Source organism: Pleurodeles waltl, chromosome 8 (genome assembly GCF_031143425.1).
Source record: "Pleurodeles waltl isolate 20211129_DDA chromosome 8, aPleWal1.hap1.20221129, whole genome shotgun sequence".
In the NCBI taxonomy this organism is placed as follows: domain Eukaryota; kingdom Metazoa; phylum Chordata; class Amphibia; order Caudata; family Salamandridae; genus Pleurodeles; species Pleurodeles waltl.
In genome coordinates, this window is record NC_090447.1 from 933,422,755 (window position 1) to 933,494,843 (window position 72,089).

A 72,089-nucleotide genomic window follows, 5' to 3' on the forward strand; every position below is an offset into this window, starting at 1 on the left:
TCCAAACACTCCCCAGATGTCCCCCTCCATCCACGCTCCCCTCTTCGGTTCCCCCAACCCCCATTCCTGCACACTGGCAGACACGCACCATGCAGACACACACTCACTCACACAGGCATACATTATTCATGCATGCATCCATTCATTCTCGCACACGTCCATACACACACTCACACTGACACACAAACATGCATTCACATTTCCATTCATACACGCATTGTCACACATGCATACACACACACATATATAAATACACACACATTCACATTCACGCACACATTCACACATTCATGCACACAATCCCCCACACACAACACCTCCCACCCATCTCCCCTGTTGGAAACCCAACTTACCTGCATCCAGAGGGTCTTCCAGCAGGGGATGGGTCGGGGCGCTGCAACCGCCAGCAGCGCCAGCCAGCAGAACACCACCAGGCGGTATTATTTGTCATAATATGTCTGGCAGCTATCTACTGGCGTGGCGCTGCTGGTGGTAGCAGCGCCACCTTAACACCATCCACCAGTATGGCCACAGCTGGATTTCCGCCCTTCTTGTGGCAGTGGTCATAATTTAGCGGACGGATGTTAGCCGCTGCAATGGTCTTTTGGCGGCCGTCGCCGCTACGGTAGGCGGCATTTGCCGCCAATCTTATAATGAGGGCCTATGTGATGGAAAAGTCAGTGTGCCAAAACAATTCTGGCTTTCCGTTTGGCCCTTCCCCGGCATGCAGCATTAACTTCTGGGTTAGCTGCTGGAGCCCTGGGAGCTCCCATATTTTCACGCAGTGTTCTTGGCTTTTCTGGAGACAGCTGGGTCGAGAAGAGTCTTCAGGCAGACCCCACATGTTCCACTTGCTCTGCTGCTTAGGCGATCCTCCCCTGATATCCATGCTGCAGCGGAGGTAAGAATGTCAGTCGAGGGGGGCAGATCGAAGTATTATGTTGAGTCCTGCAACAGCAGGTATTAAGACATTTGGTTATGCACTGGCTGGCCTTTGTTCTCTGATACTTGCTGTCAGCACTCACTACTTGACATGTTGGATTAAGCCTGGGGAACTGAACAGTCTCAACATCTTGCAGATATCGGCTGGTTGTTATTTTCTTTACGTGCGCACATGCCCTCTGCTTCCATGCCTAATTCCCCCACTTCTCTCCTTGGCATGCTGGGGAAAAGAGGAGTATGGCTACTTCAACGGGGCAAAATACTGGTAACTTTCTGTATTACTTTTTTGGTAAACGTTTGTGAAACACGGTTGGTTGCCATCTCCCAGCTAGGGCTCTGTGACTCAGGTTGCCACTCCATTATTACTGTCATGCCTTGGTTGTTCCGGTTGATTCCTCTTTTGCCCGCGGGATATGTCTTGGTCTATCATCTTAGCCCATGAAAGGGGGAGTAAACATACTATTGAGGGTCAGAGGGCAAGCACCAGAATGCCTAAACACTTCAAGCCTGGGGCCACAGCTGGAAACCTGGATGCCACTGCCCTTGTTCAGAGATTCAAGAAACATGCAGGGCAACTCACCTCCAGGCACAATCACAGCCCTCACAAACTTAAGTACACTAGGATGCCATCTGACTCCCCAAGTGCTGATGATCCCCTCTAGACATCAGGTTCATCAGGGGTGGAGGAGGTGTGTGGAGCCGCTGCTGGTGAGGGGTTGGGCCCCACATGAGGCCCCCTGCAGATATTCTGCAGATTTTCACAACAGCTTCTCCCACCGAGGTGACTGAGGCTTCAGGAATGGGGCCTCGATTTGGGGTATCTTCCATTGTGGATGCTCAGGGTCTGATTATAAACAATGTTAAAGCCAAGGAGTACCCTCTGTTTGCAAAAGCCAAATCTAGCTCTGGGACTTTGGAAATCTTGCAGTCGATTGTCCCAAAGGCACCGTCGCCCCAATCAGTTTCTACACACATTTCAAGGCTAGAATCATGTCACCCTCCCCAGGACAGATGATAATACCTTTCCAGGCACACTTTGTGGTGGAGAGTGAGCAGCTGGTGGCACCACAGACAGAACACTCTTCTGACTAATCTGGGACCATGCAAATGGATTCAAAAACTTTACTCAACATGGTTTTTTAGGCTATTTGAGATCTCAGGGCTTCACAGGTGTGTGAAGTAGCAGCTCTCTATGCAAGGCTTGAAAAAATAGGAGAGAAGATTGCACAGTTTCCTGAAAGACTGAATGAGTCAGAGGACAGAGTCTCCCACTTGGAAGACCATGTCTCATCAATGCAAAAGTAAGCCACCCAGTTCCAGAAATACAACTTGTCTCTGGAGACCAAGACTAAAGAACTCAAAAAGTATTCACAATGCAAAAATCTGTGCATAGTGGGCATCCTGTAGGGATGCGAAGGTCAGGATGTTCTTCAATGGGTGGACTCCTTCATCAGATCCCAGGTTTTGCCTGAGTATCCAGGTAACTTATCAATAACAAGGGCTCATATGGTTCCTGACAAATTTTCTCCTAGCTTGAAACATCTGTGCACCATTCTGGTAACTTTTGTGGACTATTGGATCAAGTCAAAGTTCTAGCTGAGGCCATCAAGCAAAAGCAGTTTTCAACGCTGGAGATTCCACAACGTTGCATCTTCTCCGAGATGAACGCTTCAGCCGCATTAGAAGGATTTTGTGAAAATGTCACATTTACCAAAGCCCAGGGCTTGAAGGCATCAATTGTGCAACAATCCAAATTGAAGGTCTTGGCAAGGGTGCATTTTCATCTCTTCACCAACATGTCAGAGGCTCGATATGGCTGTCTGGGTCAGATTGTTGCAGCTCGGTTATTACTTGGGTAGTCAAAAAATCTAGTCATTAGGGTGGCATGGGTGGAGGAGTCATGGGGACCACGGGGTGCAAAGTCAAGGCACTCAGTATAACTAGTTACACCAGAGGAGGCGTATGGTGGGGACATCTCATTCATCTAGGGATGAGTGTATTTGTTTTGTTTATTTTGTCTTTTTGGGCTATACTCACCTTTGGGGTGAGTTCAAGAGGGGTAGTTTCCACTCACAGGTAAAAAGAGCAGATGTGACTATTGATGTGAACTAGTTGGCGCAAGGGTTTGTATGAAGACATTAGAAACTCTTATAGGTGAGGGTTGCTCGGCCTCTTCTGTACTTCAGAATGTTATTTTTTTAAAAGGGATGTGAAATTAGATTATTATCTTGTAATGTGAATGGCATGTTAAAAGACATAAATGTGGGGGATTACTTAAATGGTTGGTGACCTTTCGTTCAGAAGTCATATTTTTACAGGAAACCCACCTTAAGACAAACTGCCCATAAATCCACATTCCCAAATAGTACTCACAATCATACTTTGCTTCAGCGGGTCTGGCTGTAAGGGGGGTGAAGATTTTGTTAGGAGGGTTGCACTTGTAGGTAACAAAGGTAATTTGGGACCCACAGGGTAGGTGGCTCTGGTTAAAGGCCACAGTCAATGGCACTCTGTTAAACTTGGTTAATTACTATGTCCTTTTGTTCAATGGCACAGCCTCATTGCGACAGATCTATAAACTGGGTGGGGATACAGTGTCAGTTCTCAGAGGACGACTGGCAAGTTATATCTGGGCCCACAAGGCTTTAAGGGTAGCACATTTTAAAAGTATGGCGTTTTTATCTTGCTGAATGGCATACTATACTCTGTTGGCCCTTCAAAGAGTGTTTCCCTTGGTTGAAGATTGGTGCTTTCACTGCAAGCAGCAGGATGCAGGTGCATGACTTTACATTTTATACTCTTGCCCGAGATTGGCTCAGTTCTGGTACCACCCTTCTTCTATCCTGAATCAGGCTCTTGGTACTGCTATTGAGTGGGAAAAGTCACTTGTTCTTTTTGGTTGTACCAGGCGGGCTCAGAGCCGCGCAATGCAAACCTGCTCAAATGTTCCTGTCAATTGCACTTTCTGTAGGTCATTCTCTGATCCTGCAATTCTGGCATGCTGAGAAGGTTCCAACATTTGATGGTTGGTGGAAACAAATGGACAGAACTAGAAGGTTTGAGGAGGATTATGCTAAAAGAGTGGGGGCTTGAAGAAATTTCAAGCCTAATAGCATTATCTGGACTCAACCGAAGGTCGGTCAAGGGCTTAGTAGCTAATGATTCGCTGTCTTTTTAAAACAGGGATCTGGGATTGGTTTCACGTATTATTAGAACTTCTGGGGTAGTAAAATATTTCCCATACCCAATCCAGAAATGAATGGGACATGTTACCAATATTGAACCGGCCAGGTACTTACCACTTGTTTACTTCAGCACAGTTCACTTTAGCACATCACCACTGTTAGACTTTTCATCCTTGGCGTGGTCTCCCTTAACTTTTTGCCTCTGTTTCCCAGGTTGTTGATGTGTGCTGGACTCTGATTTTGCTGTTTTTGTTACTCTGGGCACTTAACCACTGCTAACCAGTGCTAAAGTGCAAGTTCCCCTTTACAAAATGTGTATGTAATTGGTTTATCCATGATTGGCATATTTGATGTATTAGTAAGTGCCTAGTACAGTGCACTAGAGGTGCCCAGGGCCTGAAAATCAAATGCTGCTAGTGGTCCTGCAGCACTGGTTGTGCCACACACATAAGTAGCTCTGTATTCATGTCTCAAACCTGCCATTGCAGTGTCTGTGTGTGCAGTTTTAACTGTAAATTCGACTTGCAAGTGTACCTACTTGCCAGGCCGAAACCGTCCCTTTTCTTACATATCAGATACCCCTAAGGTAGGCCCTAGGTAGCCCCAAGGGCAGGGTGCAGTGTATCGTTAAGGTATGACAAATAGTAATGTGTTTAATATGTCCTGACAGTGAAATATTGCTAAATTAAATTTGTATTGTTGCAAGGCCTGTCCCACTCATAGGATAAGATGGGGGCTACATTTAAATCTGATTAAAGTGTAGATTCCCTTTGGGAGCGGATAGACATCTAGAGTTTGGGGTCTCTGAGCTCACAATTTAAAAATACATCTTTCAGTGATTTTAAGATTGTGTGTTTGAAAATGCCACTTTTAGAAAGTGAGCATTTTCTTGCTTGTACCATTTCTGTGACTCTGCCTGTTTGTGGATTCCCTGTGTGGGTCAGTTTGACAGTTGGGCTGGTTGCACCTCTCACTAGACACTGACACAAAGGGAGCTGGGGTGTAGTCTGCATTTCCTGATGAGCCATCTGTGCTAGGATGGAGGGGAGGAGTGGTTACTCACACCTGAAAGGGCTGTGCCTTCCCTCACAAAATGCAGTCTGCAACCCCCTGGTGAGTGTCTGGGGCCTGGCCTGGGCAAGGCAGGTTTTCACATTCAAGAGAGACTTTGCTTTGAAGTAGGCCTACTTCAAAGGAGAAAATGGGAATAAGAAGGGCACCCAAAACCACAGACTTTAGAACACTTCTAGAAACCAAGAGGAACTTCTGCCTAGAGAGGAGCTGAAGAGCTGAGGAAGAAGAGCTGCCCTGCCTGTGACTGTGCTTTGTGGAGCTATCCTGCAGTTGCTGCTTCTGCCAGAGCAAGAGGGCAAAGACTGGACTTTGTGGCCCTTCCATCTTGTGAAGATTTCCAAGTGCTTGATTTAGAGCTTGCCTCCTGTTGTTTGAAGTCTCAGGGACAGCAAAAACTTCTCTCTGCCCTGTGGTACCCATCCAGTTCCTGGGACTCTGAAAGGAGAAACTGGCAGCCTAAGAGGAAGAAATTCACGCACAGAATGCCATGCAGGGAATAGATTGACGCAACTCCGATCTGCGGCTTGGAAATCGAAGCGCCACCGGCTTCGCAGCTGAAAATCGACACTGGCCTGTAAGCAACCAAAGAATTGATGCTCAGAGCTGGAGAAACAACGTGAAGCATCGCTGACGGAGGGTGGTGAGATCGCAACCCGCGCTGTGTGGTTTGCGGATCATCGTGCAGCTGGATTTCCAACGCAAGTACTGCTGGGCGTGTAAAAACAAAGCAAGGCCTGTCTGGTCCCGAGAGTGCTGACCGGATCGACGCATCACTCTCCTGCAGAGAGAAGAAACGACGCGACCGACCCGATGAAAGGAGAAATGACGCAAGGTCTTGCTCGTGAGTGAAATCGACACATCGCAAGCCCTTTTTGATGCACACTCACCCGTGTGGGGTTATTTTGACACATCCAAGGTACATTTTCATGCTAACAGTGTTAGTGTGTGTTTAAAATTATATGAAGACTCTTTTTGCTTTTTAATTGATAACTTGACTTGTGTATCATGGATTTTTGTCATTTTTGTCTTGTTTTGTTTAGATTAATATTCTCTATTTTTAAACCTGTGTTGTGTCATTTTGTAGTGTTTTCATTAAGTTCCTGTGTATCTTGGTATAAATACATTACACCTAGCACTCTGAAGTTAAGCCTACTGCTCATGCCAAGCTACCAAGGGGGTAAGCAGGGGTCAGCTGAGGGTGATCCTCTTTTACCCTGACTAGAGTGAGGGTCCTTGCTTGGACAGGGGCTAACCGACTGTTAACTAAAGACCCCATTTCTAACAACCACTTTATTAGAATTTGGACACTTTAGGGTGGGATTTTATATTCTGCTATGCGTATTTGCATATTTTGTGCCAACCGAAATAGTAGCATGGAATCAGCATGAGAAACTGTAAATTAATTATGGGTTCTTTTATTTTGTCACATGTATTTGCACATTTTGAGCCCACCATAATGTCAGTGGGGGACAGGAAAAGTGTAAATGGTTCTATGTGCTGCTTCCCATGTTTAGGTGTCTGTTGTTTACTGGATTTCATGGATGCTGAGTCAAAGGAAGGTGGACTTGAAGCTTCTATGGTGATTTTGTTAATGTATTCTTTGAGATCCGAGCTCTATGGAATATCTGTGTTGGATTGAGATGGGAAATCATAATGGATGCATGTGTTGACATCACTGTCAGTTTTATTCATTTCTGCTCAATAAAAATATTTTTTTTAAAGTATGAATAAATACCTCCAACAGGAAATTACATTTTTATAACTTGTATTTTCTTTCTTGGAATGGTAAATGGTATCATACTAGAATTTCAAAGATAAACAAAGACTGTGTATACCACAATCGAGGACTCATTTGTGATAGATGTGAAAAAATATTTTATTTTTGATGTTGATCAGAAATAAATCAAGATCTACCACACAGGTGTACACTGCTGTGCAAAACTGATGAGAACAAAATGATGAGAAAAGCATCCCAAATCCTTCAGAGACCAATTCATCCACGGACAACACATCCAGTGTCTTACCAGGATACCATGGCCCATGTTTATACTTTTTGCCGCAAAACTGCGCAAACACACTTTGCGGCAAAAAATATAGTATAGCGCCCCTAGCGCCATTCCACAACACCACCCGGGTGTCATATTTATGGAATGACGCAAACCGGTGCTGAACTTGGGCTAGCGTCTTAGAAGAAGATGCAAGCCTGGTGGTGGTGGCGATAGGGAAGGCAGAGGTTGTGCGCCAGGAAATGGCCCTAGCCTGGTTTGAGACCAAAAAAATGCCTCTACCCAGACTAGCGCCATTTCCTGGCGCACAACAACCAAAAAGTCATGCCCACCACCCCAATGGCCAGCACATGGGGCAAGTGTCCCCTGGACATGGCTATTGCACCCAGTGCCATGCAGGGGGCCCCATGTTAAGGCCCCCAATGGCAATTAAAAAAAAAACTACTTTCCTATATGTACCCTACTTTTCTGGGATGGGGTCCCCCATCCTTCGGTGTCCCTCTGGTGGGGGTGTAGCTGGGGCTTGGGAAGGGCAGCTGTGGCCCCATTCCATGGTGTCCATATGTCCCCTAACACGTGGTCTGACCCAGGCATTAAATAATGGTGCAAAGCAAGCTTTGCACCATTATTTAGCCCCTCATCCCACCCGTGCATCATTTTAGCATGGGGTATTAATGAGGGACTATGGGGATAGCACCATTATTTAGATGGGAATGCCTACCTTGCATCTCATTAATGTGTTTAACGTCAAAATATAAATATGGTCATATATATTGAGTTAGTTTTGCTTTGAATTTGCACAAAAAAAAGGATGCAAATTCATACACACACTGCATACACACATTCATACATGAATACTTACAGACATACTGACACACATTCTTACACAATCACACTGACATGCAGACATGCACTCACATCACCCTTCCTACATGCATTCACTCACATACATAGAAACACCCAAACTACACAACATACACAGATGCATTCACACATGCACACATACACACAACACCCCCACCCTCCTACCCCCTTCTTCTGTTGGAGGCCAAATTACCTTGTCCAGTGAGGAGGTCGTCCGGCACAGCTAGGGAAAGAGGTTCTGGGTTTGTTGCACACAAACATGTGAGCACAAACGTGTGCACATGTATGCGGACTGAGGTTGTGAAATTACTGTCTAGAACAGCCTAATCTCTATGAACAGGTGGCTGGTTGCAGATGAGACCATTTAGAAATTAGTGCTGACCTGGTGTAGGCCTTATAACATGGCTCTGCTGCCAGCTTCCTCAAGGTGTGCTCTTACATAGGTAGCCACCAGTGGCTGCAGGGACAATGAAGCACCCCCCACAACACCAAAGAAAAAAGGCATGTGGGTGCACCAAGTGGGATGGAACACTCAATAAAAAAGGAAAGTTGCGCAGTGAGACCATGACATAAAAAAAAGCAACTGTGGAGCGACACTGCCGCTAAATAAACAGTTCATGACTTTGGGGAAGGAGTGCCTCAGAATGCCTCTGGGACACTCAGAAAATCAGTCTAATGCTCTTTGTTGTGACCCAGTGTGTTCAGGGGCACCAGAAACAGTTTAGTAGAATGCGCAGTGCAGGGGTCCCTGTGCAGTGCCCCATCGCGCAGGTCTGCGCGACGGGTGCAGTTGCACCTGCCGCACAGAGGCATTGAAGGCGGCTCCATGTGGAGCCGCCAGCAATGTCCTGGCCTAGCAGAATGTACATCATATGGCCGGGGTGTCACCGGGGGGCTGGCAGTCAGTTAAATGACTGCCAGCATGAATACGGTAGTTAACACCGCCGTGTTCATAATGAGGGCCTTAGACACTTTTTCGAGAAGAAATCCTCTGACAGAAACAAAATCGAAAGTTGAGGCGGACCACAATGGAGCCCTCATCAGATACAGTGCCCTCCCCCTGATGACCAGTTCTGCTTCTTCTTGGGCGGATACCACAGACCCTCCCCTCCCACTAGCTCTGGATGAGGCCCTAACCTCTTAAGTGAAGGACAGGTGAATATCATCCTCCTCCTGGAGGTTGGAGAAGACATTTTCCACCTCCCTTCATATCTTTTTCTCTGTCTCCATTTGCACTACTCAGGCTTCAAGGGACTGAATCATCACAGCCTTTATAAGGCTGTTAACAGCATGAAATCCCCTCTTTCTGCACAACACCCTAAGCTCGCTGCCTGTGGATAGACTAGCCAGATCAAGCACCATGGTATCCCTATTTTTGGATCACTAAAAACTTTGTCACCAGTTGATTAGAAACATTTAGGAAAATCAAAAATGAAGTAATTAAAAAAATAATTAGTCCAAATTCGAAAAAGCAAAAACAATTTTGCTCTAAATCAATTTAGAGGATTTTTACCTTGCTTCACTTCAAACTGTATTGTGATATTAAATACAAGGGGCCCGAGTCACAAAGGTAAATTTACACTTTTGGCCTAAGTTCAGACCAAAAGTGTCAGTTTATGAGTTTTAGGTGTTCACAAAGGTAAGTTACAAGTAGTATCTTTACATACGCATTCAAGGCAGATCATCCACACTAAGACCGGAACATCTGTACTCGGCCTGGATCATCCACACTCGGGCCGGATCATCTGCCATCGGGCAGATGAGGCAAAAATGCATGATAACACACCTGTGTAAGTGCCTACCATCCCCCACATAGCTCCAGCTGAAATTCCTCAGCCCACACCAATTCCCAGCCTTGCTGCAGACATAAAAGCAAAGCTGACACATTTCAATTCAATTCAATTTTATTTATTTGGAACTCGATTGAGGTCCACATAAGAATCAACATAACAACAATACTTTTTTGTCTCTAACACTCTTTGCACCTAAAACCTAGTTGGACACGTTTAAACTTTATACAATAAAAGGTTCTATAAAAGTGCTCAACAATACTTTTTCCAAACTTATAGTTACTCACTACTTTACTCTTATCAAAGTACAAAAGATAAAAAAGGTGCAAATGCTCGCATCAGTGCAATTAGAATCTCATTAAGTACAAAAATAATAGGCTATTTAAGCTCATTGCCGGCCATATTTGACCTAAAAGTGCCAAGTGCCAGGGTATAGATAAAACACTAGTATAAATAAAGCGGTTGAGTACAATATATGCAAACACAAACTGACTAAAACAGTACCTATCTACCCGTAATACTACAAATATAAGCCTGTGTATGAAATGGGATAGTCGTAGGCCGAACCCAATACTTCCTTAAATGCTTCTTACTGAAGTACTTCGCTTCCTCAGCCTCGTATAAATCATGTAGTTACAATCAAATGAAAACATTAGTTAATTAATTGCCTTGTTCGACTTCACCAAAGAACCCCTCAAGTGGGTGTATGACAAGTTCTATTTCCCCATCCCCTGTGGGACCTGGGTATAGTAAGGTGTATTACTATACCGAAACCTCCTAATTATTTAAACAATATAATCCACTAGGTGGGTCTTACAAGGCTCGGAGGAACTCAGACACAGACAACAAAGAAAGCTGAAGGTAAATTGGTTTTAGCCATTTATGCTGGAATAAAGCAAAGGGATGGGCAGTCAAATAATAAGTGGATTAGATCTTGGCATTCAGCCGAGCAGAAATTACACTCTTTAGCTGTACCGTGCCATTTTGCCAGTAAGATAGTCAAGAGGAGCAAGCCCTGGCGAAGTAGCATCCCAAAATGCCTAACTCTATGTGGAATATTTCATGAAATATAAGGTTGAGTTTTTGTTATCACTAGAATGTTTGCTAAATTCATAAAATAACTATTTTTTTTGCAGCTCTCAAGATCAAGATAGAAACTCAATGCCCACATTGCCTGCTTCAGGTTAACTCTTAAATGCAATGGAGGTAGTTCCCGTACCAAGCTTTGGCCCAGCTCCAACCTTCCAAGAGCATAAGAAAGATTCTTACAAAAGGAGTATTTGGCTTGACTCTTTTCTGGGAAGAGTTTTTTCTTTAATATAGATCTTATAGTATTTCCCTCACTCCTTATTAGTGAAGCAGACAAACGAATAACCCCTGCTAATCCTTGGACTTCGCACTTCGGAGCCCCATGTCTCGCCTTAAGGCCACCACTGAAACAGACATATTAACAGACATTAGTTTTCTAAGAATTTTTCCTTCTGACTGATTCAGGAAACCCCATTTAAAAATATCAATGAATTCCACACCATACAGGAGGGATGCAGGAATTTTGGCTCGGTATAATGATAAGAGGTAAAAAAAAAAAAATTGCCTTCTCCCTGTAGCTGTATATAGGGCCCCTAGACCTACTGCATGACAGTCAGCCTTCGATTTCTTGGAGGCAATGTGGGCAATGTCACTAAGGTTCCTGCTGACTATTTTTCCCTAAAAAGGGATACGATTTCATTATTTCTAATTTTTGCTTTCCCAATGACCAATGGAAATCGGGAAAAGGCATCTTTTTTCTCCAGAAAGCAGAGAACCTTACTTTTTGAGACGTTGATTTTCAGGAAGTGAGATTTTGAGTATTTTGATAGAAGCTGAAGACGATTCTGTAGACCTTTAGGAGTTAGATCAAAAATTATGATATCATCAGCATATAACAGGCAACATATTGGGTACCCACCTAATTGCGGAGGAATTTCCTTACCCTAGGACAGGGAGGAGGGAAGGTCCGAGATGTATAGGGACAAACAGCAAGGGCGCCGAAGGGCAACCTTGCTTTAGCCCATTCGAAGTGGTTATCTCATGGGATAACCTTTTAACACCCCTTGGAAGGTTTCTATACCAAGTATTGGTGTGGAGAGCTATAACTAGCTCTAGGAGGGGTAGAGGCATCCCCATGACCATATTTATATTTTGACGTTAAACACATTAATGAGAGGCCAACTTTGCCCATAATAGATCTCTGTCCACTTTAACAAAGGCCGTGGAAAAATCAATTAAGGCTGCATATACCACCCCGCCTCTCAGTTTTACATATTTTTCTGAGATAACTTGTAACACAGTGATGTTATCCAGGGTACTATGTTTGCACCTAAATCCAGATTTAGTCTTGTTTTATTACCAAGATGGGAAGTTCATCAAGTCCCGTTGCAGCAGAGGAATGCATAGAGTGAGTAGCAAAATCTATCTTGTTTATTGAGGGAGGGATAAGAGAGTGCATCCTCTTACATTCTGGGGTCCTGAATGGTTCAACCCCTTTTGAGGCGTACAGGAAGGTGATGAATTCAGACCAGCGGGCTTCAGCAATAGCAACAGGTGATGGTTGGACTCTAGACCCGCAACCTTCCCCCACCAATGCCCAAAAGCGCCTTACCTGACCCTTAGTTGCTGCTTCCCAGAGATGAATCCAAAACCTGTCCCCAGATTATTTTTCGAGGCAGACCTTCAAGGGCATCTTTCTCCTTTTTAACAGAGTGACCCTGCCTTTCCTTTCCCCAGAATAAACTAAATACTAGGATCTGACCAAGTTATTTATTTCTCTATTTCGATCAAGTATTGTGCGGGGGATCATTTTCTGGGCAATTTTAAACTTTCAGGAAGAGGTGTTTACTAACAGCTGCTTCAATAATTTGGAAACATTTAGCAGTTCCACCCCATTCCAACTAATCAGGTCAGCGACCACAGATACTAACATCGCCGATATGCCTGCAACCCTTTTAAAATTCCACTGTGTCCTCCCTGTCTTTTTATCAAAACTCTGAGATCTCTGAGATAGACTGCCGAACTTTCAAGATTCTATGGATGATATATTTGTTTCTATCGTCATATAAAGCAAATTATGGTCGCTCTGGAGGGTGTTTATAATCCTAAAATCTTCCAATAAACAGTAGGAGGAATAACCAAACACCAAATAATCTAGAATTGCCCCCCCCCCCAAGGGATATATGTGTAAAAGAGGCAGGAGGATCAGAGGGAGGCCTACCATTGACAATAATACAGTCATTTCTCTTGAGAAGGCTAAGGAGAAGTTTCCCTCTTTTATTGTTTTTTATTGAAGGGGGAAAACGCAGGCTGGAATTTTCAAAGCGCGGTTTCTCTCTCTGGTTCGCACATTTGGCATAGGGCATAGTTGGAAATTTAGCAATTTAGATCTCCCACTACTGCTATAAATTAGGGAAACTCTCTGTCTAAGGCATCCTCAACATAGGCAAAAACCCTCTGTAACAAAGAATCATAGGCTGCCTCAGGAGGAACATAAACATTAATTAATAACAATGGTGTGGAGCCATGCGCAGTATTATGCAATTGATCAGCTAAGGCCATAAAGAGATTACTAGGGTCTTTAAAACAGGTATAATCCCATTTAAGTGTATTGGACAGTAGGCAGGCTACTCCCCCTTTAGCAAGCCCCCTTCGAGATGAGGAGGCCTTACAGTCAATAACATAATGGTCATCCCATAGTAGGTCCTTATCTGACCAATTTTCCTGAAGGAAAATGAAATTCAGTTTTAACGAGCTAAGGTGGGATAATTTTTCCCTGCTGAATTTTACCCCTGCTGCATTCCAGGAAATATTTTTTAAACCTCTGTTAAGAGGAGAGTTGACATGGGAGCTTGGGCCCCCACTCTTGAGGAAGGGCACCTGGAAGCCAACCCCAGTCATCCAAGGCTTTAGTGGCTAATTTTTTGGGTGCAAATCGTAACTCCCGCAGTAGCACCTGCCTATTGTTCCCAATTAGGGAAACTTTAAGAGCCTGTAGATCTATTCTGGATCTAAACACTGTATGGTAGATACATTTATAATGCTAAGGTGATAAGAGACTGTTAAGGTCCTGATTCACTACCTTATCCCCATGGAAAACAGTGTAAGACAAAAAAGAGATAACATCAATCCCACAACACTTCAAAAAATAAGCATGTGAAAGGACCAGGCTCGCTGAACGCATAGAGAGGAAGGTGATCCTTGCCCTAAATCCTGCGTAGGGAAACTAGATCAATGTCATGGCTTGAAATATGTTTCAGTGAGCTGGATTCTGAGAAACATCTTAGGAGAGTGGATCTGTTTAAGATTAAGGGGGTCATTCTGACCCTGGCGGTCTTGGACCGCCAGGGTCATGAATGACGGAAGCACCGCCAACAGGCTGGCAGTGCTTCAAATGGCATTCTGACCGCGGCGGTAAAGCCGCGGTCGCCCTGCCGGGGCCAGCGGTATTCCACCGTTTTTGCCCCGGCTGGGAGAATCCGCCAGAGCAGCGCTGCAAGCAGCGCTGCCCTGGGGATTCTGACCCCCGTACCACCAGCCTGTTTCTGGCGGTTTTCACCGCCAGGAAGAGGCTGGCGGTAAGGGGTGTCCTGGGGCCCCTGGGGGCCCCTGCACTGCCCATGCCAGTGGCATTGGCAGTGCAGGGGCCCCCTAACAGGGCCCCGACCAGCTTTTCACTGTCTGCCTAGCAGACAGTGAAAAGCGCGACGGGTGCAACTGCACCCGTCGCACCGCCGAAACACCGTTCGGAGCCGGCTCCTGTGTTGCGACATCATTCCCGCTGGGCCGGCGGGCGCTAACTTGGTTAGCGCCCGCCGCCCAGCGGGAATGTTGGAATGGGGACCGCGGAAATTTGGCCGCATGCCGGGCAAATGGCGGTAGCCGCCCGCCTGAGTTGGAATCACCCACTAAGTCTGCATCAAAGATAGGTAGCAAGTCTACTATGACCTATTAAAGGAGCTCCTTCTCTAGCTGAAGAGAGACGTTGATATCATTAGCGTCGTCCACCAGCCTAGAAGCAAGAAAGGCATAGCTGTTGGATTCAACACTGGAGTTGGTGAAAAGTCAATTTTATGCTCCCTTCCAGACTCCTCGCTAGATACACTAGGCTGCGGCGGTGGAAGCAAATAAGAGGACTTTGTGTGTGGCTCCGTATTTATTTGAGGAGAAGTTGGCACCTCAGGAAAGAAAACTTTCCTTCTACCTTTCTTGTTAATCCATCGATTTAATTTTCTCGATCTTTTGGTTCTTTTCCCCCCTTTAACATTGTCTCCCTTCTTAACTCCATCTCCCATAGATAATGTAGAAGAAGATTCCATGGGATCACTGTTTTGGTTGGAAGTTTTTTCAAAGATTGAGAATACCTTCGATGTAGACTGATTAGGCTTTGACATTGGAGTATCAAAATTAAATCAAATGAAATCTACAGGGCTGTCCAGGGCTTGCTGGGGCCATTGCATTGAGGTTTACCAGTTTGTGTGCTCACAGCCTTACTCAGGCGCACCCTCAAAAGCTCCCCAGGGTCACACTAGAAGACCACTGATCTTTAAATAGCTGCAAGGAGGCAGCACTGATCCAAAGAGGATCTGAGATCAAGCCCCCCTTTTTGTCTTTAGTCAATTCCAATAGGATTGCTGTCACAGAGTTGAGAATGCAATCTGAGCCCCCTACAAATTTCTCCAGAAGCTTTAATATTGATGCAAGAAGGTTTTCCAGGCCAAACAGTGAGGCTGAGAGCCTAGACTCAGATTCAGGAGGTTGAATGGGCTGGATACCACTTACTTCTATAACAGGTGTCGCTGATAGATGAGAGTGGGGGTATAACGAGTCATGTAGAGAAGGGGTACTAATAAACAACTGCAAGCTAGTGGACAGTGGTATACACTTAGACCTAGAATCCTCAGGAGGAGGAGAGAGACCATTAGCCTGGAAACCGCGTATCTGGTACAGATCTAGATCCAGATCCGGCAGTGTAAAGTCTTGAGGCCCAATGGCTGCAGACACTGTTGATAAAATGGAACCACTTTCCTGGGGGCTTTTTACTGCCATGTCAGCTAATAGGAATGAGCTGACTGACCGGGCAGGTGTGGAGGCAGGGGAGGAACAGAACTGTGACCCAGACAGACTCTGGGAAATTCGAGCATGCCGGACATTCTCTGCAATCTCCACAGAGGGCACCAAATGACCCTGTTCCAAGACCTTCACTCATCTTTTCTGGCTGTCTTCCGCCTGATGTAGTTCCCTTGAAAGCTCCCTTGAGGACTCCCTTGGAGGCCTCTTGGGTGGCTCAGTGACAGGAATTGTATTGGAGGGGGCTACTCCGTTTGTTTCCTGTAATGAGATTTTCTCTTTTCCCCAGAAGGTAAATAATTGCTTCTGCGTCTGACCCTTCAGCAGGACTGCAGGATTTACTTTGTTCCTTAGAGGGTTAGATTTAGTTTTTTATCCTAATCTTCCTAGGAGCAGATGACCTGAAAGTAGCTTCTTCATGGTCATCATTGAATTTACTCCCTCTGGAGGGCACGGAAGGAATAACGTCAACACCTTGCTGGACGGCCACGAGGGAAAGATAATTCCCCTTCAGCCACCACCTTCACTAACTAGCCGGGCCTGATGGATAAGACTCCTGGGGCCTGTTTTATCCATCTAAGGGCCTGCTGAAACTATGTGCCTCTGGCCCCTGCTCAATCATTGGCCTCTAAGGGGCTTTGCAGCACTTTAGACCCCACCGCTACTGTTTCAGGGCTCCTGGGCTTTTGGACCTCAGCTCCCAGGATGCAGCTCCTCTTGCAGCCACAAATCACCACTCCAAACTCTGGGTCACGCGTCAGCCTCTTACTCCGCTTTCTTAACAAGCCACTTAGAGAGGATATTCCAACTGCAGCTGCTCACCACCAAGACTCCACCAAGACTCCAAGACTCCCCTGACTCTGCAGGCCCCCGCTGGCTCCTCACCTGCGTTTCGGGACCATTGACTCTCGTGGCTGCAATTGCCATCCTCTGCCACACTCCAGCTCCAACTCCCATGTAGTACGTAGTGCACAGAGGAGGCCGCCGCTTAGGCTTTCTTAGCACAAAACAGCGTGGGGCGCGCGTGTCATAGCTCCGTCTCGGCCCAATGAATAAAAAGCCCTGTTCTCCATGCCCTGGGCCTTGCGGGAAAAGCCTCTGCGTCTTCAAGATATGGCTCGATTCAGCCGCACCTCCTCTTTGGCCCGGGGGTGAACTCGAGAAGCTCTGCTTCCCCATCTGATTCTGCGTCCGCGCCATCCGCAGCATCTTCAGGCAGCTGTTTCCGGGTCGGCAGCTGGTGATTTCCGGATCCGGATCCTGATCATGCACAGGGGAGTGCAACGTCTCACAGCGTCTCGAAGAACAGTACTGCACTTGTTCCCAGGTCCCTTTGTGTGCATCCATTTTCTGACACAAACAATCCCATTCAGACCTTGCAACATGTTGCTGAAAGTGTTTGTCAGTTTGCCCTTTGATATGCAAAAGGATGATTTGAGGAGAACGAGGAGGAGAGTTGTGAGGATCCACAGACAAAGGACAAACATTTTTGGGATGTCCAGCCAAGATGTAATTTCCAGATACCGTTAGCCCCCTGATATCATCTTGGAGATGGTTTGTAAATGGGAGCAGAATCTAGACTCTGTGGTGACCTGCTACTCCAATGCTATCCCAGTCTATGTCAAGATCCTGGCAGCTCTCCATTTCTTTGCTATGGAGTCATTCCAGAGGGTCAACGGTGACCTTGTGGGCATCTCCGAGGCAACCCAGTCTCAATGCCTGCATCAGGTGCTGAGCTGCATCAATAGGAAAGCCCATCATCACATACAAATGCCCCATACACTGGCCAGAAGGCAAAGGGTAGCTATGGATTTTTATCTCATTTCCCGCTTCCCAAGTGTGCTGGGTGCAATTGATTGCACTCATGTGGCTCTTCAGCCACCTCACCACAATGCACACATCTTCTGCAACAGACATCTCTGGCACTTCATCAACATGCAGTGTGTCTGTGATGCCAGTGGTAGCTTCATTGATGAGCAGGCAGTGTTCCCAGGCAGTACCCATGACAGCTATATATTCCGCAGGTAACCTCTTGCCCAGCAGAAGGCAGCGGGAGAATTTGGCAACATGTGGCTACTAGGTAAATACCAAACACCACATAAATATGAGATATATCATAGTATTTCTACATGTGCACAAACATTAGACAAAGCTGGTCCTTATCCCACATTCATGCCTGTTAGAAATCAGGCCTCTGCTTGGCAGTCAGTTTGCATTCTGTCCCAGCAGGGACCCTCACTCTCGTCAGGGCAATGGAGATACACACTTAGATAACCAGTGCTCACACCCTTGGTAGCTTGTCAGGCTTATCTCAAAGGCAATGTGTAAAGCATTTGTACCTATACACACAGTTTAGAAAAATAGGCAATATGTATCTAAATCAAACAAGACCAAAATGACACAAATCCAACACACACATGACAAGATATGAATTTTTAATGTAAAAAGAGTCGTACTCCATAGAAAACAATGGAAATGTTGTTGTTACACAAGGTACCTGTTTTGCATCAAAAATAAAGCCTCACGGGTGAGCGTGCGTCTGAAAAGTCAGCTATGTGTTGATTCCTTACTTGCAAGTGAGGCTGTGCATCGGTTCTTCTACATTCAGGAGGACGATACGTCATTTTTCTTTCCCGCAAGAGAGCAATGCATCATTTTCTGGACAGGGCACCTTGGATCCACTCAGGTCCACGTGGATTTTGACACCGAGCAATGATGCATGTGAAATACAGCTGCACGGTGATGGAAAACCACGCTGCAAGGTGCTTGCGTAGTTTTCAACAGCCGCAGGTGGGTGTTGTGCCAGCTGCGATGTAGGTGATGCATTGATTCTCCAGTCGTAATTTAGATGGTGTGTCAATTTCAGGCATGAGGGGAGTGGCGCCTTGTTTTTACAGCTGCATTGCAGGTGGTACATCAAAGTTTTCCCTGCACGGCGTCCTGTGCGTGAATTCCAATCCTTGTTTCAGGTGCTAGTACAGGGAGTCTTTGGTGGCCCTGAGATTTCATAACAAGAAGCAAGCTCAGTCCAAGCCCTTGGAGATGCTTCACAAGTTGTAATATACCACAAAGTCCAGTCTTTGTCCTCTTTCAGGCAGAAGCAACAACTGCAGGTCAACCCAGCACAGCACAGTCAAAGGCAAAGGGACAGTACTCCTCCTCCAGCACTTCAGCTCTTCTACTTGGCAGAGGTTCCTCTTGAATCCAGAAGTATTCTAAAAACCTGGGGTTTTGGGTCCACTACTTATACCCCTTTCTGCCTTTGAAGTAGGCAAACTTCAAAGGAAAATCTCTGTTGTTCACAGGCCTGGCTCCAGACTCGCACCATGGGATTGGAGACTCCATTGTGTGAGGGCAAACAAAGCCCATCCAGATGTAAGTGACCACTCTTCCCTCCACTCCAGCCCAGATGTCCCATCAGAATAAAAAGGCTATACCCCATCTCCCTTTGTGTCACTGTCTAGTGGAGATTCATCAACAGCCCAACTGTCAGTCTTTCCCAGACTAGGAATACATAAGCAGGCAGAGTCACAGAATGGTTTATGCAAAAAAATGCCCACTTTCTAAGAGTGACATTTTCAAACTGACTACTTAAAAAACAACTTTACTATAAGATATAGTTTTAAATTGTGAGTTCAGGGACCTTATCACGAGCTGTGTCATGCAAGCTTTTGTTGTGTGTATCAGCAGTGTAAAGGATTATTTCATGTATTTTGGAGTAATGGTTGACTTTGGGATGATTGTCCCACAAAAAATGGTTCCAGGATTTCCAAGGTTGAACTAATGCACATGTCTTTACAACGGTGGCTTGCATGTCTGACGTAACAGCTAGCTAGCTAGCTGACCTAACTTAGAACATGTGCCAGCTGGTGTGTAGCACCCACAGTCAGTCTTGAACTGCCAAATGTGGCACATGCCATGTAGATTGGCCGATAGTGTCAGGCATCTTCCAATGCAAGTACTTACAGTTTAGGAAAGGTCAGAAGCAAGGGCTGGTTTCTAATTGTACTTCCAGGCAAGAATTTATTGTGGAATCTTACCATTCTACAAATTACAGATTACAAAGATCCATATTAAAAAAAATACTGTTGTGTTGTGTAGTTCACTGTCTGTGCTGGAACCAAAGGATGGAATTCTACATCTGGAGTTGGAGTCAGCCATGCCTTCCACATGACGCAACTGTACACAGATAGTTCTAGTGATGAACGTTTCTAACCCACATGGTTGACACATACATGGCCTAGAGCCACATTGAGCAATTGAACATCATCAACTAATGTCCAAACTGTTTGAAATGTGAAGTATTTTAAGAAAAGTGCCCCCTCTCTCCTTTCAGCACAGGCTCCAAACATCAGTGGGGGGTTAACGACCCTATTATGTGAGGCCAGGGCACAGTCTTTACAAATGCAGGTGTGCTCCACCTCTCCCTTCTCTCAGCCCAGGAAGGCTTTACAATATGTAGATGCACCTCTGTGACACCTCCACCTTCCCTGTGTTCAGGCTGTCTGAGAAGTATGCACAAAGCCCCAACTGTCAGTCTGCCCAGACGTGGATTGGAGGCAAGCTGCAAAACACCAAAGGCATAAGCACAGATAAATGCGCACTTTCTAGAAGTAGCATTTCTGTGATAGAAATAAAAATACACCTACACCAGTAAGCAGCATTTCTCACCACTATCACAACCATACCATACATGCCTACGCTACCCCTCATAAATCAGACAAAACCTCTTGCACATAAGGCAGGGCATTTCCAATGTAATCCTATGAGGAGGCAGCACTCACAGCAGTGAGACACCAAGTTAGGCTGTTTGTCACTACCAGGAAAGGCCACGCAACATGGCACATGTCCTGCCTTCTACATACATGGCACCCTGCCCAAAGGGCTAGCTAGGGCGTACCTTAGGGGTGACTTTCATGTAGTAAAAGGGGAGTTCTTGGCCTGGCAAGTAAATTTAGATGCCAGGTCCCTGTGGCAGGAAACTGCGCACACAGGCTCTGTGTGCGCAGGCGTTAGATAGGTTTGACAGGCTACTTCAGTGGGTGGCGCAAGCAGCACTGCAGGTCCACTGGTAGCATTTAATTTACAGGCCCTGGGTATAGGGATACCACTTTACAAGGGAATTATAGGTAAATTAAATATGCCAATTAGGTATAATCCAATCATACCAAATTTGTAAGGGAGAGCACATGCACTTTAGCACTGGTTAGCAGTGAAAAAGTGCTCAGAGTCAAAACGTCAGCCAACAAAGGTCAGAAAAATAAGGAGGCAAAAAGCAAAAAGTCTGGGGAATGACCCTGTAAAAAGGGCTAGGTCCAACAGTCTCGGAGCCTGTACAGGGAGAGGACGTGACAGTGATTTGGAGGGCATGTGCAAGGGAAGTGCTCCAATTGTGGATTGTTCGGGCCCTGTGCAGGTCGCCTAAACAGTTGATTGGAGATGGAATGGTGCAGATAGATGTGTTGGCTCCACTCCATGCATTGACTGTGAAGGATTTGGTACCATTTTAAAGTATAACCTCCATCATCTTCCTAGCCAGTGCATGGTGTCTTGCACTCTCTTATCTATTTATGGCCATGATGTCAATCAGCCTCTTCCCCATGTCTTGCCAGGATCTATCCATTGCCTCTAACACCTGGGTCATTCTGTGCACCAACTGTGGGAGTCAGCGCATGTCCTTAAATGAGGGAGACATGACCAGCAGTGTAGCCCTTATGTGACAAATATCCTGCCTCACATCTGACTGCTGCTGGAAAAAATCTTCCTCCCACTCTCTGACATGTATATCTGCTACTCGTAGTTCAGCTGTTACAACCACTTTCAATTTTGGATTAGCTTATAATATTAATAAAAGCTCTGTACAATTGTCACAGGACATGGAGTAAAATTGTTCAACATTCTTCAGCAATTTATACATGGATTTCAGACAGATGTTTAAGCTTTATTGCCTCTGTATATTTTATATTGACCCAAAACTATCTGGAGCTTCTGTCTGCGTAGATATTTTCTTATCAGTCCTTCTCTTCCCATTAACACATTTCCCACCCATGTTTACCTGCAAATGCTCCTTGCCAAGTTGTTGTACCTAACTGGACAACTCTTGCTAAAGATCATAACAATAAGTTTCTGTCGTAAATGCATGAGACAATGCACAACGCAAGCTAATAAATAAGGCTTACAGGAAGTTCTTTTGATCCTAAAGAGATTATGGGTCTGATGTGTAAAACCATTTTGTGTTGCTATCCCCACCATTCTAAAAATCAGTGTGTGCAACTGCAAAATAGTTTTGTTATCTGCTAAATCCATTTTGTTCTTCTGTAAAGTCTCTCCAAATTGCAGAATGGTTCTACTGAATTGTTGCACATTACAGTTAGAGTAGAATACTGAGGGCTATGATTTATTTTGAGCAGTATTGGTCATGTTTTGTGATTACAATTTCTGTTGTAAATCATTAACAAGTTACAAACTCCTCAAAGTAGATGGCAACCCATTTGCAAATGGGAAGCTTTGCGTGTTGGACAGAATTGTATTGGGCAAACTCTGCCTGCACCCCCATGTGTTCTCAAATGGGAGCTTTTCCTTAAAGGTAGTAACAGTTATTTTGAGAATGAAATCAAAGGGATGGCAGTCTGCCTTTAATTGGAGGGCACCATCTATGTGTTTGTAGCCAGTGATGATGGCGGTCACAAATAGCAATCTGTCTCATTAATACTGATGAGCCAGGTTATTTGGTGAACCCCCAACGAATCAGACATGTCCCAAATAGTTGGTGCACAAATTACGATCACTATTTGCAACTTCTATTTTTGGTAATCAGGCCCCAAGCCCTCACAAGAATTGTCCAATTATATAATATTAATGTTTTCCATCAGCTCATGATGTTTCTATTGAAAATTGTGCCTGAAAGAACATTTGAATCAGTAACATGAATACTGGATTTTGAGTCAGAATTTCAGAATTGGTATCACCACATTATACCTGATATTTTCAGTAATCCTGTTACTGATGTCTTTTGTCAGCCTTATTTTGATTCCATTATGACACAATTAAATATTCTTTCTTGAAATATGTAGGATCGGAAAGTTACACACAGAACAACCCCCAAAAATGCTCGCTGTATTACATGATAAAGAGAGAGCAGAAGATATGGTACTCTCATCCCCTCTCCCCAGCGCTGTCACACAATTTTGCTGGTGAGCCCCTTGCACATACCTTTGCACTGTAGTGCAAGGGTGTGTGCATTAGTCAAGCCTATGTTTTCTACTTGAAGGATACCCTTCCAGGTCAAAATATTATGCGTTTTCTTCTTTGTTTGTGTGCTATACTGTACAGCACATATGCGCAGCTTGAAAAGAAAGGAGAAATGAAAATATTTCTCATTTTAACACCTGCTTTCCAGCACCTTTTGTTTCTACACAAAACCCTGTCTACTATGTTAGCAGATAAGGTTTTGCATCTAAGATCATGGGTGGTTACATGGGAACACCCATGTACCACCCATGTAATTGCCCATTGGCGCTCAGTAATGCAAAGCAGTGCTTCACATTGGTTCGCATGACTCTTTCTTACAAACCAATGCACATACCAATTTGTGATGGTTTATAAATGCCCAAAAAGGTTTTGTGTCGAGCTTATGTTAAAAAAGATAAATCAAACCTGAGGCAAAACCCATGTAAATAATGGCCATAATGTTGGAAGTCAAGCATTATTGTGAAATACATTTCTGTAGGTTCTCAAACGCTGAAATGAATCATTTGTTGACATATGGTAAAAACTTAAATGTAGAGGGATGCAGCTGTTTAGTGAATGTTTCAAGGCATTGTGTTAATTAAGAACAACTCCTAAACTAAAAAATTGCAGTACAGTCATGTGTAATGGAGCCGAAATGCATCATTTGCAATGATGTGAATACAATTCTGTAGTTTTTAGGTCGAGCGTTAGGGTTCGGCCTGCTGTATACTTTTAAGTATACTATAGAGTGAGTTCCAGCATTTACATTGGTTAGTTGCAGTTTCCTTCAAAGATCCTTGCTTGCTAGTGGTCAGTTCTGCCTCTTTGTCCTGCCTTTTTTTCAGTTTGGGAGCAGCACAAAGTACTGTGTAATTACGCTATGTCCTATTTATCTTTTCTGTAAGGAACTTTTTTGGGGCATTTGCCTGTTTCACCTCAACAGTGTGGGTGCTTGTTCAGTTACTCCTCCCCACCAGCTCCCTCTGTAAACATAAACCAACAGCAGAGGGGGGCTTTTCCAGGGCCAGCTCACCCTCGCTCTCTTCCTTTTGTTATTTTCAGTCTATGTGGCAATAAAAGTCCAGTCAGTAATTTACAACGCTATGAGCTCTAACTCGAGCAAACAGGAGACTATTGCATTCCAAATGCTTGTTTCGATTGCCTTAGCGCATGTTCAAGTAATGTTGTGTTTGTTGGCTTTCTGAAGCAGGTGCGTTTGTGTATGTAAATTATTTCCTTATCTAATGTCTTTTTCTGTCCCACAATCACCCTCCTTCTGCTGTCGCTTGTTTATTTAGTTTCCGATCAAGTTTTTGTTCGGTTATGGCATTATATTGTTTTTTTTCTGCAGTGTGGCCAGTACTTGCGCAGCCTCCTTCCGTCCCTCACTCCCTCTCGCTCTCTCGCCCCCCTGAGAAGAATCTGTTTACACTGTTTATCGTGGGTGCCTTTTTATCAGCAGTAGGAATTTGGTGCCTACTTGCACACGCTGTGTTGCCCTTGACAACTTAGCCCCATCTGAGCCGGTGAACTGCCCTCTGTTTGTTTCAGTTTTGGAGCACTTCGAGGCCACCTCTGGGACACACATGCGTGCGGGATTGTGCAGTGTTTGGCTGGATTATCCCATTCCTGCAGCACGGTGAGGGGGGCTTCCTGCTACTCTGTAGCCTAGAGAGAGAGAGAAGTGGATCGTGTGCACCCTGCAATGGTAAAGGTAAACTGCACTACACTGGGGAAATGGGAACGTGCATGGTGGTGACGAATCTAGCCCAGATTTACCGTATTTCATCCGAGAAGGCATTTGAGTCTCGTGTTTATGTGTGTTAACTTTTTTCTGGGATTTCGATTGCAGTATATGCACTTCCAGGGACTCTCGTTTGTAATTGTTTAACTAAGGCACATGTGTGGACTTTGGATGTTCTGAGATGTTTGACGCTGCAGTGGTGTGTTTCAGCATGAGACGTTTGTGTTGTAGTATTCTGCAAGGGGTTGGTATTGTTTCAAGGTCTACGGGACAAAGCTGTCTTATTGTGCACATTTAACAACGCTCTAAATTTGAGGTCTTGCCAGACAAATCTATGGTTACTATGTCTACCCCACTAGAAATATTAACTCCACTTGGGAGGGATGCGTCCTATTTTTAGTGACCCTTGCAGTTTACCAGTGCCCTCTAACCGTAGAGTTTCTCCTGCTTTGCCGCGCCTCCATTTGCAGAAGAAAGCAGTTTTGCACGTGTATTGCGCTGTGTACTTTTGAAGTGTGAATATATGTCATTTAATACATATAGTAAACACAAGGGTCACAAACAAGTGAATTTCTAAGGTTTAGTCTTTTGCAGGGTGACTTAGTTTTTTAGAGATCGCATGTCAGCAATACGTAGCCTGCCCTGGCATGATTTTACTCTTTGCATTCTGGTACTTGAAGTTTTGCATAATGTGTTTACATTAAGTTGAGGCTACAAGTCACGGAATGCAAGCCAAAAAAAAACAGGCAGATTTTTAGCAGATCTTTCACGAGCCATTCAGTGATATAAACCTTGCCAGTTTTTTTTTTTTTTTTTAACTGTAAAACATACTGAGACTGGAATGCAGTCACAGATACTCGTGGTATCATGTCACACAGAGTGGGTCCAAAAGGTTTAGGATCTGTTGTGCTTTGCAGTATCCCTGAAACATCCACTGCACTTCGGGATATTTCATTCCTTACTAGTCAATGCGCGACCGCCAGGACTCTGGCATTTAGGTGCATTAAAGCAAGCTATTTTACATGCTGGGCATTTCTACAAATGAGGTAGATATTGAAGCGAATTCTGAATAATTCCACAAGTAACCACTGATGGGTGTTTACTGGGGAGGAAGAGATGTGTGGCAGGCTCCAGATAAACACCAAAACAAGGCCCATGTGTTTACTTTTAGATATTCCCAGTTGAACCTCTGACAGTTTTGAGCCATCTGGTGACATTACATGAAGAGTAAGTTACTTCAGCTCCTCAAAAACAATAACCAAAGTAAACATAGGTGATGACAAATACATATATAGAGTCAGAGCTCAAACATATATCAAAATAATATCTTTTACTGCCAAAAAATCATATCCAATCTCCTAATATAAACATATTCTACGTGAAACTCTAACAGTCTACATTCATCTTTCATTATTCTAGGGCATCACCAGCCTCCCTTCACATAGTGTTATAAAAGAGCATCCCATTCGAGAAAGGGGATTTCAACCCCTGCATCCTGACAAGGGTACTGACAGGTTGTGTCTTGTATACTGCTTACTGCTGGTAGACAGTTCTGTCTCTGGCACAAAACAATGAATATCCAGTAATACAATACCACTACCATCCTATTACGAGTCTGCCTCTTCGCACATCCTTTTTCATCATTCTACTCCTAGCTTTCCCCCAACGTTTCTGCCAGCAATTTAGATGGAGGTGCGGTGAAAGTGGTATTCTATTCTAATTAGCCTGGTAGATTTAAATTAGGATGCTAAATGGCAATATGTTCACTTTTTGCTGCAAATATATTCAGGGCCACTGAAATTATGTGGCAGAGAGGACCAAATTATGCTGCAGGGTTGACCAATTTATGTGGCAAGAAAAGTCCTGTTATGCATTTACAGCGCCAATTGCTGTAACTCAAGCAAATGCGAGACCTATTGCTTTGTAAATGCTTGTTGATGGATGCTAATACACACGAGGTTAACTACAGTGGGTGAAAAAACAAATGGAAATGACCTAGAGTTATTTTGGGATATCACTTGGAGAATTTCTGGATATAAAAGGAGTCTGCAAGGCGGCTATCGAGGGCCCGGCTATTCCGCACACATAGGTTAATGGTACCTGTTCTGTGGGTTGCTCTAGCAAGGATCACGACTGACTACCATTAAAATGTTCAAAATATAATTGTACTTGCAGATCTTATAGCAAAACGTGTATAATTAAAAATGTAACCCCGCAACAAATAATCAGTTAGAAACAAAAAAAGCATTGCGCTTTTTCAATTGACATTATAACAAAAGCTTGCAAAAACCTCAGGATTATTAATGCGCTATTTCTAAGCAGTCACAACAATCAGTGCTGTGTACGTGCTCTATCCAACTCACATAGACAACATGATTTATTATCTGAGCTTCTCAAACACAAACAATGTAAAATCACCACAGAACAGAGATTAATCAAACAGTTCACAATTTGTATTGATGCCTCTATTTCGACAATGGAAGCATTTTAATCTGATTCCTTGAGTTTTTAACAGGATTGGCCTACTTTTATATAACAAAATCCTGCAGTTCAATCATTTATTAGCAAAGATAGAAATACCTCGGCAATATCGAGGTCACCTTGGTGGTTTAACGCAAAGTCAAAGCAGCAGGTATTTGAACTTTAAAAAGACGCCATAAACTAAGCTTTTCATCATTAATAAACTGTTCAGTCAGCACCAATAAAGTATACAAAAACCAAAGAAATGTCAAACACTAGTCTTCAAAAAAATATTCAGCTAAAAATGCTATATATGTTGCTGTTAGCGCTGACCTGGATCCTTTATTTTGAAGTGCCCAGCGCTGATGCTCTGGAATGCTGGCATTATCGAATACCAAAGGGGGCCTAGACTTCATTCTACCCCATGAATCCTAATTCCACAGCTTCAAATCTCTTTACCCCCCCGTCCAGGGTTTTTTCATCCCTCTTTTCTCCCTTTGTGCCCACCTCTCCCTCTTGCTCTGATTCAATGGTAGCGCCCAGGGGTGGTGGTGGTGATTATGTGGGTGCAGGGTCTAATGCTGAAAAAGAAGGACTGGCCCCCAAGAAAGGACCTGGTGCCAACCACTGCCACAAAGTAAGCATTATTGTCTATACATATATAAATGGAATTGCATAAACAGAACATTTAGAAAGAGTGAATTGTCAAATGTTACAATTTCAGTGGAATGAAGCACAACTATCCAATGATATTTCTATACGTTTGGAAACATTTGATCAAGCAAGTCGTCCTCAATAACCTAATAATAATATACCAAATAATGTCAAAATATGGCATTCTGAAAGATAGGGAAACAGTGGGCTACTTGTATTGAATTACATTGTTGGACCTAAGACAGGCTTGTCCAACGTACTGCCTCGGTATAACATGCATTTGTACCAGTTCCCAATGGCTTGATTAAATTAAAATGGAAGCATTGGGGGCACAGATTCAGATCCATGCCAGGCCGTATTTTTAGGTGTTGTTGGAATTTACCAACAACCCTAGTAGTATACCTGGAAAGCCAGGCACAGGTTCCAGGTGTAATACTGGGAATGCAATTTGACTTCTATTCCCTCTATGTACCATGTTACGTAGCAAGAATTCCACCTGTGCATGTGCACATTTTTTTCAAGGTCAAACAAGGGGAATATTTTTCACTTGGAGAAATCTCTTATACTACACTCATGGCAAATCTGATGGTGATCCCATTCCCATCTTAGAAGTGGAGCAACAGATGGCCTTAGTTAGAGTGAATCTAAATCAATTTCAAGAGTGGAGAGAGGTGAATCAGAATTTTAGAATGTCCAAAATTATGCATGTTGTGGGCATTCCCAAACCTACAACAATTGCCCTACCTGTAGAGAGAGTGACAAAACTGAAGCTCATTTAATATTCTTGGATTTACATCCTCATGTAACCCCTGCAAGGATTAAATGATGTATTTTTGAACTGTAAACTTACATGCAACTTAAAAAAAACTTTTGTGGACAGGCCACTTTGTTATTGGCTTGCCACCATGTAGTTATAGTTAAGACCTAGTTTCTATGTAAGAAGTGTTTTTTTACTTATCTATATCTTTGGTGCCGCTTGATGAATCTTCATGAAACTTTCCAAAAATATTTGCAGTCACATCAGCTGCTGTCTGGAAAGTTTCGGGGTGATTCGCCTGGGAGGGCCGACAAAAAGGTGGGTCCCAAAACAAGTATTCCCCCATTCATTGTTCCCTAGGAATTTTTAACAACGATAATGCTGCAACTGTGGGACAGAATTACACCACATTTGGCAGGAAAGTAGGTTGTGGTCCATAAGGAAATTCATTTTTTTTTTTTGGTGTAAATACATTCAGCAGTTTTTGAGTAATTAAGCGAAAAAAAAATTTGTACATCCATGGACGCGAAGGATTTGCAACCCCTCCCAATCTTGTGCTGAGATCTGATTGGCTGACAACACTTCACCAAGGAAGCCATTGAAGTGTTGTCAGCCCTGTTGGGACTCGGCTTCAGCCGAGTCCCAGAAAAAAGGTAAAAAATAAAGAAAAGGGGCCAGGGTATGAACACCCCACGCTTAAATCTTTTTATTTTACAGCCATAGTCACGCTGGATCCGTGGATCCACTGTAAAAGACAAAAAAAACAAAGCACAGTCTCCCGTGCTTTATTGTCATAAACCCCCATGTGAGCCAAGACCCGGGGGCATTTGCTGAATAATGCTCAGGGACCGTCATCTACCTGGAGCTTATAAAAAATCTGCAGTGGCTATGAGACCCTCCCCCCCCCCGCTGACCCAGGGATCACAACCCCCTGGGCAAAAATGTTTTTGCATCATGGGACGCAGTGGCCTCCCAATCCCAGGGGCTATAATGAAAATACAAGCTGGGGCCCATAGCACCTCGCAACACTGGGGATCACCACCTCCCCGGGGCTCTATTTGGGTGGTAAGCGTGGGCAGTGCAGCCCTGCTGCCGCCCCGGGAATCACCACCTCCACGGGGCTATATCAGAAATAATTACGGGGGTCTGTTTCAGACCCTTTTAAGCCTCTGGGATCACCACCTCCCTGGGGCTATGCATGTGTGAGGAGGGCCATGCGGCCTCCCTCAAGGAGCCTCTGTTGGCCCGGGGGACCACCAGCCCCCCCAGGGCTGGCTTATGCTTTGTCCCTGGGTGCCCACCCCTGGGACACAGCAAACACGTCAGTACTGCAAACCTACTGCAGGCAACAGCCTGCTTCATGCTCACAGTAGCCATCCCATCCACCTCAAATAGAGCATCCCGTATGAAGAGTTAGTTTGGGCCCGTAGAACTAGCAGTGATGACGCTACATTTGAGATTCCCAACAGGGGAATCTCCCTTACGGGGGCCATTGGCATGGGCACTGCAGGGGCCCCCAGGGGCACCCCCGCGGCACCCCCTACCGCCATCCTGTTCCTGGCGGGTGTCAGAATCCCCATGGCGGCGGTGCGCGCTCCGCCGCCATGGAGGATTCTCAAGGGCAGCGGGAAGTCGGCGGTACACCGCCGACTTTCCGTTTCTGGCCGCGGCTGAACCGCCGCGGTCAGAATGCCCAGCGGTGCACCGCCAGCCTGTTGGCGGTGTTACCGCCGACCTCCGCCATGGCGGTAATTACCGCCAGGGTCAGAATGACCCCCTAAGACACTTTGCAGTATTTTTTCACTTTTTTACTTTGGTTGTACTTTGTAACACTGGTAGTTATTTTCATATGCTGAATTCAGGTTCGGTGAACTGTTTGGACTGAGTTACCCTCGTCAGCCATTAGGAGAGACTAAGGCCTCACATTTAATTTCCTGGTACACTGCATATTGGAGTTTTGACAATTGATATTGTAACTGTATATACTGTTTATTCATAACTACTGCAACCTATCACAGGTAACATCTCATGGAATGGGTTGTTCTGGACTTTACATTGCAGGGAGATCGTTCAAACATTGTATTATTATTTATTTGATGCCCGATTTCTGGTCCAATATGGCAACCTTGTTCACAAAGCATTCCAAGTCACTCTTCGATGTTGTTTTGGATGTTTGGATTCACGGGATACATAAGATTGTATTGAGCACTCCCACCCAGTGCTTGAAAAATACATATATATATATATATATATATATATATATATATATATATATATATATATATATATATATATATATGCATACATATACATACACATACATATATATATTTCAGTTCTCAGGGCACGTTTTGGCCCCAACATTTAGGGCTCGGCAGGGGCAGCACCTCTAACACTACTTGCAAGGGTCCAGGGCCATGGCTAGGAGAGGTAGGACTGACTCAAGCAGTGGTCAGGATTTAAGGTCTCTGAAGCTTGTATTCTCCCTGTAGCTCACACTGGAGGCCAATCATCTAGTGTAGGAAAATGCCCCTTTTGACATGGTCAATCCAATTTGTGCCCTGTATTTGATGCAATTTTGACTGAAAGGGCACTGGGTTCCTCCTAACCAGATCCCAAGTGCCAGGTTGCCTTCCCTAAAACTGTGCAATTGTTGCCCACTTAGCAGTGCCTTGGCTCCCACTGTAAATCCCTAGTAAATAGTGTCCCTGGTTCCTAAGACATGGGCACAAAAGAGGGTTCCCAAGGACTGCAACATGTATTGTGCGACTTGCAAGGACCCCTCACCTACCACATGCAGGGTGCCATTGCAGGCTGTGTGTCCTGGTGAGCTAAAAGTGAAAACACAACATGGTACACAGATTGTGTGCCATGTCCCCTTACACTGCATGCAATATATATAAGTCACCCCACCAGCAGGCCTTACAGCCATAAGGTTGGTTGCATTATATTATATGTGAGGACATATCTGCATAAGCAGATATGACCCTGCTATATCTTTGTTGATTATTAGACATAGTCCTCTGCTGGACACTGGACCCTACACGTTTCCCAACTACATGATGGCTTAGCTGAAAATAGGGATGCTTGATATCAAACATCTTGTATTAAAAAACCCTCACTGATACCAGTGATGGATGTATTAAGACATGCAACCAGTGGGCATCTTAGCTGTGCCACTCGAAAACCTACCCACTGCCAGTGTGTGGACTGCCTAGTTTTAGCCAGCCTGCCACCACCAGGCACAAATCTGCCCCCCATGGGTGAGAGCCTTTGCTGTTGGGCGGTCAGAGACAACGCCTGCTCTAGAGGTGTTTGTATTGTAAACCCAGGATAACAGGACTACCTTTGAATCTGCATTCCAAGGCAGGAGGGCTTCAATCCAATATTCAGATCTGGTTTCACTGAAAGGAGAGTTGCTGACCGCCCCTGCCCCAGAGCTCATTTGACACCTGGACAGGCAGCAAATTTAGTATTCAGGGGGCTGTGCCCACCTCCCAGGTCTGTCCTAACCCTAAGGTGTACTGCCTGATGTGGACACAACTTTTAGAAATCTGCCATTTGGTATTGGCAGACTTAGGAACTCCGGGATCAGGGTTTTTCATAGTTCCCACAGGACAATGGTAGGATGCGTAGTGACCCCAGGGGTAAGTACCCCATTGACTACTACTCTACACTCTCTGAAACGCACCTAAATTCCCTATTAAGGCAGTAAAAAACATGACAGGGTTGTCCATGGGGGCCTCTGCAATGCCCAGCCAAGCGCATGGTCAGTGCAGAGGCCCCCATGGAACCACCATGCAAAAGCTGGCAGACACAGGAGCCGTAATCCCCTGGGCAGCGCTGCCCTGGCGGATTAAGACCGCCGGCCCCACCAGGCCATCGGCCGGCCTAAAAGTGGCCCCTTTGGCGGTGGTCCTACCGCCACCGTGAGTGTGGCAGTCTTAAGACCGCCACACTCATAATGAGAGCCTCAATGTCAATAGTGGTAAATCACTTGAGCATAATTGAGCTAGTAACATTAGTATAAGAATGTGGATAGTGATGCTACACTACCAAGAGACAAACATCAGACTACAGAAATCTGGGACAACATAACCATGCTCCAACCTGACCTGATGTTCATCACAGAAACTTTGCTCACCCCTGCATCAGCGCCGGACATCACCTACACATCCCAGCAGGGCTACAAACATATACACAGAGACTGCCGCAACAAACATAGTGGAGGCTTCGCCATCATCCACAATGACAGCCTCCTATGCACCACTACTATGGATGACACATTGCCCATCATGGAACACCTTAACTGCCAAATCAGAACCAATGCCAAAACCACCATCAGAGGAAACCTCGCTTTTGGACCCGTGGGCCCACGCTCCACCTTCTGCACTACAATCAACAATTCAATCTACCCCCTGGCCATAGACTACAGACATGGTGTCTCCCTGGGAGACCTCAATTTCCATCTTGATGACTCAAACAACTGCATCCCCACCAACCTCGTTGACCACCTCAACAACATCGGACTCAAGCAACCAGTCACCTGCCCAACACACAACGTAGGCCACACACTGGACCCCATTTTTACTGCCAGTGACGGAATCAAATTCTCCTACCTGACAGAACTAACATGGACCAACCACCATATAATACACTTCACCATAACAAGCACCCCTGAAACCCTGCCCCACTCAACCAACCCTCTTGCACTCCAGCTGGGAAAAAAATCACTGATGCCCAATGGAACACCACCCTCTGCACCAACAGACCCAACTCCTTTGGCAGCATTGAACAAGACACTCCCCACTTCTTTGACTGGATCCACAAATGCGCAGAAAAAATCGCCCCCACAAGAAAAGTCAACACCAGAAGATCCATCAAGCCTGCTGGTTGGTTCACACCCAAACTCCACCCACTGAAAATAGAATGCAAATGTCCAGAAAGACAATTGTGCACTAGCAAGAACCCATCAGACCACACCACCTTCAAAACAGCCCTCAACAATTATCACCACCACCTCAAGGAAGCAAAAAAAAGTCACCCTGACCAACCAAATCGTGAAGCGCACCAACTGTATGAAGGAGATTTTCAGCATAGTCAAATAGTTCTCCTGCACTAAAGCCTTGGAGAACAGAATCCAACCCTCCCAGGCCCTCTGCTCTTTGGCAAACTACTTCCATGACAAGATGGCCGACATCTACAACAACTTCACATCCACAACCTCCAGGCTCGACCACCTTCTTATCCGACATACGCAATCTACAGCCATCTGATCACTGATTGGAAGACGCTAACTACTCAGGAAACAGCTGCACTCATGAGCAGCACCCACTCCAGATCACCCAACAACCCCCTCATTACATCTTAAACTTAGGACATAGTGAAATCAGCAGCTCCTTCACCCTATCCTCAACACCTCCATTGCAACAGCCATCATTCCCGACGCATGATAGCACACAGAACTGAAACTCCTCCTGAAAAAATGCACCTACCCACACCGGCTAATTCAAAAACTACTGCCTGATCTCGCTCCTACCCTTCCATGCTAAGGTACTAGAAACAGCCATCAATCAACAACTCCCCAAACACCTAGAAGAATATAACCTGATGGATGCCTCCAAAGCAGGTTTCCACGCCAACCACAGCACTAAGACCTTCTGGTCACTGCAACTGATGACATCAGATCCCTCTTCGACCATGGAAAGAAGGCAACCCTTATCCTCCTTGACCTCTCAGCAGCTTTCAACACCATCTCTCACTACACCCTCATCACCTGACTCCACCACATAGGGATTAGGAGCAACACTATTAAATGGATCCTGACCTTCCCCACGGGCTGCACCTTACAAGCCCACCTTCCTCCAAACCCAAAAACATAATTTGCAGCATTCCCCAAGCATCTTCTTTCAGCCCCACCCTCTTTAACACCTACATAAAACCTTTGGCAGACATATGGACATATTTACACAAGAGTGGCACATCAGCTCTAATGCGCCACTTTTTTTGCGTCACCCTGCACCCTCTAACATCACTGTGGTAGCACTGTATTTACTAAACAGCACACCATGGCGCACGTTAGCACAATAGCATCATAATTTATGGCACTATTGTGGCAGTTTGCTGGATAAGTGCCGTAAATTGTGGTGCTAGTCCATCAAAGCACAGGGTGCATCACTTTAATGCCTGCCCCTGAGTAGGCATTAAAACTGACGGAAAAAATGGCGCATTGAAATCTTGTAAATTTCACTGCACCATTTTTTGGGCCTCCCTGTGTGGTAACACCCCCCTTGCATACATTATGCCTGGAGCAGGTATAATGTGGTGCAAGGGATTACAAAGTGGTGCCACTTTCCCAGAACAAAGATGACAGTTAGAGTCATTGTTTTGAGCAGCAGGCCTTTTATCAGCAGATGTGGTGTTCCCCATATCTGCTCTGCCATTTAGAGGATCCAGGGTAGTCTGTAGACCCAGTTGTCAGCAGTTTTCACACTGCTGCAGCAGGAAAAATGAGACTACACTGCCATTCCCTGTGCTGTCCAAGTCATGCCCCCTAAGAGGGGCAGTTTAAATGGGTTTTAAATTAATTGTATCCAAATTACCTGGGATGCCTGCTGAAAACCTAAGCAAAGTGACTGGACTTATTTATTTTTGCTTTAGTAAGGATTAGTAAAAAAAAAATCATTAGGCACAAGGTAACATAACAACTTATTTTAATTGAAATGTGGTTGCTGCGTGCCACTGCAGCACTGATTTTGAGTAGAATAGAATAGATTGAGTTATTAGTGACAGCCAGGGCCATACTTTATCCCAAGATGGGTCACACTTGCACCACACAAGGTCACCTTAAGGTGGGCCTGCGTGGCTTCATAAATCTGGAGTAACACAACGCAGTACAAATCAATGCATTGTGTTACTCTGCCCAGGGAAAACATTCCATGGGCATTGCATGGGTGTTCACATTCACCTCCCATGGATTTTGACACATTCTGAGATAATCCTAAGAATTTTCCAAAATGCCACACCTTCCCAGGAGAGGCATAAAAGGGAGAATATCTTTATTTTTCCCTTGTTAGTTCTTATTGTGAGCTGCATTCTGTAGCACACATAGAAAGAGGAATACTCCTTGGGGTTGCTTCCTGCACAAAAACAATCCTGCATGAAATGCAGGCACCCTTGCACCTCAGCACAGGGATGCTTGTGCTGTAAAAACCGCACCAGAGAAGAGAGAAAGGCAGGAATGCACTGTATTCTGCCTTTTCCCTGTCACGCAGCGCAGCAAGGTGACCTGATGCACTACACTGCATGACTGGGCAATAAATATGGCCCCCAGTATATACCATTTCTACACAAACTCTTGCTAGCACAGATATCAAAACTTACATCTGAACTTGAAATTAGGGCCAGTAAGAGTGTGTGTGAAGCAGACTGACTCTGAAACTATAATGAAAACGTTTAATTGACAACTTAGATATGAGAAACCAGGTCACGAGGGAATCCAAACCTTTACCAAAATGCAGTTGTTCTTACTTACCTTTCATTTAGTTGAAGAGAGCCCAGACTAACGATAATTGTTTACATGTCTTTTATAATGCTATTTAATACTCAGTAATGGTGAAATTTCTAGAGCAATCAAATTAATACATCGTCCCTGAGAACCAGGTGAATAGAATTCTGAATTGTCAACATCAATGAAGCAGATTGATTTTCCAGGTCATTTGTCGCACAGCTAAAAAAGTGTGTGCAGGTGCAAAACCCAGGACAGCTTGCTTAAAATTGGAAAAATAGTGGTCATTTAAAAAAAGAGGGCTTGGGGCATATTTACAATGAATTGGCATAGAGCAACACTGCAAGTCTTTTTTTCTGCACTGACGTGTGCCAATTCTAATGGGCAGGAGTGCACCATATTTACAAGATACAGTACCTTCCTGTCCTTTCAGCCAGCGGCAGTGCACAATTTGGTGCCTGGAGCTAAAGCAGGCATCCTTGCACTACGGTGTAAGGGTGTCTGCTTTGTTGGCAGGATTGTATTTGAGGGATGTCGTCCTGCACAAAAACAATCCATGGAGGCGTTTTCCCCCGAATCCAGGACAAAGAGAAAGAGAAAAAAAAATCCATTCCCAGGTTTACAGATCCTTGTAAATCTGGGATATGACTCAAGCCCTATGGTTGTTACATAGGAAAACCAGCCACAATGCCCATGGAACTCCCTGCTGACGCAGTGTAAGGCAATGCAGTGACATGCGCTGCACTGCACTGCCATACACCATATCTAAGAGGCCATGAAAAGCCACGCAGACGTGGGTCTGCACTTTGTGCTGCACCAGCTGCGCAAGGAGCTTGCAAATAAGCCCCTTTATTTGGTATGCATCTTACTACATTTCAGAGAAAAACAACTTCATTTTTTTGTAATAAAAACATTTAAATATATAATTGAGAGATTTTGTTACATATCTGATTTGAAAATTGTTAATGGAAAAATTGCACTTACTTTCAATGAAATATCCCCCTTTCTGTATTTTTTCCTTACCACAATTTTAGAAATACGTAAAAAAAGAATCCTGCCCCCAATCCAAGTTGATAGTTTCATCTACGATCATCATTCTCTCCCTAATCCTCATCTTGTTCCCAACAATTATGCTAACCCTAACATTTAATTTTGCTCTCTTTTGGGTCACGCCCTTAGATTTAAAATCATGCTTCAAATTATTTAATTTCTTTGAATTTGGCTGCAAATTAAATACGTTTTTTTTCTTCTGAAACTCTGTGATTGAATGACAGGATACCCATCTTTTTTCATCTGAGATGTTGCAAAAAAATGTATAATGGTGCACTCTAGATAGGGTTTTGTTAGTGAAAATCAAATTTAATTCCATGAAAGCAAGCTAATGTGGCTCGTTTTTAAAGAAATATATTTTGAAATATTAAAAACTCAAAACACTAGTTTTCCAATTTGCAACTGCAAGGCCTAATATGTGCCACATTACATAATAGTAATCGATGAATGAGCAAATGAGCAGCATTGTCTAAGTTTTTATGTAAGTTATTAACAGGAAATCTAAGAGTGTAGTAGTCTTTTAAAGGCGTAGATCACCTTAATCATTTTATTAAATAATGCAATGATTACCATAGATGTAGGATAGTCATAAACATGATGCTTGCTCTGCTCTTCAATACTGTATAACAAGTAGGATTCATGAAAATATGCCAGGTTTAAAGTTAGCTATGAGTATGTGATTATGCCTTGTTTTATCTCTCAAAATGTTGCACTGGATTCCATATATAATGTCATATTTTAAGTTAGAAGTCTGAAAGTGACACTTTTAGAAAGTTGGCATTTTTTGTGCCAACCATTCGTACCTTCTGCCAGTATCCTGGGTCACATGACTGTGAATAGCTCTGCTGTTGGTGTTTGTGTTTTACTTCCAGACAGTAACACAAAAGGGGCTTAGGTGTGGACAGGAAGGGCCATCCTTGCAGGGTGACTTGGGAAGGGATGTATCCAGCCCTGCTTACACTTCAAATGACTTTGCCTCCTGCACACAAAAATTCATCTGGCATGAAACCTTCCCTTTTTCTTCTTAACCCCAGACAGTTTGGAGCTTTGACAAGGGAAGGGAAGAACTTTCCAGAACTAGATGTAAGGGTAGGGGTGGGAGATGCCCCACAGAAAAGCTTGCAGCAGGTATAAATATTGGGCCTCCAGGACCCCTCATTAGAACACTACTGGATTTGTGGAAGTTACAGAAAAAGGACTGCCCTGCTAACAGAGGTCTGCCTTGCTGTCTGAGAAGGAAACGTAGACCTGCTTGTGTTCAGCCGAAGTTAAACAAAGTGGCTCTAAGGGTCAGCTGGATGACCTCCTGTGTGAGCTACAGGGACACAATAAGCTTCAGATGCCTGCCTGAAACAGCTCAGCTAACCTGCAGTAACAGGACCTGCATGGACCTGCATCTGAACGTGCATGAGCTCTGCTGGTCTCTGCTGATTCCCTGACCCTTGGCTGGCATTAGGTTTACTCCTCCTGAAGAAAGGAGACAGTCTTGAAGTTTGGGCTCCTCTCGACTGCAAGCAGGCCAGTCTGTGACAATACTCTGCCGCCTGTGTTGATTGGAAATGCGAAGTTCCGGTGAAACTTAATTCTTTATGCCGACAGCGACCAACAGTAACGCACACTGCTGTGACTGTTGGAGTGCAACCATTATTAATAAAATTTGTTTTGTTAAAATATAATGTGAAATACCATATATTAGAAGCCCTACTTTAAACTGGGTAATAAATAAAAATGTGTAGCTGACATGGTGGACACAATAAACAACATGTATACATTAGAAAATAACTGTCTATTGAAAATGTATTTTGATAACTCATAATGAAATATACTGAAATATGAACATTAGTATGTACTAAAAGGATTAATAGCTTAAATATTGTTAAATGTTTTATCCTTCATGGTTTAGCGTTGGTTTTTAAAATGCCTCACGTTTTAGTAATTTTCCGGAGGCAATTTTTAAAAAATGTTATAGGTGCAAATGTATATTTCTCTAAGCATCCTGTGTGACTTGCTCACTGTGGAAAAGTTATGTTCTTATGTTGTAACATTTGTCTGTCTTCCTGGCATGAGATAATGAGGACCCAGGGACAACAGTCTTCAGTGCTCACTTATAACCTGCAGCAATTGTATTCTACTGCGGGAACTGGTGACTGCAGGGAGAGAAGATAGGCCAATCGTGAATGCAGAAAATGAAGAAAAGATACTTCTGAAACGTGGAAAAAAGCTAATTGGCTCTGACCTAAACCATCCCATAGACTGGCCAATAGAAGCTTATTTAGTTGCTTTCTACGGTTTTAATATAAAAAACCCAAGTGGAGTAAGGGCACTTCCTTTCAGTGCCCAGCACTTTTCAGTTGTCTGCAGATTTATTTTACTAAGCTAGCAGGTGAATTTAATGACTTTGTGGTTCACCCTGACAAGAATTCTAGTCATTGTCTGAGTGGGGCTCCCACCGCCTTCAACCAATTACCCAGTTTCTTACATTGTTTATATGAAATCTTCTTACAACATAAAATTGAATCTTATCAAAATCTTAAACCTTACGTTTTCACCGCAAAAAAGTTCTGGAATTTGTATTGAATGCCGACTTGAACAGCCAAGAGGCAATCAATTTGCTTCTTCAAAGACTATCTTACCATTAATTTGACAATATGTGATGCATTGTAAACCTTGCCTGCATAAAACTTGTCTGACTTGGGAAAAGGACACCAGCGTCCTCTATCCAAGTTTCTATTTGTCATCAATAAATCTGCACATATATTGCTAGACACATTTTCAACCAATCTATCAGTGATTCTGCCCAAGTAAGTGACTAATTTGTATAACTCAAAAAGTGTGTTCCTAGATAACTCGCATTCCAAATAAATACCTCATTGTGACCATGGAAGGTCTTTTTCTTTAATTTTTCTCTGTCAATTTACTCTTAGCATAAAGCGAATCTACAACCCAGGATGGACTACCATTCCTCTATTGTCGCCAAATACTCAATGACACTACAGCTTTTGCCAGGGTCCCTTGACAATGGACTTTAGAAGCTCTTCGTTTCATTGCTAGCAATTATATCTAACATCTCTGCTAAACACATGTTCTGGGCCAAGTGTTTTTTTTCCATCAATGAAATTCTTTTAGTCATGTTTCATTATCTTAAACTGAAAGGGTATATCTGACCTCAAAATCTTTCTGTTCGTATTGTTACGTTTTTACAAGCAGCACAAAATAACGCAAAATGAAATACTATTTCTGCCCTTCTAGTTCTGCCCTGCTTATTGCTTGGCCTAATTCAGATTCCAATGCATCACATAGAAATCCCAATCAAACATTCAACATTCTTAATAATCAGGGGCCAGATGTAGGAAAAATAAAAATTGCGAGTCGCATTTTGCGAGTCAATGCGACTCGCAAAATGCGACTCGCAATTTGGTATGCCAGGAAAGAAACCGGTCCGATTTAGCGACTCGCATCCGGACTCGCAACGCTGTGTGCGAGTCCGCAGATTGCGAGGTCGCTGTTTGCGAGTGTGCAAAAAACGAACTCGCAATTAGCGAGTTGGTGTCGCAAATTGCGAGTTCCCTCAAAATTGCTTGCAGGTGCAGCAGAACACTCCAGAAAGCACACCAAAACACTCTGGAAACACTTCCTGGCACATGATGATGACATTACAGCCAGGAAGTTAACAAATACACCTGGGAGGAGGCTGGACCACACCCTTTTACAACTGCCAGTCTGCACACTGAGCTAGCTGCAGCAGCCATGGAGGGAACCCCCGAAAAAGGAAAATTAAATTCTCAGAGAGGGAGCTTGAGGTGCTGACCGAAGAATGTTGTCAGCACCATGATGAGCTCTTTGGGAGAGCTGCCCTCACTGTTCCAGAGGCCACCAAAAAAAAAATCTGGCAGGAAATGCAGGAGAAAATCAATGCCATGGGGGTGAGCCACAGGACAATTGAGGACATAAGGAAGAGGTGGTATGACCTCCGCTCCCGGACCAAGGAGAGGGTGGCAGAAAGGCTCCGGGAGATGAGAGGCACTGAAGGGGGACCATCATCTGTGCCACCACCCACACCCCTTGAAGACAGGATTGAGCAAACCTTTGAGCCGGAGGCAGTGTGTGGATTTGGGGACCTGGACACTTCAGAGCCCAGCACATCAACCGGTGAGTACCATGTGATAAGCCTGTACCCCTATCAATGTCATACCCCACCCACCATGTACACATGTGCATGCACAACCAAATTAGCTCCATTTCAGGGTAGAAAAAGCCAGAATGATGCATTATGGGAAATGTAGTCCAATAGGCAGTGCATAGGCAAATGTTTATTAGGAATTGTGCAAAAGATACTAGACACTGACAGTGTGTTCCCCATGTCCCACAGGTCTCCAGCAAGACACCCCCTACACCCCAAGCACCCAGGCCCAGGAGGACACCCCAGGACCCTCCAGCACCCCCACATGCACAGTCAGCAGCATTCCTGCAGTTGTAACGCCTGCTGCAACAGCAACGCCAGGAGCTGCCCCAGCAACAGCCAGGGAGGATACAGGTGCGAGGACAGGGCAGCCACCACTGCGCAGGCGTCGCAGGGCAAGAGCGTCTGATTTCCGGATTCATCCTCCAACCAGCAGTGAGGCACATCTGCTGCGGGGTCAGCGCCTGCAGAACACAACATTGGGCAGGATCAGTGGGGTGCTGCACCGCATTGAAAGACAAAACCAGGCAAGCATGCGGCACCTCAACAGGCGGATGGACCTGATGTGCCAGAACACTGGGGACATTGCCTCTGCCATCAGGGAACTGGCGGCCGGACTGCTGGGTCAGGCAGAGGCTGGGCGGCGCAGGGATAGGCAGATTATGTTAAGACTGGACAGGATGGCCACATCAATCGGCAGGCTAGCCATCAACACAACAGGCCTGTCGAGGAGGACAGTTGGCCTGCAAATTGAGATGGGCCATTTTGCTGGGTATGTTGCCAGGGGCCTGGGACGTCTCACACATATCATTGAACTAATGGAGACACGTGAGATGTCGAGGGCCACCGGGGAAACACCCCAAGATAGTGAAGAGGGCTCCACAGTGAGCAGTGTATCTGCCACTGACAGTAGGGTGCTAAGGAGTGGGAGGCAGAGCACCATAGATGCGGCTGGGACCAGCCAGGCTGGCAGGAGGGGCAGGAGAAGTTAGCCAACAGCCCGGACAAACAAATGTGGCACATGGCTTTAATGTGCCACATGAGTGGTTGGCATTTCCCTGCCCATGGACAATTGAATCTTTTATATAGTTCATCCATTACATTATTAAAACAGTTATTTTTCTTCCACTTAACAAAAGGAGTGTCTGGTTAAAGGGTGAGTATGGTGGGAGTTTACACGTACCGTCCAAAATATTGCGTTGCAATGTGTTCCCGTCTCAGTCTGCCTTGATTAGCTAGACTCCTATCCCCATGATGGCGGTGTGGTTGTTCTTGCTCTTCCTCATCAGGATCTGGGTCTGCAGGGGTGAGAGGTAGCCCACGTCTGGTGGCTATGTTGTGGAGGATGGCGCATGCGACCACAATTTTGAAGGCGGTAATGGGGGTGTATTGGAGGGCGCCTCCGCTGCGGTGGAGGCATCGGAATCTTGCCTTCAGGAGTCCGAAGGTGCGCTCGATCAGGTTCCTGGTCCTCTTATGCGCACTGTTGTATTGCCTCTCTGAATCATTGCTGGGTTTTAAAAATGGAGTCATGATCCATGGCCTTAGATCATATGCACTGTCACCTGTTGGGCACAAAAGTACACTGTTAGTAAGTCCAGATAGTCGTGCACAGTGACCTGTGTGTATGTCTGCAAGGTGTATGCAGCTCTACCTAGGAGGTATCCGTCTCCAAACTCCCCACGTTCCAGGCGTTGATGTATCCCACTATGTCTAAAAATGTATGAGTCATGGGTACTGCCTGGAAACTTAGCTACGATGTCCGTGATGACGTAATGGGCATCACAAACAACCTGTATGTTGAGTGAGTGGGTACACTTTCTGTTGCGGAAAATATGTTCCAGATTAGCGGGGGGCATATTTGAATGTGTGTCCCATCTACACATCCAATGACCTGGGGGAAGTGGGCAATGCGGTAAAAGTCCAGCTTCGTGCTGTTAATTTCTGCCTCATTCCTTGGTAAGTATATGAACTGAGACCTGTGCGCTACTAAGGCATCTAGGAATGCCCTGAGGAACCTTGACACTGCACTTTGGGATACCCCACCTGCCACGGCAATGACCCCCTGATAGCTCCCTGATGCCAAGAGGTGCAGTGCGCATAGTACTTGCACATGCGTAGGGATGGCGCAGCCACGCAGAGTCTTGTGTTCTAGCTGTGGTTTTAGTAAATCTATTAATTCTAGAATGGCAGCGCTGCTAAGGCGGTATTTATCATAGATCTCCTCTTCAGTTTGCTGGAAAAGGGTCTGCCTTGTTCTATATATCTTCTCCTGTCTGTGGCCCCTCCTCCTCCTCTGCTGGGCTGCGTAGACTCTCCTCCTCACTGCTATCAGGTATATGTCCGCCATCTTGAGTGACCCAGATGCCTTCTGGGTCTCCTTTTATACTTTGGTAATGGTTACCACCTGCTCTGAGTTAGTGTGGTAAATGCGACTTGCAAACTGGGTTTTTTGCGACTAGTCGCAATTTGCGAGTTGCAATTGCATATGGGTTGCGACTCGCAAATTGCGACACGCACATTGCGGGTCGCAAAAGGGGGTCGCAATGGGTGCGACTCGCAAACGGGGCACATCGCTTTTTGCGAGTCGGAAATGGGCTTTTTGCATCCCATTTCCGATTTTGCACTGTCGCAAATTGCGATTCGGCCCGTTTGCGAGTCGCAAACGTTTGCTACATCTGGCCCCTAGTTCTTTGAGAAGTCTGATCTCAAATTGGAACTTCCTAAACAAGTTAAATCAGGGTTACACGTTTCCTTCCTAAAGAATGCATCAGACCACTTTCCCCAACAAATCTTCCCGGGATAATCGCACCCTGCGTTCTGGACATTCCTTTGTCCTGAAATGCAGCACATTCAATGGCTTCTCCTGGAGGTAAGTGCTAAAAGACTATTTGTGAAATTTTGAGACCAGAAGAAAAACAGATCTCAGTAATCATAAAGAGGGATAGTTGCATATCACAAAGTGTTTTGTTAAAGTATACATTGTTCTTGTCTACTACCCTCTGACCTACATTCCTAGCCATAGGTGGTTTGGAACAAATAGCTTATTTATTCTGATATCTTTCATCTCCTATTTCTAAAAACCTCTGGAAATGGTTTGTATCTCTTATAACACGACTCTTCTCATTCCTGTTCAAACAACAACAAACTCAGCCCACTCTCTTCCAGACCATTTAACCCCCTCCTTGTTGAAAGGGCCAGCAGTTATACATGTGTCCACTAACACTTGACATTGAAACACAAGACCAACGTCCTTTCCTCTATGTCTAACAATACAACTGGGTCAAGTGAGTCAACCACTAAGTAAACACTGCCTATCCCATGTGTAGAGACCTCATCCTCAAGCTTATTCCCAGACCCAGGGTCTGGGTCCTGAAGTTTTACAAGTTGTACAAGACCCCTCCAAAAGCTATCTTTGCAGACACTGCTGTCAGGTCTGTCAGAAAGTGTTTTGTTTGATTTAAACACCTATGTTAAACTGGGTAAAAGTACCTAATACATTATGGAGCAACATATTTTGGTGCATTACATACTTTCTGCATGAATAAGTGAATTATTAAATAACACATATGATGTATTATTGCTCAGGTTTTCTGGAGCCATTGATTGGGCCTTAACACCCTGTTCTGGCTCATTGACCTGTTTCACATCACCTATGCTGAGCCCCGTTACACTAGCAATGTAATAGAGTTAGGAGATCTTGATTCAGGCATGTTTATTATATTGGCCACCTCTTCTTCATGGTACATTCAGCAGGACTGATCATGACACTGCCAATTAAATATCCAATTTCAGCTGGCACCAATAAAAGTTAGGTGACTTCATATACTTCTCCACTTGATGGTCCCCTGTTTATCATATTCCCAAACGTCCATGTTAGGGAATTCTATATGTTGGCCATAACAGAACCATTTTACGAAACTGAGGTCCCACCAGCCTTTGGTAGTATCAGCCATAGCATTATTATGCCTGATCATTACTCCAGTAACCTTTATACATTACTGGAGGTCCTACCACTTTAGTTGTGTTACATAATAAAATAATGATATTCAGAAATCAGTCTACTCAGCTTTGTTCCCTGTATATTTCATTTTCAAACATTGGATATTTTTGTGCTTCTACTGTAGGTTGATTCATGCCAAATAATTCCCAGCCTCATATGATTCTAAAAGGCTATATACCTTCTATCAGTAGAGCTCCTAAATCATAGGCCTGTTCTTACTCACTCAAGACACTTGCTGTCACACCTACCAAAATCTAAATATTCTGAAATCTTTAGAGATGACTAAATCACCCACATTTCATACCTGGTCAGAGATAAGAGCACGATTGTATATTAAGGCTATGCAGGAGCAAACTACTCCAATTTTCAGATTTGAACCCATTATTTATTGAGAGTTTACAATGAAGCAGCCTGAGAGTTAAAAAGGATTAGGTGGGGGATAACTTCTAATGAGTACTGGCTTCATCAGATTATCATATCTGTCTGTGCAGTGAAATGATTGTCACCATGCATCTGCAACACAAGCTACAAATAACTTTCATCTGCACATGAATTGCTGCTCTTCTAGGTTGTGTGTATTAATGGTTTGCAGATTTTGTTGACACTGGCGTTGTTCTAGCTTTTAGATGTCCTTGCTACTAGTTACCAAAGAATTTCAATCAGTACTGTGCCTGCAACTACCTGAGAGTATCCACGAGAGTTCTCAGGTTTCTTTCTCACACTTAATCAGCAAAGGGAATGTTAAGCAGTGCTGAGTGAACTAAAGTGCAAAATCAGTAGAACTGTGCATAACAACTTTCACCTAGCCCTCCAACCAGTAAAGGCAGAATGATAACATAATTATTTATGTCCTTAGTACTTGCTGGCGTCCTCTGAAAAAATATGGTGGCAAGTGGAGACCAATTAACTTGTATTCACGCTTGTGAATAGGATTGCAAAATGCACAGATTTGAGAGGAGGAGGTCTGTATGATATGTGGCCTTAAAGGATGTCCCCCGAGGTTCAGAAATGACATCCATATTTTCCACCATTAGCAAAACAATTGCAATAATTCCTTATTTAGCGCAGTTCTTGTCAACAAAGGGTTTCTGGCTTGACAATCCCCCTCCACCCCCAGTTTGCTGCTCTCTGTGGGAATGTCACATCTACCAAGTGCCACAACCTTCATTCTAATGGTCTTCAGTGAGGGGACAGATTGATCAAATTGCTGGAAGCAAGCACATTCCAAGAAGATGCATGCTGTATTTCAAGTCAAACAAGCTTTGCTGCTGACATTTGTGTCTCTGCTAAATATGGCACCTTACTATTAATTGGTTCATAGATATGGTAATTTTGATTAAATCCAACTTCATATCTCAAACTTAATTTGTCTTTGGTCACTGAAAATCTATATTCAGGTTTCAGCTACGTTCAAGCTTTAAAGCGAACGCACACAGTGATTATGAAAGGAGAGGGGTTTGAAAGGATGAACTGGACTGGAAATACAAGATTAGAATGACCATATCAGAGTTTATTCATTCCAAGAGCCCATATTCGATAGGTTCATGTGCATCCTTACTCAGCTTTACTTCTTGTAAGTGTTTGTAGAAGGGGTTAGAATGCGTTTCGGTTGGCGAACTGGAATGGCTTTTCATCCTCACAGCTGATTTCTGATATTCTAAACCTTAGCCTACAGAGACTATATTGTAAGATGTTGGTGCCACTACGCTGAAGTATACTGAAGTAAATATGGGTGTCGGGTATATGGGAATATTGTTGTTTAGTATTTGTTTAGAGTTACCTACCAATGGTAGGCTACTTCCTCAATTAATAATCATTACTATGTCATTCCATAAGCACACCGGCAATTCAAAACCACCTTGGAACACAGAATAGGGCGGCTCCCAGCACTGTGCAAGAACACAAATGGCTACTTGCCAGAGGACCATTTGAAGATGCTCTTCTTTTCCCTTACTTAAAGGTCTGCATCCATTTCTATATTAAAGAACGTGTTTATTGCTTTAACACATGGATCTCCATACCTGTTTTTGGTAAGAATACCGCTTGCTGGAGAAATCTACTTAATCAAATTGCAGGATGAAGCACTGCAGTGATCGTGGATCCAGAAAGAAACACTGAAACCAATGAACATATCCTGTAGAGGAATATAAATATCGAGGTGTGGTAAACTGCATTGACCCTTTTGAAACTTATATCCATGTCCTGACTTAGACAAAATGTAAATATCAGCAGTCAAGCCATGATCAAGCTATGATCTTATAAATATTTGTTTTCGTTTTTGAAATCTTCACATCACAACTGCAGTGGCCACCTCAAAAATTAGATCTCCTCGATGACATTTTCAAGCCAGAGGGCATGACCAAAACTTGGACCAGAGTTACAAGTCCTTTGAGCCTCCTTGCACCACACTAGCATCATTTAAAAAATAGTTAATGTGTGGTTAAGGAAGCCATTTTCCCACCCCATATTTACAAAATGGCACAATGCTTGCATTACACCACTTTGTAATCCTTTGTGCCACATTATGCCTTGAATTTGAGGTTTGACAACAGGGTGGAGTTATAGGCTATAGCAAGCCTTTAGTGTCAGTGTCACATTGAGCCTTCTGCACCAGACTTAAGTGACCCGTGGAAAGCCATCTTGCGTACACTCGTACTGCATTATTGTGATTTTAACCAAAAATCGTTGTCATTGATCCAGTCTAAACCCACCAGCCTCCACTTAAAAACTTACTTTTAAGTACTGTGCTGCACTAGATTTGTTCAGACTTCCTCCTTTTACAAATCATTAGTTTGTATCTATATACGTTCATATTGTCCTCTTTACATTTTTGAGTGCCTTTATTTTCTGCTACCTGTGATTTTTTTCCTATTACATTTGTATACATATTAAACCTTATTTATATTTTAATCTAATATTGTTTGGTTGTGCTGTTACACATCACACTTCATTATTGCTTGCTGCTGGCGTCTAGCTAGTATAGGTTAACCGATGAACCCGTAGAACAATCGTTTTCACTAGGACCTAGGAATTCTGTGGTACATCATACACGTGAGCTTATCACAATAGCATTCTTCTCAAAGATTCTGATTTTTGTTTATGCCGGAACATAACTGTGCCTAACATTGCTTCTTTGTATAATGTATGCCTAAATCCACCCCTGAATTAGCACATGTGAAGAGACAAATCTAGCTCATATCATTGACAGAATGAAACGCACTGGACAATCCAAGTGCCACAGTATATAGGTTCAGCTCCTCTTCTATCATGTGGCTCTGCGAAGGTTTAGTAGAAATGCCAAGATAAGAACTCCATAAAAAGGCTTGCATTAAGAATGATCTCTCTTGAAGCAAAACCGGCTGTGGTTAATATGGATTTAGATAGTTTCAGTACATTGAAGTGTTTGACAGGAAATCCTGCAAATAAATGCAGTTATATGTGTCTAAATGACAACGTAGTGAAACAAAAATATTTGCAACAGTGGAGAATACATGACGTAACACTCGAAGTGCTACTGAGACATCCTCCGGCAGTCCCATCTTGTTGGCTTTAGCTGTGATCCAGGCCTTTAATGGGTAGGTGTGATCTTGCTACAAAAAAGACTGTTTCACTGATGCTTCTGATCTGCCTGGGCCTAGGTTTGGCAGAGTTGTTTTCCTTGGGAGTGTACCTAGGTCTTTGGCTGGCTCATTAGCACCGTGGGCATGTTTGGTTCTGTTCTGCTGGTGGTATATGTTTGCCATCACTGATGTAGTAAGACACTCATTATGCTCTGTGATTTAAGTCAAAGTGCCTGGCTTTGCTATCTTTTCCATATTTTGTGTGGGTGATCTGTTACGTGCTTTGTCTGCTTTACGATTGGTAGTGGGGTATGCATGCCTGGGCTACCTAGGTGTATAGCCTGTACTGTCACTAGTGCAAACCTGCACTTCAGGGCCCAGGCTGTTGGCAGGCTACTGACATCATTGGCATATACACATACCTGCTGTCTCATAGACTGTCTAGTGGGAGCTTGTTGTTTGTTGAGGCTGATGAGCTTTTGGAAGAGCATTTTGCCTGCTGGCCAGCTACCCCACTATTCCATATTCCAGCTATCTCGCCATAAGGTAACTATAACCTCTGCCTTCACCATGCAATCTAACTACTCCACATATTACATCATTGATGACACCTTCTGTGGCAGCTTGATATTATCACTGCAACATTTGTCAAAACTTTATTGATCAGAAAACTGTCCATGGCAGGGGTGGGAGTTATAAGTACTCGAGTTAAACATAACTCGAACTGCTGAATTTCAATGGTTTTGTGAGAGTAAATTCAGACCTAACTATAAAGTCCCTGTAACCTTTGTTTTTCAGTTAATATATATATATATATATATATATATATATATATATATATAAATATATACATATATATATATTATATAAATACGGATACACACACATATATATATATATATATATATATATATATATATATATGTTTTCTTCCATATCTATGGACAAATCTGATGCGTTACAACCTCATAGAGATCTTGAACACATGGTGTGCACGACGGGGAGTTAGTTGACTTTACGTATTGTAATAAAATATTACTGTACACTAAAAGAAAACAGATATTCACTGAGAAAAACAGAAGTTAAAGTAAACTTATAGTTAGCTGTGATAAAAAGGTCAGTTTTGTTAAACAGAACCTTAGAAATTCACTGAAAAAAAACAAAGGTTAAAATAATGTTATTGTTAGATGCATATGCCAGTGACAACATCAAATCTTTGAGCTAAAAAAACTGAAACTAACCAGTTATATCATCAGTGATGTTATCATAATGTCATTTGAGACGTCATCAGTGATTTCATAAATTAAGTCATAGAACATGTAATGAGTGATGTAATATGTGAGCTCATAAGCTGTGCATGGCAGAGTTGTAAGTTATGATTTGCTCTGTTATCTGTAACTGGTGAATCCTCTGTTTTTTGTTTAGTGCAAAATGTTAATGTTGTCACTGACATCTGCAACTAACTATAATTTTACTTTGATTTTGTCAGTGAACTTCATTTAGGTGATCTATCTATCTATCTATCTATTCTATCTATCTATTCTATCTATCTATCTATCTATCTATCTATCTATCTATCTATCTATCTATCTATCTATTCTATCTATCTATCTATCTATCTATCTATCTATCTATCTATCTATCTATCTATCTATCCACTGAAAAAAACAAAGGTTAGAAGGATATTATAGATAGGCTCACATGTTACCAGTACAAAGCCAATGAAGTTCAGCAGTTACATTTACCTCAGCTAAATATATCTTATGTCCTCGTATTGTGTGTGTCGTATTAAAGATTCGCACCATGGCGGTAGTTAGGGGAACTAGCATGAACATTTTTGACGCTATGTCAGAGCTTTGCGGGATTTGCGTAAAAAATGTGGACGCTAATCCTGAAAAGCCCATTGAGACCCCTTGTAAACAATGGTGTGCCTTCTTTTAACGCCTGCTCTGAGTAGGCGTTAAAATAGCAGAAATATGTAACGCAACAAAATCTCTTAGGTTTCATTGTGCCATTTTTTCGCCTCTCCTAACTGGGGAATGCCATCTTTGCATACATGAAGCCTGGCACAGGCATACTGTAGCGCAAAGGGTTACAAAGTGGCGCAATGCATGCACTGTGCCACTTTGTAAATTTGGTGTGGCGATTTCAGCCTTGTTGGGCTACATTAGCAAAAAAAAATTATGGTAATGTGGCACAAGAAAGCGCTAGGCGCTTTTAAATCTGCACCTTAGAGTTTAGATCCGGCTGAGTCCACCCAAAGGTTTGGCTAAGTTTCCCTTAACACACCCATTACCAGCCCTTTCCTAATCTCCTGATCTAATCAGGTGGCACCTGGCTGTCTGAGTTTTCAGGAAAGGGGGCGATACAGCCACTGTCTCAAATATATTTCCCTCCTTTGTCTGCTCTTCCCCCATCCTGTTCTAACATCTGCTGAGGCAGATCTCCTCCCTCCAGAGTCATTCTTTGTTTCAGCCCAGGCCACTTCACATCTCATCAAGGCAGTCTGGCCAACCATAGACAGTCACTACAGGGCTGAAGTTGGTAAACTTTAGCAAGAGCTCTAAAATTCTTTCTTGACACAAGTTATGTTAAATATTAAATTCAACAGTGGCAAGTTGTTGGATTTATTGTAACTTTTAATTTGATATACAACTTGCTATATTTAGACCCTTCCATTGGAAAATAAGACTTTCTTATTTTTAAATAAAGTCTCTCCATTTTAGCCTATGGATTCCCTTTGCTGCAATGGGGTAAACAAATGTGGCTATTTTTCCCTCACCAAGGCTTGTAAAACATCTTTTATAAAGGCCCTGCTTATAGTTACACTGCACCCAACCCTAGGAACACTTAGTGCACACCCTTGGGGTGACATATGTAAAAATAAGTTAGCTTAGAACTTTGGAAATAGTTTAATTTCAAAGTCGAATTTGGGGTTAACTATAACCAGCCAGGCCTGTTTTTATAATGACACTGGGCCCCACAGCAGTGCACCTATATGTGTACTTACCTATGTTGGGTCCCTAAACCTACATGCCCTACCACATACTCAGGACCTATAGGTAGGTTGGTACAGTTATATACAAGTAGCCTAATTTGCATATCCATTTTAATCATATTATCGGCCCTGGGACTGTTTAGCAGGGCCCAGTGCACCATCAGAGTCAGAAAAACAACAGTATGAGTGAAAATGGGGCAACATGTTAGGGGAGTTACTCAATCAGCCCCATTTTCCCAGAGAGAGAGAGAGCTGCTAAAGCTCTCTGTTTGAGCAGTTTCCTCTGTGTGCCTGCCTGCATCTTTGCAGCCAGGGAGAAAGAGGAAGCCTTTGTTCGCAGCGAGGGAGAGCTGTTTGACAACTCTCCCTTGCTGCAAGTAGAGTGTTTGCTATAACTTGGTGGGAGCGGTTAGCTCCCAACAGGTTAAAGCAAACAGCTATGTTCTGGGGGTGTGCATCCTGGACATAGCAAGAGCCGGACCTTGGGGGTCTTGATCCCCAGGGCCATCAGTGGCTCTTCAAGGGGGGGGCATGCGGCACCCCTAAATGGATTCAAATGGCCCCAGGGAGGTGGTGGTCCCAAGGGCTGCAGCATGGCCACATAGCCCCCCACATTACATTTGTTGGAAGCATCAGGAAGGTGTTGTGTTTCCCAGGGCTGCGTGGGGGGCACATGGACCCCACATTGAATTTGTTGGAAGCCCCCATGAGGTGGCAGTCCCCGGGGCTGTTGGGAAGCAGCATAGCCCCCCACATTGTATTTGTTGGAAATCTCAGGGAGGTGGCTGTCCCCGGGGCTGTGAAGGGCCACGTTGCTCCCGCATAGGATTTGTTCAAAGATTGGGGGAGGTGGTGGCCTCTGGAGCTGCAAGGGGACTGGGCAGCCCCCACAACTAAGTTTTCTTTAAGCCCTGGGGAGGTGGTCTTCCCTAGGGCTGTGGGAGGCGGACAGCCCCCTTGTTTGAATTGTTTAAAGCATTGGGAAGGTCTGTCCCTGGGGATATGGGGGGGCTGGATGCCCCTACATAGAAAATGTAAATTCGCCAGAGACTTAGCCCACCTGGGGGATTGAAAAAAAGGGAAGGAACCCAGCCATTTTTTTTAAATCTCCGAAAGATCTGTGGATCCAGATCCGCGGATTTTTCTGAAATTTAAAAGAAATACATATTTTAACCCTGGCTGGGTCCCTCAGGGACACCAGCACCATAGCTGAGAGGTCACGTTGTTCCTACCCTGGTCCCTTTTCTTTTTTTTTGCTTTTTTTTTCTGGGACTTGGCTGAAGCCGAGTACCAAGTTGGCTGCCGTCACTTCGTTGTTCGAGTGTTGACAGTCAATCAGGTAGCTGCACGGGATCAATCTGAACTGCAGAGGATCCATGTCCCTATATATCTATATTTTTTTAAATGTAATTTCCCCACAACTACTGAGCTGATTCTTACCAAACCACACAAAGTGTAATCTGTGTCACAGGATTTAGCTTTGTACCAAATTTGGTGTAATTCCATTCAGCAGTTTTGGCAGTAGGCATGTCTAAATGTCATAGGAAAAAATTAATGGGAAAAACGTGTTTTGGGACCCCCATTTTTCTCAACCCCAGCTCCACAGATCATGCTGAAACTTTAAAAAAAAGAAGCTGAACAGACCAAAGTATACGTTTTAATAATTTTGTAAAGATTCATTAAGTGGCGCCAAAGTTATAGGCAAAACAAAAAATGCTCCATCCATGGAAACTAAGTCCTAGCTACAACTACCCAGTGGTCACCGCCTACCTAGTGGAGGTATTTTTTTTCCAGCCCTTTATGGGATATCTGGGACCGTAAGGGATGCCTCAAGGGCTCCCTATGGTCCCTCCTTATTTATTTATTCATTTCTTTAATACATTTTTTATTTTTGTAATAAATAACCCTTACGGGCTACCTAGCACTGCAGCTCCATGCTTCCTGAAGCATTTCAGCATTTCAGCATTTCACCTCTGTTCACCTTCTAACAGCAGGACCTGCTTTACAGTCCCCTCTATCAAAACCCAAAGTGTTTGATGTAGTTTGGCTGCATGTATATATATATATATATATATATATATAGTTCTAAGAGGAATTCTGACCCATTGCAGGCTATGTGTGACACATGTTGAAGAAGCGGCAAACAATGAAAGTCTTGTAAATATCACTGTGTCAGTTATAAGTGACTCTTTCCGATGGAACATCCAATCTGCATACATTAAAACCAGAGTGATGCAGCTGGATCTCACGCAGGTTTTTTTAAGCAGAGCCAGAAAAACTGACTACATTTGGCCAAATGCGTTACTTTGTAAATATGGAGCTAACAGAGTGCCACTGGGTCCTAGCTATACCAACCTACTGTTGTTATATATATACATACCGCCACTAGTAGGTAGGTATAGCACAGACCTAGTTTCTAGAGGAAAATCATTTTTTTGTTTTGGCAATAGCTTTAGTGTCTTTAGAATCTTCAGGAGATTTATAAAACTAGTATGCCGCTCACTTCTGCTGCTATATTAACATTTTCAGGGTGATTAGTCAAACATGGGCCAAGAATAGGGGAGTCCGAAAGCACATTTTCCCCATGCAATTTCCCATAGTGATTTTTGACCCAACTATAGCCAAACTGCTGGACAGAATTAAACCACATTTGTGAGAAAGCTAGCTCTTGGTCCAGAAAGAGACTTTTTTGTAATTTGGTGGAAATCCATTCAGAAGTTTTGGAGATTTGGAAAAATAAAATTTGTATATCTAGGGATGTGGATCCTCCATGTATCCGACAGATCTCATGCAGTCATCTTGGGACTCTGACTCAGCTGAGTTCCAGGAAAATAGTGAAAACAAAATTGAAGGGGGTAGGGTAGGAATACCCTGACTCCTAGGCCTGATGGTGGTGTCTCCAGGTACGCCTCCAGGGGCAAAAAACATTTTTGAATTTTTGCCACAAAATCAGAGTGGATCTGCAAATTCATCCATGGCTCCATTTCTCAATGGCTCACCCGTTTTATGAGTGCCTTCTCCTTGCTTTCCCATGTTCTCACTGCTTTTACCTTGCTTTTGCATCCATTTGTTGGGTATCTTCTCCTTCCTTTTTCCACATTTTCATTGCTTTCTCCTTGCTTTTTCCCCTATATAATATGTGCCTTCTCCTTCCTTTTCCCTCGTTTCACTGTTTCCTCCTAGGTTTTTCCCTCATTTTTGAGTGGTTTTTCAACCAAAACATCTAAATATTCAATCTCACTGTTGCTGATGGTAAGTGGGAAGGACAAATTAAGGGAATTTTCAATGAGTTTGGCTACAAACTCACTGGCACTGCTCCCATACCTATTCCAAATAATGAAGAGGTCATTGATTACCTAAGGCAAAGGATTACCTGTTCTAGGTCTTCAGTAAGGGTGTCGTCACTGTAGACCTGTTGCTCCCACCAGCCTAGCAATACATTTGCAAAGATGTGAGTGAAGCAGGTCCCCATTGCAGTCCAGCGAATCTTTTTATACAGCATGCAATTAAAAAAAGATATTGATCTTCAGGCAGTGTCTCATCATCTCACTCATACTGCTGTAGTCCAGGTACCTGATGGGACTAGCTCTTTCGAAATGTTTACATGCAGCAATCCTTGTTTCTTAATCAATGATGGTGTATAGGGAGTTGACATCTAATTTCATGAGAAACAAATTATTTTCACAGTGTATGCCAGTGATTTTCCTATAGAAATACTTGGTATCCTTGACATATGAGGGAAGACCCACCACAAACTCTCTCAGTGTCTCATCCACATACTTGGATACATTCTCAGCTGGGCTATTTCCAGAGGACACTCTGGGTCTACCTGAAGGATTTGCTGGGTCTTTGTGGATTTTCGGCAAGAGGTAAAAAGTATGGAGTTTGGGAAATTATTTTCAAAGAAAACAATACTCTTCCCAACAAATTAATCCCTTGTCTTTCCAAGCTGACAATTTGTCTCACAGTGATGTTATCCTTTCCACATATGTATTCCTATCTACCATCTCATAAAACATTTTGTTGCTAAGTTGTCTCATGGCCTCCTGAAAGTACATCTACCTGTTTAGCACGTCAACTTTACTACCCTTGTATGAAGGTCGATTATTGATACTTTCATCATTTGCAAGATAATTCATACCCTCAAACTGTTTAGGGGAAAAATTAATCTCACTCTTCAATCTTGTGTTCCTCCTCATTTTTTTAAGATCTTGAATCATCAGATACAGGATCGTTAACCATACCCTCTAAAGGTTCTCCTGGAGTGCCCTTCATCTGATGCCATTTGGAAAGTTTAAGTTTGCTTATAAATTTGAACAAATTGATCCTTGTTTCTATGGAGTTGAATTTGCAGACAGGGCAGAATGAGAGGCCTAAACAAATAAGATGTTTTTCAGTTTCCATGAGTTTTCTATGAGAGAGGTTATTGATAGTCTGATTTACTGCTTCAAGATCCATTACCCTTTTTGGGATGAGCTTCTTGCTACATTTCCTAGTTGCCCTAATGATTTTCTTCCAACTCCTCTGTTGCCCCTGCCCGATCTTCTGTTTCCTCTTCCTGTTCCTCCTTGTTCTCTTCCTCTTGCCCTGGTGTTCGCCGCTTTGTCATGTTTCTTGAAACCGTTGTCTCCTTGGATATCAGATGATTCCTGATCTCTCTTAAAAAGTAGTGGATTTGTGGTGGGTTTAACTTCCCGAAGTACTGTTTCCCACAGTAACTGAGGTGTCTGTCTCGTGTCCAGTGTTGGCTTAATTTTCATCAGATGGAGCCTGGTCAGTAGTCGAGTCCACCTGGTTGCCACTTAACTTGCTAATTTACTCATCAAATCTGTGATTGTACGTTAAAGTTCTGCTGAAGTCATAATCATCACAGTTTCTCTGTAATTTGTACTGCCTCTGCATTTTATTGTCCTCCTCATGTTTACTGAGGTGGTTATTCATCTCTTTCATACATTTGTCAATTACTTCTTTTTATGTTCTAGCTTCCAGTTTCAATGTGAAAGCTGCAATATCTTTTAATTGTTTGTCCCTAACAAGCCACGCATATTTGATTAAAATATCCAGCATTCCAAGTGAGCTTGCTGCCACATTTTCGGCTCACTCCTCAAGCATGAAGGAATTAGGTAACCCATACGAGGAGACATATGGCCCTCATTACAACACTGGTGGTCAGTGTTAAAGCGGCAGTGATACCGCCAACAGGCCGGTTGTAAAAAAAAAATGGGATCACGACCACGACGGAAACCGCCATCATAGACAGCCACTTTAAAACTCTGTCCGCTATGGCGGTAGCAACCAACACCGCGGCGGTCACCGCCAACAGACAGACAGAAGACAATGTACCGCCCACCCCATTACAACCCGCCAATCCGCCAGCTTTTCCGGGGCGGTACCAATGCCATCAAAAGCATGGCGGAAACAGTTTCTGGAAGGGAAACCACTCACCTCTCGACACTCAACGAAGAACCAGGATGCCATGGAGCCCGAGTTACAGGTCCTCCCAATGCTGGTGTACGTCCTCATACACCAGGAATATCAAAGGCGGCGGTGATGACTACGGTAAGTACTGCACCTAGCACACAGGGAAGGGGGAGGAAAAAGAGAGGGACACACACACACACACAACACGCAGTACCCCCACCCCCACCCTCACCCACAACACCATACACACAAACACATGCAGCAACATTACATACACACCCTGTAACTCCCTGGAAGAGCGCAAGGACAAAAGGAATTGAGTTAAACAGTGATATTTTAGAAATAGTCAGATATACGTAACGATTTAAAAGACAGTATTTACAAAAATGTACAATATGTACATAAGGTCGTACATTGTCCTTTGCAAATGTCGTCGGCCACTGAGCCAAAAATCATGGGCCAAGCTCACACTTGACTCCTTCCTCAATACGGAGAGAACACTACAGGGGCATCAGGTCGAAAACACACAGGCACCTCAGGGGGATGGGGAAGGGGGTCACCTCAGCCGGAAGATGGAATAACGCCACTGCTCCTCGAGGGGGCTCCATTCCCACTGCTTGGTCCTGGGGAGTGCAAAGCGACAGTCTCTCAAATCTCTCAAGTGGGTGGTTTGCCCACTGCCTGGTCCTGAGGAGTACAACGCCACAGTCTCTCAAGTCTCTCAAGTGGGCGGTTTGCCCACTGCTTGGTCCTGGGGAGTGCAAAGCCACAGTCTCTCAAGTCTCCCAAATGGGTGGGTTGCCCACTGCTTGGTCCTGGGGAGTGCAAAGCCACAGTCTCTCAAGTGGATGCCTTTCTCCCCTGGGTGTGGAGGGGGCTTGGTGCCCAGTCTGCTTCATCCTGCCAAGGATTGGGTGAGTGGATGCCTTACTCCACTGGTTCTGGAGGGGGCTTGGTGCCCAGTGATGCAGCACATGGGGTATGGCAGTTCACATTCCCTCACCTGGGTGTCTGAGTGACAAGATTTGCAGGGGACAGGTAGCAGGAAAGTCCATGGAGGCAGGGCCAGACTCCATCCTTCGGCAACTAAGGCTGCAAACTGGTGGTTGTTGCAGTTCTGGTGGGGGTGCTGCCAGTGGTGGTGGGAGTCTCCAGCCCGTCTCCTGCAGACCCGGACGGACGCACACTGGGGCTGCTGCTAGTGGTCCTACTATCACCGGTGCAGGTGGCGGTGCTTGCGGCGGGGATGCTGGTGGTGCCGGTCATGGTGCAGGTGCTGTTGCTGCCAGTGGTGGAGGGAGGCACCAGCCCTTCTCCTGCAGCCTCGGGTGGCTGGCCACTGGGGATGCTGCTGCTGACAGTAGTGATAGCAGCGGTGGTGCAGGTGGCGGTGCTTGCGGCGGAGATGCTGGCAGTGCTGCTTGCAGTGCAGGTGGCGGGGCTGTCGGTTCTGATAGTTGCCACCAGACCCCCACCTGCAGGCTCTGTTGCGGGAGGTGCTTCGCCTTGGCTTTTATGCTCCTTCTTCACCTTGGCAGCTGCTGTTGGTAACTTGGCTCTGGCAGTTTTGGAGGAGGCCTTGCTCGGTAGGTCATGTTCCTTGCCCTCGGTGCATGCTGTCCCTTTCTTCCTCTTGGCAGGTGGCGGAATGGTATGGTTCTTTGCAGGGGTCAGTGGCACACTGGCTGGCCTGACGGGTGCCCCCTTGAATTCTTTGGGAGTTGCAGGTACCACAGCGGACGCTGACTTGGTGGCTGAGGTGCTGGCCTGGGTTCTAGACACCCTTGCCCGCGGGTTAGGACAGGGGGAGGGGTAGGGAACAGGTCAATGTTTGCCAGGAAAAGTTTTTTATACACACTGGGGTGGGAAGATGGAGAGGGATTGGGAGGGGAGGAAGAGGGAGTGGTTGTAGGAGGTGTCTTTCTGCTGAGTTTGGGTGAAGGTGCATGGGCTGGACGCTATTGTGAGGTGGATGGCTGTTGGGTGGGTGGGTGCCTGCGTTTGTGTACTTTGGGAGGAGGGTTCACATACACACTGGGAGAGGACAAAGGGGACGTGTGCATGGTTGTGGGGGTGGTGACTGCCAGTGAGGGGTGTGTTGTGATGGGTGTGCTGGTGATGGAGGTAGTGGATGAGGATGTAGTGCATGCAGGTGTGAGTGGAGACGATACTGGGAGGGAGGTGGATAAAGAGGAGGAGGGGGACACAGTGGAGGCAGTGGATGATGGTGTGTCTGCATGGGGATGGTGCTTGTGTGAGTGCCTGTGAGATGAAGTGTGGTATTTTTGTTTGCCTGAGCCACCTTTGTGTGTTGATTTGGGTAAATGCTGGTCTCAAGGTGTGTCTGGGTTAGGCTGGGGTTGAGGGGATTGGGTCTGGGCAGAGGAAGTTGGAGGCGGGAGGCTAAACACAGGGACAAGGGCTGCCATCAGTGCTGAGGCCAGACCCTGAAATGCTCTCTGTTGGGCTGCCATGCCTGGATGGCATTCAGTATGGTTGACTGCCCAACAGAGAGGGATCTCAGGAGGTCACTAGCCTCCTCACTGAGGGCAGCAGGGCTGACTGGGGCAGGGCCTGAGGTTCCTAGGGCAAAGGAGATGCCCACCCTCCTGGGTGAGCGGGCACGGGAAACACGCTGAGGGGCTGCTGGGAGGGCGGTGCTGGTCCGGGGGGTGGCAGCTGTACCTGTTGTTGGGGTAGGCACAGAGGTGTCTGCCACCGCCAGGGAGCTTCCATCAGAGGAGGAGTCGCTGTCTGTGGTCTCCTCTCCTGTCCCCGTTGTGATGCTCCCCTCACCCTCCGTTCCACTGCTGCCCTTACCCTCGGTGGATTCAGCCTCATGGGCCAAGTGGGATGCAGCTCCCTCCGTCGTCGGTGCCTCTGCTTCTCCACCAGATGATGCTAATGCACACAAGGACAGGGTGACAAAACAAAAAGGGGGGAAGAGACAGAGGATACACATGGTCAATGCCAGCAACACCACTACCGTTGGCGTACACAGGGAGCAGCCCTATGAAGTAGGCCATGCCCAACCATTTACTAAGGCAGTCACCAGCCCATGGGGTTCAATGCCTCACACCATTAGCTGCACCCCTGAAACCAACAGGACCCTGCCCAGGAGTAGATGGCCACCAACACTATTGGGGTAGGAGTGATTCTGAGCCTGCCCAACAAGGGACCTACCATGTCATGTTCGCCCTGGCCTAGGGGCACCCACAGCCCACATCTCCCACCCATGTACCTCCTAACGCGCGCAAAGTCAGGTTTCAGAATCAGTACTCACCCCCTTGTGGCTGCTGTGATGTCTTCAAGTGCCCATCCAACTCCTGATAGGCCACCGCCATGATGCAGAACATCAGGGGGGTCATGGCGCAGTGGGCATCCCTTCCTCGTTGGGAGGCCAGCCCCAGCTGGGCCTCCGCTGTCTTCTTTGCCCAGCGGCGCAGGTCCTCCCACCTTTTGTGGCAATGGGTGCTCTGCCTGTGAAAGACCCCCATCTGCATCTCCTTGGCGATGGCACGCCAAATACCCTTTTTCTGATGGGCGCTGACCTGCAGAGAAAATACAACAGAAACGGGAATTATTCACCCATCCGGACCGTCATACTTATTGCCCACCAGATCCCACCCATCCCCTGATGCACATAGATTGACCACCTTCCATGCTGCACTCTGGCCAGGACCCCTCTTCCCCCCCTACATGTGGCTTACACACACAGCTGTCAATACATTCATGGCCCACTCTTCATGCTCACAGTGTACTCACCTGTTTGTCTGGAGGACCGTAGAGTAACATGTACTGGGGGAGGACCCCATCCACCAGTTTCTCCAACTCCTCCACAGTGAAGGCAGGGGCCCTTTCCCCAGACACATGAGTGTAGGTCCTCTCCTTTTGAAGGCCAGATAGCAAGTGAGTGATTAGATAGAAAATGGCGGTGACGCCCTCAGCGGTACGGACCGTCACCGCTGGCGTACATCACCATTGGCTTCTGGAACCAATAGGGCTCAATGTTAACCAATGTAAATTTGCACGGCAGTCATCGACCGCCTACTGCGACGGAACACAATGCCAGCACAATTACCTCATTTCCACTTGTCCCTCCTCACAGGTCAGGCAGCCGCCATTTCAGGGGGGAACAGGGCATGGCATCTAACTGCGTCACAGCAGACATTGATACATCAACAGACTCTCAAGTTCCCATTCTGTTTCTGTAAAGTAAACAATTCATCATTAGTGCAATATAAGTGTGAATATGACCCTATACTCACCGTTCTCTTCCATAGGCTTCAACCGATGATGCAGTTTATGAGATGGCACCATCCTCCGGTGTACAGACCCCTGGTGGACCTAGCGACAATGGAGGACAGACACATTATCATTACCTACAGACTTGATAGTGCCACAATCCAAGAACTGTGTGCCCAATTAGAGCCAGACTTGATGTAGGCTATCCACCAACCCACAGATATCCCCCCTCTAGTGCAGGTCCTGTCAGTGCTCCAATTCCTGGCAAGTGGTTCCTTCCAAATAACAGTGGCCATGGCATCAGGGATGTCTCAGTCAATGTTCTCTAATGTGTTGACCAGAGTGTTCTCTGTCCTGCTGAAACACATGTGCAGCTACACCGTGTTCCCCCAGGTGGAGGATTTGGCCACAGAGAAAGCTGACTTTTATGCCCTGGGACATATCCCCAACATCATTGGTGCCATTGATGGTATACATGTGGCATTTGTCCCCCCCGAAGAAATGAACAAGTTTACAGGAATAGAAAAAGCTATCACTCAATGAATGTGCAGATGGTGTGTTTGGCGGACCACTACATCTCCCATGTGAATGCCAAATTTCCTGGCTCTGTGCATGACGCCTATATCTTGAGGAATAGCAGCATTCCATATGTGATGGGCCAACTCCAGAGGCACCGGGTGTGACTTATAGGTGAGCCCAAGGTCCCCATACATTATTAGTAGGTGTCTGGGTGTGGGGTTGCCCCTAAAGGTTAGTGTATGTCTAACAGTTGTGCCTCGATATTTGCAGGTGACTCTGGTTACCCTAACCTCTCATGGCTACTGACCCCAGTGAGGAATGCCAGGACAAGGGCAGTGGAACGTTACAATGAGGCACATGGGCGTACAAGGAGGATTATAGAAAGAACCTTCGGCCTCCTGAATGCCAGGCTCCGCTGCCTCCATCTGAAAGGTGGATCCCTGTACTACTCACCTACTGTGTCAGTTATAAGTGACTCTTTCCGATGGAACATCCAATCTGCATACATTAAAACCAGAGTGATGCAGCTGGATCTCACGCAGGTTTTTTTAAGCAGAGCCAGAAAAACTGACTACATTTGGCCAAATGCGTTACTTTGTAAATATGGAGCTAACAGAGTGCCACTGGGTCCTAGCTATACCAACCTACTGTTGTTATATATATACATACCGCCACTAGTAGGTAGGTATAGCACAGACCTAGTTTCTAGAGGAAAATCATTTTTTAGTTTTGGCAATAGCTTTAGTGTCTTTAGAATCTTCAGGAGATTTATAAAACTAGTATGCCGCTCACTTCTGCTGCTATATTAACATTTTCAGGGTGATTAGTCAAACATGGGCCAAGAATAGGGGAGTCCGAAAGCACATTTTCCCCATGCAATTTCCCATAGTGATTTTTGACCCAACTATAGCCAAACTGCTGGACAGAATTAAACCACATTTGTGAGAAAGCTAGCTCTTGGTCCAGAAAGAGACTTTTTTGTAATTTGGTGGAAATCCATTCAGAAGTTTTGGAGATTTGGAAAAATAAAATTTGTATATCTAGGGATGTGGATCCTCCATGTATCCGACAGATCTCATGCAGTCATCTTGGGACTCTGACTCAGCTGAGTTCCAGGAAAATAGTGAAAACAAAATTGAAGGGGGTAGGGTAGGAATACCCTGACTCCTAGGCCTGATGGTGGTGTCTCCAGGTACGCCTCCAGGGGCAAAAAACATTTTTGAATTTTTGCCACAAAATCAGAGTGGATCTGCAAATTCATCCATGGCTCCATTTCTCAATGGCTCACCCGTTTTATGAGTGCCTTCTCCTTGCTTTCCCATGTTCTCACTGCTTTTACCTTGCTTTTGCATCCATTTGTTGGGTATCTTCTCCTTCCTTTTTCCACATTTTCATTGCTTTCTCCTTGCTTTTTCCCCTATATAATATGTGCCTTCTCCTTCCTTTTCCCTCGTTTCACTGTTTCCTCCTAGGTTTTTCCCTCATTTTTGAGTGGTTTTTCAACCAAAACATCTAAATATTCAATCTCACTGTTGCTGATGGTAAGTGGGAAGGACAAATTAAGGGAATTTTCAATGAGTTTGGCTACAAACTCACTGGCACTGCTCCCATACCTATTCCAAATAATGAAGAGGTCATTGATTACCTAAGGCAAAGGATTACCTGTTCTAGGTCTTCAGTAAGGGTGTCGTCACTGTAGACCTGTTGCTCCCACCAGCCTAGCAATACATTTGCAAAGATGTGAGTGAAGCAGGTCCCCATTGCAGTCCAGCGAATCTTTTTATACAGCATGCAATTAAAAAAAGATATTGATCTTCAGGCAGTGTCTCATCATCTCACTCATACTGCTGTAGTCCAGGTACCTGATGGGACTAGCTCTTTCGAAATGTTTACATGCAGCAATCCTTGTTTCTTAATCAATGATGGTGTATAGGGAGTTGACATCTAATTTCATGAGAAACAAATTATTTTCACAGTGTATGCCAGTGATTTTCCTATAGAAATACTTGGTATCCTTGACATATGAGGGAAGACCCACCACAAACTCTCTCAGTGTCTCATCCACATACTTGGATACATTCTCAGCTGGGCTATTCCCAGAGGACACTCTGGGTCTACCTGAAGGATTTGCTGGGTCTTTGTGGATTTTCGGCAAGAGGTAAAAAGTATGGAGTTTGGGAAATTATTTTCAAAGAAAACAATACTCTTCCCAACAAATTAATCCCTTGTCTTTCCAAGCTGACAATTTGTCTCACAGTGATGTTATCCTTTCCACATATGTATTCCTATCTACCATCTCATAAAACATTTTGTTGCTAAGTTGTCTCATGGCCTCCTGAAAGTACATCTACCTGTTTAGCACGTCAACTTTACTACCCTTGTATGAAGGTCGATTATTGATACTTTCATCATTTGCAAGATAATTCATACCCTCAAACTGTTTAGGGGAAAAATTAATCTCACTCTTCAATCTTGTGTTCCTCCTCATTTTTTTAAGATCTTGAATCATCAGATACAGGATCGTTAACCATACCCTCTAAAGGTTCTCCTGGAGTGCCCTTCATCTGATGCCATTTGGAAAGTTTAAGTTTGCTTATAAATTTGAACAAATTGATCCTTGTTTCTATGGAGTTGAATTTGCAGACAGGGCAGAATGAGAGGCCTAAACAAATAAGATGTTTTTCAGTTTCCATGAGTTTTCTATGAGAGAGGTTATTGATAGTCTGATTTACTGCTTCAAGATCCATTACCCTTTTTGGGATGAGCTTCTTGCTACATTTCCTAGTTGCCCTAATGATTTTCTTCCAACTCCTCTGTTGCCCCTGCCCGATCTTCTGTTTCCTCTTCCTGTTCCTCCTTGTTCTCTTCCTCTTGCCCTGGTGTTCGCCGCTTTGTCATGTTTCTTGAAACCGTTGTCTCCTTGGATATCAGATGATTCCTGATCTCTCTTAAAAAGTAGTGGATTTGTGGTGGGTTTAACTTCCCGAAGTACTGTTTCCCACAGTAACTGAGGTGTCTGTCTCGTGTCCAGTGTTGGCTTAATTTTCATCAGATGGAGCCTGGTCAGTAGTCGAGTCCACCTGGTTGCCACTTAACTTGCTAATTTACTCATCAAATCTGTGATTGTACGTTAAAGTTCTGCGGAAGTCATAATCATCACAGTTTCTCTGTAATTTGTACTGCCTCTGCATTTTATTGTCCTCCTCATGTTTACTGAGGTGGTTATTCATCTCTTTCATACATTTGTCAATTACTTCTTTTTCTGTTCTAGCTTCCAGTTTCAATGTGAAAGCTGCAATATCTTTTAATTGTTTGTCCCTAACAAGCCACGCATATTTGATTAAAATATCCAGCATTCCAAGTGAGCTTGCTGCCACATTTTCGGCTCACTCCTCAAGCATGAAGGAATTAGGTAACCCATACGAGGAGACATATGGCCCTCATTACAACACTGGTGGTCAGTGTTAAAGCGGCAGTGATACCGCCAACAGGCCGGTTGTAAAAAAAAAATGGGATCACGACCACGACGGAAACCGCCATCATAGACAGCCACTTTAAAACTCTGTCCGCTATGGCGGTAGCAACCAACACCGCGGCGGTCACCGCCAACAGACAGACAGAAGACAATGTACCGCCCACCCCATTACAACCCGCCAATCCGCCAGCTTTTCCGGGGCGGTACCAATGCCATCAAAAGCATGGCGGAAACAGTTTCTGGAAGGGAAACCACTCACCTCTCGACACTCAACGAAGAACCAGGATGCCATGGAGCCCGAGTTACAGGTCCTCCCAATGCTGGTGTACGTCCTCATACACCAGGAATATCAAAGGCGGCGGTGATGACTACGGTAAGTACTGCACCTAGCACACAGGGAAGGGGGAGGAAAAAGAGAGGGACACACACACACACACAACACGCAGTACCCCCACCCCCACCCTCACCCACAACACCATACACACAAACACATGCAGCAACATTACATACACACCCTGTAACTCCCTGGAAGAGCGCAAGGACAAAAGGAATTGAGTTAAACAGTGATATTTTAGAAATAGTCAGATATACGTAACGATTTAAAAGACAGTATTTACAAAAATGTACAATATGTACATAAGGTCGTACATTGTCCTTTGCAAATGTCGTCGGCCACTGAGCCAAAAATCATGGGCCAAGCTCACACTTGACTCCTTCCTCAATACGGAGAGAACACTACAGGGGCATCAGGTCGAAAACACACAGGCACCTCAGGGGGATGGGGAAGGGGGTCACCTCAGCCGGAAGATGGAATAACGCCACTGCTCCTCGAGGGGGCTCCATTCCCACTGCTTGGTCCTGGGGAGTGCAAAGCGACAGTCTCTCAAATCTCTCAAGTGGGTGGTTTGCCCACTGCCTGGTCCTGAGGAGTACAACGCCACAGTCTCTCAAGTCTCTCAAGTGGGCGGTTTGCCCACTGCTTGGTCCTGGGGAGTGCAAAGCCACAGTCTCTCAAGTCTCCCAAATGGGTGGGTTGCCCACTGCTTGGTCCTGGGGAGTGCAAAGCCACAGTCTCTCAAGTGGATGCCTTTCTCCCCTGGGTGTGGAGGGGGCTTGGTGCCCAGTCTGCTTCATCCTGCCAAGGATTGGGTGAGTGGATGCCTTACTCCACTGGTTCTGGAGGGGGCTTGGTGCCCAGTGATGCAGCACATGGGGTATGGCAGTTCACATTCCCTCACCTGGGTGTCTGAGTGACAAGATTTGCAGAGGACAGGTAGCAGGAAAGTCCATGGAGGCAGGGCCAGACTCCATCCTTCGGCAACTAAGGCTGCAAACTGGTGGTTGTTGCAGTTCTGGTGGGGGTGCTGCCAGTGGTGGTGGGAGTCTCCAGCCCGTCTCCTGCAGACCCGGACGGACGCACACTGGGGCTGCTGCTAGTGGTCCTACTATCACCGGTGCAGGTGGCGGTGCTTGCGGCGGGGATGCTGGTGGTGCCGGTCATGGTGCAGGTGCTGTTGCTGCCAGTGGTGGAGGGAGGCACCAGCCCTTCTCCTGCAGCCTCGGGTGGCTGGCCACTGGGGATGCTGCTGCTGACAGTAGTGATAGCAGCGGTGGTGCAGGTGGCGGTGCTTGCGGCGGAGATGCTGGCAGTGCTGCTTGCAGTGCAGGTGGCGGGGCTGTCGGTTCTGATAGTTGCCACCAGACCCCCACCTGCAGGCTCTGTTGCGGGAGGTGCTTCGCCTTGGCTTTTATGCTCCTTCTTCACCTTGGCAGCTGCTGTTGGTAACTTGGCTCTGGCAGTTTTGGAGGAGGCCTTGCTCGGTGGGTCATGTTCCTTGCCCTCGGTGCATGCTGTCCCTTTCTTCCTCTTGGCAGGTGGCGGAATGGTATGGTTCTTTGCAGGGGTCAGTGGCACACTGGCTGGCCTGACGGGTGCCCCCTTGAATTCTTTGGGAGTTGCAGGTACCACAGCGGACGCTGACTTGGTGGCTGAGGTGCTGGCCTGGGTTCTAGACACCCTTGCCCGCGGGTTAGGACAGGGGGAGGGGTAGGGAACAGGTCAATGTTTGCCAGGAAAAGTTTTTTATACACACTGGGGTGGGAAGATGGAGAGGGATTGGGAGGGGAGGAAGAGGGAGTGGTTGTAGGAGGTGTCTTTCTGCTGAGTTTGGGTGAAGGTGCATGGGCTGGACGCTATTGTGAGGTGGATGGCTGTTGGGTGGGTGGGTGCCTGCGTTTGTGTACTTTGGGAGGAGGGGTCACATACACACTGGGAGAGGACAAAGGGGACGTGTGCATGGTTGTGGGGGTGGTGACTGCCAGTGAGGGGTGTGTTGTGATGGGTGTGCTGGTGATGGAGGTAGTGGATGAGGATGTAGTGCATGCAGGTGTGAGTGGAGACGATACTGGGAGGGAGGTGGATAAAGAGGAGGAGGGGGACACAGTGGAGGCAGTGGATGATGGTGTGTCTGCATGGGGATGGTGCTTGTGTGAGTGCCTGTGAGATGAAGTGTGGTATTTTTGTTTGCCTGAGCCACCTTTGTGTGTTGATTTGGGTAAATGCTGGTCTCAAGGTGTGTCTGGGTTAGGCTGGGGTTGAGGGGATTGGGTCTGGGCAGAGGAAGTTGGAGGCGGGAGGCTAAACACAGGGACAAGGGCTGCCATCAGTGCTGAGGCCAGACCCTGAAATGCTCTCTGTTGGGCTGCCATGCCTGGATGGCATTCAGTATGGTTGACTGCCCAACAGAGAGGGATCTCAGGAGGTCACTAGCCTCCTCACTGAGGGCAGCAGGGCTGACTGGGGCAGGGCCTGAGGTTCCTAGGGCAAAGGAGATGCCCACCCTCCTGGGTGAGCGGGCACGGGAAACACGCTGAGGGGCTGCTGGGAGGGCGGTGCTGGTCCGGGGGGTGGCAGCTGTACCTGTTGTTGGGGTAGGCACAGAGGTGTCTGCCACCGCCAGGGAGCTTCCATCAGAGGAGGAGTCGCTGTCTGTGGTCTCCTCTCCTGTCCCCGTTGTGATGCTCCCCTCACCCTCCGTTCCACTGCTGCCCTTACCCTCGGTGGATTCAGCCTCATGGGCCAAGTGGGATGCAGCTCCCTCCGTCGTCGGTGCCTCTGCTTCTCCACCAGATGATGCTAATGCACACAAGGACAGGGTGACAAAACAAAAAGGGGGGAAGAGACAGAGGATACACATGGTCAATGCCAGCAACACCACTACCGTTGGCGTACACAGGGAGCAGCCCTATGAAGTAGGCCATGCCCAACCATTTACTAAGGCAGTCACCAGCCCATGGGGTTCAATGCCTCACACCATTAGCTGCACCCCTGAAACCAACAGGACCCTGCCCAGGAGTAGATGGCCACCAACACTATTGGGGTAGGAGTGATTCTGAGCCTGCCCAACAAGGGACCTACCATGTCATGTTCGCCCTGGCCTAGGGGCACCCACAGCCCACATCTCCCACCCATGTACCTCCTAACGCGCGCAAAGTCAGGTTTCAGAATCAGTACTCACCCCCTTGTGGCTGCTGTGATGTCTTCAAGTGCCCATCCAACTCCTGATAGGCCACCGCCATGATGCAGAACATCAGGGGGGTCATGGCGCAGTGGGCATCCCTTCCTCGTTGGGAGGCCAGCCCCAGCTGGGCCTCCGCTGTCTTCTTTGCCCAGCGGCGCAGGTCCTCCCACCTTTTGTGGCAATGGGTGCTCTGCCTGTGAAAGACCCCCATCTGCATCTCCTTGGCGATGGCACGCCAAATACCCTTTTTCTGATGGGCGCTGACCTGCAGAGAAAATACAACAGAAACGGGAATTATTCACCCATCCGGACCGTCATACTTATTGCCCACCAGATCCCACCCATCCCCTGATGCACATAGATTGACCACCTTCCATGCTGCACTCTGGCCAGGACCCCTCTTCCCCCCCTACATGTGGCTTACACACACAGCTGTCAATACATTCATGGCCCACTCTTCATGCTCACAGTGTACTCACCTGTTTGTCTGGAGGACCGTAGAGTAACATGTACTGGGGGAGGACCCCATCCACCAGTTTCTCCAACTCCTCCACAGTGAAGGCAGGGGCCCTTTCCCCAGACACATGAGTGTAGGTCCTCTCCTTTTGAAGGCCAGATAGCAAGTGAGTGATTAGATAGAAAATGGCGGTGACGCCCTCAGCGGTACGGACCGTCACCGCTGGCGTACATCACCATTGGCTTCTGGAACCAATAGGGCTCAATGTTAACCAATGTAAATTTGCACGGCAGTCATCGACCGCCTACTGCGACGGAACACAATGCCAGCACAATTACCTAATTTCCACTTGTCCCTCCTCACAGGTCAGGCAGCCGCCATTTCAGGGGGGAACAGGGCATGGCATCTAACTGCGTCACAGCAGACATTGATACATCAACAGACTCTCAAGTTCCCATTCTGTTTCTGTAAAGTAAACAATTCATCATTAGTGCAATATAAGTGTGAATATGACCCTATACTCACCGTTCTCTTCCATAGGCTTCAACCGATGATGCAGTTTATGAGATGGCACCATCCTCCGGTGTACAGACCCCTGGTGGACCTAGCGACAATGGAGGACAGACACATTATCATTACCTACAGACTTGATAGTGCCACAATCCAAGAACTGTGTGCCCAATTAGAGCCAGACTTGATGTAGGCTATCCACCAACCCACAGATATCCCCCCTCTAGTGCAGGTCCTGTCAGTGCTCCAATTCCTGGCAAGTGGTTCCTTCCAAATAACAGTGGCCATGGCATCAGGGATGTCTCAGTCAATGTTCTCTAATGTGTTGACCAGAGTGTTCTCTGTCCTGCTGAAACACATGTGCAGCTACACCGTGTTCCCCCAGGTGGAGGATTTGGCCACAGAGAAAGCTGACTTTTATGCCCTGGGACATATCCCCAACATCATTGGTGCCATTGATGGTATACATGTGGCATTTGTCCCCCCCGAAGAAATGAACAAGTTTACAGGAATAGAAAAAGCTATCACTCAATGAATGTGCAGATGGTGTGTTTGGCGGACCACTACATCTCCCATGTGAATGCCAAATTTCCTGGCTCTGTGCATGACGCCTATATCTTGAGGAATAGCAGCATTCCATATGTGATGGGCCAACTCCAGAGGCACCGGGTGTGACTTATAGGTGAGCCCAAGGTCCCCATACATTATTAGTAGGTGTCTGGGTGTGGGGTTGCCCCTAAAGGTTAGTGTATGTCTAACAGTTGTGCCTCGATATTTGCAGGTGACTCTGGTTACCCTAACCTCTCATGGCTACTGACCCCAGTGAGGAATGCCAGGACAAGGGCAGTGGAACGTTACAATGAGGCACATGGGCGTACAAGGAGGATTATAGAAAGAACCTTCGGCCTCCTGAATGCCAGGCTCCGCTGCCTCCATCTGAAAGGTGGATCCCTGTACTACTCACCTACGGAGGTGTGCCAGATCATCGTTGCATATTGCATGTTGCACAACCTGCCCTTGAGACCCCAGGTGCCTTTTATTCAGGAAGATGAGCCTGGAGATGGTCTTGTGGCAGCGGTGGAGCCTGTGGACAGTGAGGAAGAGGAGGCAGAGGAAGAAGATGTTGACAACAGAACCAATTTTATTCGGCAGTACTTCCAGTGACACACAGGTAAGACACTGTAAGTTCACTTAACATTTCAGTTATCTGTTGGACATTGTGCAAGGCAGCCTGTTTCCCTATGTCTATGGCCACTGACTGTACCCTTTGGCATCTCCATTTTCAGATCTCTGTGTCCCACTCTGGTTCCTGCTATGTGCACTGCTACCCAACAGAGGTCATCCCAAAGTATATTTAACTGTACTTTTGAGTTACAATGCTTTGATAATGTTGTACTATTACATATTTGAATCATTTGACAGACTCCAGATTGGTATTTGTTCCAAGGGTGTTAATTTAGGTGCTCTTAAGTAGAGGGGATGGTGCCAGGGGCTAGGCTGATGGTGGAAGGTAGTTCAGGGTAGAGTCCAGTCTCTTGGTATCACAGGTTCATTGTCCAATGGGGCATAGGAAAGGGAGTAATGGCAGTTCAATGTGGACAGGGTGACAGTGTGGGACAGAAAGATGAGAAGTTTTATTTCCTGGCAGGGGTCTTGGCAATGTTCTTTGTCTTCTGCCTAGATCGCAGAGACAGTTTGCAGGGTGGTTCTCCTTCTGCAGGGGGTGGGGTGTTGGTGGCATGTTGGTCCTGTGGCAGGGCCTCCTGTCCACTACCGCCGGCGGAGGTGGAAGGCTGTTCATCGGTTTGGCTAGTGTCAGGCAACCGTTGTTGTGCCAC